The sequence below is a fragment of the Eumetopias jubatus genome, unplaced genomic scaffold, assembly GCF_037043125.1.
Source record: "Eumetopias jubatus isolate StellerSeaLion01/CBP00866 unplaced genomic scaffold, mEumJub1_p1.0 scaffold_11, whole genome shotgun sequence".
Taxonomy (NCBI): Eukaryota; Metazoa; Chordata; class Mammalia; order Carnivora; family Otariidae; genus Eumetopias; species Eumetopias jubatus.
Genome location: NW_028274817.1, coordinates 67,905,596 through 67,977,684, shown reverse-complemented (window position 1 = coordinate 67,977,684; position 72,089 = coordinate 67,905,596). Strand labels below are relative to the sequence as shown.

The 72,089-nt window shown below is 37.3% G+C and overlaps 1 protein-coding gene across 2 annotated transcripts; it reads right to left on the bottom strand.

Moving 5' to 3' along the window:
• Window positions 1-56,630: 56,630 nt before the first annotated feature.
• NAP1L2 (nucleosome assembly protein 1 like 2) lies at window positions 56,631-58,058 on the bottom strand. Of its 2 annotated transcripts, XM_088028987.1 has the most exons (2): window positions 57,917-58,058; window positions 56,631-57,874 (listed from the first exon to the last, which is right to left on the bottom strand). In XM_088028987.1, the coding sequence occupies exons 1-2, from the start codon at window positions 58,056-58,058 to the stop codon at window positions 56,670-56,672; spliced, it is 1,347 nt and encodes a 448-aa protein (XP_087885113.1). In that variant the 3' UTR covers window positions 56,631-56,669. The 2 variants fall into 2 exon arrangements, with proteins under 2 accessions (XP_087885113.1, XP_027957186.1); XM_028101385.1 differs by having other exon boundaries at window positions 56,631-58,058.
• Window positions 58,059-72,089: the final 14,031 nt, after the last annotated feature.

Sequence of the window (72,089 nt, the reverse complement as noted above, 5' to 3'; positions counted from 1 at the left end):
TATCAACAGTGAAGATCTGATGATGTTACTCCTTACGGATTGTTTATTTTTTAGTTCTGGATTTTCAAAATCTCTATGAAGAATGTGCATTGTCTTAAAATTCGATCAATTCTGACATTTCCTGGGGAAGAATGAGATGAGATGGAATGGGGTGGGAGTAAAGAAGGGCCTATGGTGATCAGGGTACAATTTTATGTATGACTACTTAATACTATACACCTGGATTATCAATATCCCAGAGTACTGCTGATGAATTGCAAATTATCCTTTCTCCATGTAGGCTCTTTTGGAAATAAAATGAGGATACTCAAATATGAAGTAATATTCCTGAAAGCAAAACATTTGCACTGATATTCTGAATAAATTGGAAATACTCAATGACTCAGCACTAGGGAAAAGGTTAAAAATGTGATAATGTCTTAACAAGATGGAATGCCATGCAGCATTAAAAAAATGCCTAGGGTGGGGAAAACAGCTAGTTTTTTTCTTGTCCACATTTCAGTAAAGTTCACATATAACTTAAAGACTTTATTTTTAAAGAGGGTTTGTTATATTCCAGACCTAACAGTTCACTGTTTAGTGTGATAATCACATAAATAATCAGACTGTTAGTGTATTTCTTTCCAGGTTTTTAGGTGTATGTGTGTATTTTAGTTTTAGAAAACCACAAACACGGTATTATTTCAATGCTTCTTCTTGCCTCCTTTTTAGATGATAGGTGTCTAGGGATGTTTGATTAGTTGTTTTATATTTGATGCAGTGGCTCTGCTACTTTCCACACCTCCAAATTTCCACATAATAAACCCTCTTGAAGATAATGAGTAAAAGGAAGAGGAAGAGGAGAGAAGAAATGAGAGTAGAAAAAGGAAGAGAAAGAGAACAGGGATGAAAATCTTCTCATTAGGCTAAAAGACACCTATTAAGGAGTCATAAAAATGAAAGGTTCTAGAGGCAGTCTTGTGTGGAGGATGGAGAAAGGAGCTTAAGTAGCATATAAAGAAAAGATGTTTTTCCCTCAGTGAATATCATGTAAATATTTAACCACTCCAATTATGTCTGTGTATGTGCATGTGCACACTGTGTTTGATTAAAACCTATCTCATTTAAAATAGACTGAAAAAAGAAAACTCAATGATATATGCAGTCTCAGGCTTACATGTCAGTCCTATAGTTCCATAGCTGAATGTACGGCTTTATCCTACACACTCTAAGAATTTCTAAACACTCACTGCCATCATCTAATTTCTAGAGGACAAGAAGAAAAAATTTTGGATGTCAGCTTTGAGAAACAAAACTGGTTTCTGTAGGATTAAGAAGGCTAAGACCGACACAAATTCTTTTTTTTTTTTTAAATAGTCACCATGCCCAGCACAGAGCCCAACAAGGGGCTTGAACTCACAACTCTGAGATCAAGACCTATGCTGAGATCAAGGGTCGGATGCTCAATTGACCAAGCCACCCAGGTACCCCAAGACTGACACAAATTCTGAGATCCAAATACAATGACAGAAACACAAATAACACTTGAACTACTTCTGTTTAAACTTACAATTCCAGTTGCAATTACTATATTGCCCTTAAAATGTGATTTATGCACATTCCAATTATATAAAATACTAGAAAAGTTCTTTTTATTTTGCATGTACTAACAATTCAGTAACTATTGCAAACTCTTTCTTCCAAATTTTTTACCCTAAATCTCCATAAGCACAAATATAAATTACCAATTTCCAAACAGTGCACTCTGCTTTAGTGTGTCTTTCACTTAACTATGGAAATTGTTGCCTCTATTATAATACCACAGAATTTTAATTAGCTAATAATAAAAATCCTACATAGCCCTATGATAATTCCAATTTTAAAACAATGGAATAAAATCAGAAAAGCAGGTTGGCCTTCTAAATCAGAACAGTGACACAAGTATTGGATGTACACTTTCTGGCAGGTTATTTTTATCTGCCTGTCTATGTATCCAGACACACCCTTCAGCTGTGTAGTACATGAAAGTAGTCCTTCCAAACATAGGGCAATTTAAATCACCTGGGTTTATTTCAAAATATTAAGTTTAGAGAAACTAATCCATGGGTTTCCAAAAAAACATAAAATCTCTAATGAATTGACTGAATTGTCTTCTGATAACAGTGTAGCTGATACAAAAATTCTCCTTTGGAACTTGTATAATAGCATGAAGAAAACAAGTCAGTGTGGCTGTAGGTTTGACTTCTTTATGGATAGCTGCCAAGTGCTTTCACTGGGCTTTAATTTTTTTATTTATTTTAGAGAGAGAGCACAAGTGGGAGGGGCAGAGGGAGAGGAAGCCCAGAGCAGGGCTAGATCTCAGGACCATGAGATCACAACCATGAGATCACAACCTGAGCTGAAACCAAGAGTCAGATGCTTAACCAACTACACCACCCAGGTGCCCTTTCCCTGGGCTTTTAAATCCCCAGTATAATAACTCCACTTCACTACCAAAAACAACTATCCCAGTGACTGACCTCCCAATAACATCCCTTAAAAATAAACAATGAGTTTTTATAAAGTCACACCATTCTTACATCTTACATAGACTATGCTTAATGGTTGTTCTTATTTGTTAACCACATAAGGATAAATAATAAAAATAAAAATCCTACCTACAACTTCAGCTATTTTTGTCATGTTATAACTTCCCTGACCTTTACAGCTTTGCTATTATTTGAACTAAAAATGAACTTTGGGAAAATAAAAGGCTATATAAGCTTAAGGTAGAAATCATTTATTTTTCTAAAAGCACTCCTAATCCTTTTCAAAGTGTGTTTTATGAATGCCTTTTTGTTTGGATCTTAAGAGTTCTATTATGAAATCTTCACAAAATATATCCCCCTCTAGCTTCTCCACCTGGAAAATAATGCTTTGGGTCATACAGCTAATTAGCAGTAATGTTGGAAATAAATTGCAGCTCTCCTAAGTCCCTTCCCGCATTCTATCCCACATTAAATTTATAAAAATCATCTAGGAAAAATTATCAATATTCTTCCAACAACAGGAAAAACTGCTACATATCATAATCTTGAGGAAAAGAAAACAATCTGCTGACATTGGGAGTTGGTCTGGCACACAAATAGCCCTTGGTACTCTCCTGTTGCAATATAAACAGTCTCACAACACCAACATAAGAGAAGGCCACTCTGTGACAGTGATGGACTAAGATAAAAAAAGACACTACTCTGTAATTATGTCTGAACACAGAAAAATACACGGACATTGTCCAAAGCACAAAAATGACCAAACATACTCCTACCCTGGCCAGTATGAGTAAATGATGTTACTTTACCAGTTTTAGCTTTATTTTGAGATAACACATTTTAAAAGATACCTAAGTCGATCATCTTTACCTTTGTCTTTTGTCCATCTGTATGTCTTCTTTGGAAAAATGTCTATTCAGGTCCTCTGCCCATTTTCAAATCAAATTGGTTTTTTGGTGTTGCGTTGTTTACATTCTTTATATATTTTGGATATTAATCCCTTATCTGATATATCATTTGTAAATATCTTCTCTCCTTCAGGGGGCTTTTTCTTTTGTTGATGGTTTCCTTTGTGTGCAAAAACTTTTTATTTAGATGTAGTCCCAGTAGTTTATTTTTGCTTTTGTTTCCCTTGCCTCAGGAGACATGTAGAAAAAAAGTTGCTACAGCTGGGGTGTCTGGGTGGCTCAGTCAGTTAGGTGTCCAACTCTTGATTTTGGCTTAGGCCATGATCTCAGGGTCGTGAGATCAAGCCCCACATAGGGCTCCACACTCAGTTGGAAGCCTGCTTGAGATTCTTTCCTCTGCGCCTCCCCCACCTCACTCACGTGCACACACTCTCAAATAAATAAATCTTTTTTTAAAAAGGTTGCTACAGCCAATGTAAAAAAAGTTACTGCTTATGTACTCTTCTAGGATTTTTATAGTTTCAGGTCTCATAGTTATATCTTTAATACATTTTGAGTTTATTTTTGTGTATGGTGTTAAAAAGCAGTCCAGTTTCATTCTTCTACATGTAGCTGTCCAGTTTTCCCAACACTATTTATTAGACTGTCTTTTTCTCATTGGATATTCTTGAGTCCTTTATCATAGATTAATTGACCATATAAAGTGTGGGTTTATTTCTGGGCTGTCTATTCTGTTCTATTGATCTATGTGTCTATCTTTGTGCCAGTATCATCCTGTATTGATTACTACAGCTTTATAGTATATCTTGAAATCTGAAATTGTGATACCTCCTGCTTTATTTGTTTGTTTCTCAAGATTGCTTTGGCTATTCAGGGTCTTTTGTGGTTCCATACAAATTTTAGTATTACTCGTTCTAGTTTTGTGAAAAATATTGTTGGTATTTTGATAGGGATTGCATTGAATCTGCAGATTGCTTAGGCTTAGGGTGACATGGACATTTTAACAATATCAATTCTTCCAACCCATGAGCTCAGAATATCTTTCCATTTTTTTGTGTCATCTTCAATTTCTTTCATCAGTGATTGATAGTTTTCAGATTACAGATCTTTTATTTCTTTGGTTAAGTTTATTCCTAGGTATTTTATTATTTTTGATGCAACTGCAATTGGTGTTTTCTTAATTTCTTTCTGATACTTAGTTATTAGGGTCCACTGAAAGAAGAACGGATAAGGAAGATGTGGTCTGTGTGTGTGTGTGTGTGTGTATATACACATATATACATGTGTATATATATGTATATTTACATTTACACTATATATGTATATATATGTGTGTGCGTGTATACATGTACACACATTTACACAATAGAACATTATGCACCAATAAAAAAGGATGAGATTGTGCCATTTGAGACAACATGGATGGACCTAGAGGGTATTATGCTAAGTTGAATAAGTCAGACTGAGAAAGAGAAATACCATATGATTTCACTCACATGTGGAATCTTAAAAAAATGAATAAACAAAAAGCAGAATCAAAGCTATAAATACAGAGAACAAGCTGATGGTTGCCGGAGGGGATGGGGTGGGGGATAGGCAAAATGGGTGAAGAGGAGTGGGAAATACAGGCTTCTAGTTATGGAATGAATAAGTCACGGGAATAAAAGGCACAGTATAAGGGATATAGTTAATGATAATATCAATGTATGGTGACAGATGATAGCTACACATGTGGTGAACATCACATAATGTATAAGCTTGTCAAATCACTGTTGTACACCTGAAACTAATGTAATATTGTGTGTTATGTATACTTAAATTTAAAAAGAAATTTTTAAAAAGATACAAAGTCAAATTGTCCCCACCTTCTGACGTCACCCAATCCAGAACAAAGCCTAGTTTGCTTAAATTCTTTACCCTAATCACCTAATACAAATAATATAATAATAATACAGTGTAACAATATAATACTTCCTTTTGAACATCCACTGTATGGGGGTGCCCAAGACCACCCCCAAATTCAGAGATGCACAACTGATCACAGGACTCAGTGTACAGTCATACTGATAGCCAAGATTTATTATGGTAAAAGGATACAAAGAAAAATAAGCAAAGTGAAAAGGCTCATGGGTCAAGGCCACAGGAAACTGGGTGCAAGCGTCCAAGAGTCTTCTCTGAGAGATATCACACTGCACACATTTCCTACAGCACTGAGTTGTGACAATACCTGTGAAGTGCTGTCTACCAGGAATTTCATTAGAGACCGAGTACCCAAGGTTCTTACTGGGGCTGGTTACATAGGCTCCCAAAGTGGCTTCCTACCAGGGGAACTTCTGCCCCAGTGTTTCCAGTCTGGTCCAATTAATTCAGTTTAGCCCTTGTTTTTTTATTTTTTATTTTTTTAAAGATTTTATTTATTTATTCATGAGAGACAGAGAGAGAGAGGCAGAGGCAGAGGGAGAAGCAGGTGCCCCGCCGAGCAAGGAGCCCAATGTGGGACTCGATCCCAGGACCCTGGGATCATGACCTGAGCTGAAGGCAGACGCTTAACCGACTGAGCCACTCAGGTGCCCTAGCCCTTGTTTTTTAGAGACTGCTAGAAGGTAAAAAGTTCCAAACAGTTTTGCTTGTCCATGTCACCAGATCATCTGCTTTGTGAGTGCAGATGACATCTGGAGGTTCTCTACATGGAAAGTACAACAAGACAACCCCCGCTGTTAGTCAGCATGGTCTGATGTGATCTTAGGGCCAGGAGTCAGTTTGAATTCAAAGCACTCTCAGAAGCTTGAAAGATAACACTGGTACTTTTACTGGGGAGAAGGGGGAAGCTTCCAGGAGTTGTTCTGAAAAACAAAGGTCTCTAATGCCTTACCACCCCCCTCCATACCTCCCCAAGTGCCCGTTTTTTTTTTTTTCTCTTAGTTGTTACAAAACCAGTGTGTCTTACTCAGTAATCATAATTTATGTCTTTCTGGGTTTTTTTTTTTTTTTGGTCTCATCCAGACCATTCATTTGAATGAGTTTTATGAAAGAGGGACCAAAGCATTTTCAAAGAAAAACAATTTTACATGACTTACAAAATCACGTTCTAACCAAATCAAAAAAATTCAAAATATGTTTATATAACCCTTACTCATTTTGTTCTAATCATTTCTCCAGTGAGAACTCACACACACACAAAAAACAAACCAATGCTATTCTGGAAATATCTGTATTTATTAAACAAAATATCTTACTAAGGTGTGGGTACCAGGAGAAAGGTGAGGGAAGTGCAGTCAGGCTATCAGTCTATTGTTGCAAAGTGCAACTAATCCAAAGAGCTAAACACAGCAAGTCAACAGCATCCAGCCATTTCCAAAAATGGGTCAAGTGTCCAATTTGTCATGACTAGGTAGAGGAGTCATAGTCCTATGCTGTGCCCTCCTCCAACTTGCAGCTTTAGCTAGAATCACAAGAATGCAATTATTCTCTCTCTCTCTGTGTGTGTGTGTGTGTGACAAGAACATATCCCAATAAAGTGGTTTCTTTAAAAAAAATAAAATTAGTCTCTGTGTGAAAAATAAAGAGCCATTCAACAGCTCAATTTTAGAAGGTCCCATTATAAAATAAGCCCTTTTCCGTGGGCATCTGTATGTGACCCAGATGGTCCAGCCAATATCCAGAATATGTTCATAGTTTATGATCCCACAGAGGGATGTCCTAAATCTGCAACCCTCTCAGAGTCTGTGTTCTGCTTGCTGAGTGAAGCAATTTCATTAGTTTCAGTATAGCATAGCTAATGCTGGGGCTAAAACAGTTCACAGCAAACAATATTAAGGTTTCAGATTAGAGTCAGGTACAGGTAATCACCACCTGTGAATTCAGAATTTGAACCAAGCAAGCAGCATTTCTTTTTTAAGATTTTATTTATTTGAGAGAGAGAGAGAGAGCATGAAGGGGGGAGGGTCAGAGGGAGAAGCACACTCCCCGCTGAGCAGGGAGCCCAATGCAGGACTCGATCCCAGGACTCCAGGATTACGACCCAAGCCGAAGGCAGTCGCCCAACCTACTGAGCCACCCAGGCGTCCCATAAGCAGCATTTCTGAGGCATTAGAAAAGATGATATATTGTAAGGCCACGGGATTGTGTTCCAAATTCGAGGACAAGTAAGGCTTTCCTACGCCCTTTTTATCTTGTCAGTTTTAGAGTCCAACTTCACCACACAAAAATATGCACATCAAGACAAAAATGCAATACTTCTAATGGTTAGGCATTTGGTTTCAACAAGGGCTCATTAGCAGATTAAAAACATATTTTTTCAAGTTTTTATTTATGGGGCATCTGGGTGCCTCAGTCGATTAAGTGTTCGACTCTTGATTTTGGCTTAGGTCTTGATCGCAGGGTCGTGAGATTGAGCCCCACATCGGGCTCCATCCTGGAGCCTGCTTAAAATTCTCTCTCTTCCTGTGCCCCACCCCCACTCCTGCTCTCTTTCTGTAAATAAATAAATAAATAAGTTCCAGCTAGTTAACATACAGTGTAATATTAGCTTCAGGTGTAGAATTTATTGATCACTTACATACAACACCCAGTGCTCATCATGAGTGCCCTCCTTAATCTCCATTGCCAATTTCACACAACCCCCACCCACCTCTCCTCCAGTAACCATCAGTTTGTTCTCTATAGTTATGAGTCTGTTTTTTGGCTTGCCTCTCTCCCCCTCACAACCATGTTCATTTGTTTTGTTTCCTAAATTCCAAATATGAGTGAAATCATATAGTATCTGTCTTTCTCTGACTGACTTATTTTGTGTAACATAATACTGTCTAGCTCCATCCATGTTGTTGCAAATGGCAAGATTTCATTCTTTTTGATGGTAATATTCCATTGTATATATAACCCACATCTTCTCTTTCCATTCATCAGTTGATGGGCATTTGGACTCTTTCCATAAATGGGCTATTGTTGATAATGTTGCTATAAACATCAGGATGCATGTATTCTTTTGAATTAATATTTTTGTATTCTTTGGGTAAATACTTAGTAGTGCAATTGCTGGATCATAGGGTAGTTGTGCTTTTAACTTTTTGAGGAACCTCCAAATTGTTTTCCAGAGTGGCTGCACAAGTTTGCCTTACCATCAACAGTGTAAGAGGCTTGCCCTTTCTCCACATCCTTGCCAATACCTGTTGTTTCTTGTGCTGTTACTTTTAGCCATTCTGGCAGGTGTGAGGTGACATCTCATTGTAGTTTTGATTTGTATTTCCCTGATGATGAATGATGCTGAGTTTCTTTGCATGTGTCTGTTGGCCATCTGTATGTCTTCTTTGGAAAAACGTCTATTCATATCTTCTCATTTTTTTAAAGATTTATTTGAGAGAGAGTGTGTGCAAGGAGAGAGGCAGAGCGAGAGGGAGAGTAATCCTCAAGCAAACTCAACAACTGAGCATGGAGCCTGAGTTGGGGTCTGATCCCAGGACCCTGAGATTATGACCTGAGCCAAAATCAAGAGTCAGATGCTTAACTGACTGAGCCACCCAGGCACCCCTCTTCTGCTCATTTTTAAGTGGATTATTTCTTTCTTGGATATTGAGCTTTTTAGTATTTTATTTATTTGACAGAGAGAGACAGAGAAACAGAGAGAGAGAACGAGCAGGGGGAGCAGTGGGGGGAGAGGGAGAAGCAGGCTCTCTGCTGTGTAGGGAGCCTGATGCGGGGCTTGATCCCAGAACCCTGGGATCATGACCTGAGCTGAAGGCAGATGCTTAACTGACTGAGCCACCCAGGTGTCCCTTGGATGTTGAGTTTTATAAGTTCTTTATGTATTTTGAATACTAATTCTTTATCAGATGTGTCATTTGCAAATACCTTTTCCCATTCTGAATGTTGCCCTTTTGTTTTGTTGACTGCTTCCTTCTCTGTGAGAAGCTTTTTACCTTGAAGAAGTCCCAATCATTCATTTTTGCTTTTGTTTCCCTTGTCTCAGGAGACATACCTAGTAAGAAGTTGCTACAGCTGATGTCAAAAAGATTACTGCCTATGTTCTCCTCCACAATTCTGGTGGTTCCTTGTCTTACATTTAGGTCATTCATCCATTCTGAATTTATTTTTGTGCATGGTGTAACAAAGTAGTCCAGTTTCATTCTTCTGCATGTTGCTGTCCAATTTTCCCAACACCATTTGTTGAAGAGACAGTATTTTTCCATTGTATATTCTTTCCTCCTTCGTTGAAGATTACTTGACCATATAGTTGTTGGTTCATTTATGGGATTTCTATTCTGTTTCATTCATCTATGTGTCTATTTTTGTTCCAGTACCATACTGTTTTGATCACTACAGCTTTGTAATATAACTTGAAGTCCACAATTGTGTTACCTCCAGCTTTACTTTTCTTTTTCAAGTTTGCTTTGGCTATTCTGAGTCTCTTGTGGTTCCATACAAATCTTAGGATTTGTACTAGTTCTGTGAAAAATGCTGTTGGTATTTTGAAAGAGATTGCATTGAATGTGTAAATTGCTTTGGGTAGTATAGACATTTTAACAACATTTGTCCTTCCAATCCATGAACATGGAATGCTTTTCCATTTCTTTGTGTCCTCTTCAATTTCTTTCATCACTGTTTGATAGTTTTCAGAGTACAAGTCTTTCACTTCTTTGGTTAGGTTTATTGCTAGGTATCTTACTGTTTTTGGTACAATTGTAAATTGGATTGATTCCATGATTTCTCTTTCTGTTGTGTTATTATTGATATATATAGAAATGCAACAGACTTCTGTACATTGATTTTGTATCCTGCCACTTTACTGAATTTGTGTATCCATTCTAGCAATTTTGGTGGACTTTTTGGGTTTTCTATATAATAGAGTATTATGTCATCTTCAAATAGTGAAAGTTTGACTTCTTCCTTGCTGATTTGGATGACTTTCATTTCTTTCTGTTGTCTGATTGCTGTGGGAGTACTTCCAGTACTGTTAAATAACAGTGGTGAGAATGGACATCCCTGTCTTGTTCCTGACCATAGAGGAAAAGCTCTCAGTTTTTACCCATTGAGGATGATATTAACTGTGGGGTTTTTGTATATGGCCTTTATTATGTTGGGGTATGTTCCCTCTAACCCTACTTTATTGAGGGTTTTATCATGAAAGGATGTTGTACTTTGTCAAATGCTTTTTCTTTATCTATTGAAATGGTCATATAGTTCTTATCCTTTTATTAATGTGATGTATCACATTAATTAATTTGTGAGCTGTGAACAACCCTTGCAGCCCAGGATTAAATCCCAACTGATCCTGGTAAAGGATTCTAGCAATGTACTGTTGGATTTGGTTTGCTGGTATTTTATTGAGAATTTTTGCATCTATGTTCATCAGGGATATTAGCCTGTAGTACTATTTTTTTAGTGGAGTCTGTCTGGTTTTGGTATCAAGGTAAGCTGACCTCTTAGAATGAATTTGGAAGTTTTCCTTCTACTTCTATTTTTTGGACTGGTTTGAAAAGAATATGTATTAACTCTTCTTTAAATGTTTGGCTGTGAAGCCATGTGGCCCTGGACTTTTGTTGATGGGATATTTTTGATTACTGATTCAATTTCTTTGCTGGTTATTGGTCTGTTCAAGTTTTCTATTTGTTCCAGTTTCAGTTTAGGTAGTTTACATATTTCTAAGAATTTATCCATTTCTTCAGGTTCTCCAATTTTTGGCACAAACTTTTTCATAATATTTTTATAACTTTGTATTTCTGTGATATTGGTTCTTATTTCTCCTCTCTCATTTGTGATTTTATGTATTTGGGTCTTTTCTCTTTTCTTTTTGATAATTCTGGCCAGAATTTTATCCATTTTATTAATTTTTCCAAGGAACCAGGTTCTGGTTTCATTGATCTGTTCTATTGTTTTTTTCAGTTTCTGTATCATTTATTTTTACTCTAACCATTACTATTCCCTCTTTTGGCTGGCTTTAGGCTTTGCTTATTGTTGCTTCTTAGTTCCTTTAGGTGTAAGGTTAGGTTGTTTATTTGAGAATTTTCTTGCTTCTTAAGGTAGGCCTGTATTGCTATATACTTTCTCTTAACACTGCTTTTGCTGCATCCCAAAGGTTTGGGACTGTTGTGTTTTCATTTTCACTTGTTTCCATGCATTTTTTTATAGAATAATTATTGTTTTATTATTTGTATTTTTTAAATTTTATTATGCTATGTTAGTTACCATACAACACATCATTAGTTTTTGATGTAGTGATCCACGATCCATTGTTTTCATATAACACCCAGTGCTCCATGCAATACATGCCCTCCTTAATACCCATCACCGGGCTAACCCATCCCCCCATCCCCCTCCCCTCTAAAACCCTGTTTGTTTCTCAGAGTCCATAGTCTTTCATGGTTCATCTCTCCCTCCGATTTCCCTCCCTTCATTTTTCCCTTCCTTCTCCTAATGTCCTCCATGCTATTCCTTATGTTCCACAAATAAGTGAAACCATATGATAATTGACTTTCTCTGCTTGACTTAGTTCACTTAGCACAATCTCCTCCAGTCCCATCCATGTTGATGTAAAAGTTGGGTATTCATCCTTTCTGATGGCTGAGTCATATTCCATTGTATATATGGACCACATCTTCTTTATCCATTCATCTGCTGAAGGGCATCTTGGCTCTTTCCACAGTTTGGCTATTGCAGACATTGCTACTATGAACATTGGGGTGCATATGGCCCTTCTTTTCACCACATCTGTGTCTTTGGGGTAAATACCCAGGAGTGCAATTGCTGGGTCATAGGGTAGCTCTATTTTTAACTTTTTGAGGCACCTCCACACTGTTTTCCAAAGTGGCTGTACCAACTTGCATTCCCACCAACAGTGTAAGAGGGTTCCCCTTTCTCCACAACCTCTCCATTTGTTATTTCTTGCCTTGTCAATTTTTGCCATTCTAACTGGTGTAAGGTGGTATCTCAATGTGGTTTTGATTTGAATTTCCCTGATGGTTAATGATGATGAACATTTTTTTCATGTGTCTGTTAGCCATTTGTATGTCTTCTTCAGAGAAGTGTCTTTTCATATCTTCTGCCCATTTTTTGACTTGATTATTTGTTTTTTGGGTGTTGAGTTTGAGAAGTTCTTTATAGATCTTGTTTCCATGTATTTTTTTAAAATTTCTTCTTTGATTTCCTGGTTGAACCATTCATTATTTAGTAGCATGTTGTTTAACCTCCATATTATCTGTGGTCTTTCCAAGTTTTTTCTTGTGGTTGACTTCAAGTTTCATAGCATTGTGGTCAGAAAATATACATGGTATGACCTCAATCCTTTTGTACTTGTTGAGAGCTGATCTGTGACCTAGTATGTGATCCATTCTGGAGAATGTCCCAGGGACATTTGAAAAGAATGTGTATTATGCTGCTTTGGGATGAAATGTTTGAAATATATCTGTTAAGTCCATCTGTTCAAGTGTATCATTCAAAGCCACTGTTTCCATGTTGATTTTAGATAATCTGTCTATTGATGTAATTGGGATGTTAAAGTTCCCTACTATTATTGTATTATTATGAATGAGTTTCTTTATGTTTGTTATTAATTGTTTTATATATTTGGGTGCTCCCGTGTTAACTATTTACCATTGTTAGATCTTCCTGTTGGATTGTCCTCTTTATTATGATATAGTGTCCTTCTTCATTTCTTATTACAGTCTTTGTTTTAAAGTCTGGTTTCTCTGATATAAGTATTGATACTTTGGCTTTCTTTTGATGTCCATTTGCATAATATATGTTTCTTCATCCACTCACTTTCAGTCTGCAGGTGTCTTTAGTTCTAAAATGAGCCTCTTTTAGGCAGTGTATAGATGGGTCTTCTTTTCTTATCCATTCTGACACCCTATGTCTTTTGATTGGCACATTTAGTCCAATCACATTCAGAGTAATTATTGATAGATATGTATTTAGTGCCATTTTATTACTTGTTTTGTCATTGTGTCTGGAGATTTTCTCTGTCCCTTTCTTGTCTTTACCACTTTTGGTCTTTCCTTTCCATTCAAAGAGTCCGCCTTAATGTTTCTTGTAGGACTGCTTTAGGGATCATGAACTCCTTTAGTTTTTGTTTGTCTGGAAACCCTTTCTCTCTCTTTCTATTCTGAATGATAGCCTTGCTGGATGGAGGATTCTTGGCTGCAGATTTTTCCCATTTAGCACATTGAATATATTATGCCACTTTCTTCTGGCTTGCCAAGTTTATGTTGAGATATCTGTGGCTAGCCTTATGGGTCTTCCCTTGTAAGTTAGGGATTTCTTTTGTCTTGCTGATTTTAAGATATTTTTCTTTATCACTATATTTTGCCCACTTAATTACAATATGTCTTGGTGTTGGCTTGCTTTTTGATGGGAGTTCTCTGTACCTCCAGGATCTGGGTGTCTGTTTCCTTCCCCACATTAGGGAAGTTTTCAGCTATTATTTTCTCAAATAGATTTCCCCCCACTTCTCTCTTCTTCTTTTGGGAATCTTATAATACAAATGTTATTACATTTCATGGAGTGACTGAGTTCCCTAAGTCTATTCTTGTCTTCCATAATTCTTATTACTCTCTTTTGTTCAGCATTATTATTTTCCATTATTTTATCTTTGTGTCACTTATTCATTCCTTCACTTCTTCCATCCTTGTTTTCATTGCATCCAGCCTGTTTTGAATATCAGTTATTGCATTTTTCGTTTCTGACTCATTGTTTTTTAACTCTTTTATCTCTGTGGTAAGGGCCTCCCTGAAGTCTTCCATTCTTTTCTCAAGCCTAGCGAGTATCCTTATGATACTTTGTTGCCTAAATTCTCCATCAGGCATATCACTTATATCTGTTTGGCTTAGATCTCTGGCCATGACCTTGTTCTTTCATTTGGAATGAATTCCTCCATCTTGGCATTTTGTCTAAGTCTCTGCCTTCTCTGTTTCAGAAAAGCCCATTATGTTTCCTGGTCTTGCAAGTAATGGCTTTATGAAGAAAAGGTCATATAGTGTCCAGGGTCTGGTGCTCCAAGGAGAGTCTCTGGTGTGTGCTGTGTACACCCTGCTGTTGTGTTTTAGGTGTTCTATCCTTTAGGCCAGTCATCTGCAGAAGTTCTCCTTGCCTGCACAGGGCAATGTTTGGTCCTTGGCCAGAATATGGCATGTTTTAACTACGTGTGCTCTGGTCTGCTTGTTAAATGAGACCTGATACTACTTCCACTAGAACTGAAGGTCTGCAGAATTCTCTAGTCAGGACATGTGGTATGGGCACAGGTTTCTTCTGGTCTTCTGGGGAAGGGGCCCATTTTATTGGGACTAATGCAAGCTTGACCAAGAAGGGCAGCATTGCCAGAGCACAGTGATGTGGTTCTTGGTGTAAGCAGGTTAGGCAGCCAGTGTCAGTGTTATACTCCTTACTACAGGAGGCTCTGCGTTTATGCTGAGGGGCAGGGGAGGGAAATGGTACTAGCCATCTCCTTTGTCCCTAGATAGGAGTCCCTGTTCATGCTGCCTCTCAGGCCTGCACTCTGAGAAGAGCAAATAATCACCTTGTGTGCCCCAGCTTTTCTTCAGATCACTGTTTCTAAGCTGTCTACCTCTGGATTGTTGCCTGCCTTCTCTCCAGGAGTAGGGCAACACCCTCAGGGCTCTATCCAAGCCAAGATCCCTTACCTTTAAAACTCCAGTCTTTATGCCCCGCTGGTTGCAAGAACTCATGGAATTCAGCCCCTCTCGTTTTCCCAGCCAATGGCTTTGGGGAAGTGTTCTCCTTGTGAGTTCCCCTGTGTGCTCCTCTCTCTCACCTTCCTCTGTGACAAAAGCTCCCTCCCCTTGGCAGTACCTGAGACCTGCTTCTCCCTGAAATCATGTTCTCCACACTTTCTACTTTCTTCAAAATGGCTTCTTCTCTCCCTTTACTTGTGGAGTTTGTTCTGTCAGTCTTCAGGTTTATTCCTGGGACATTTAGTATGATTTGATAGCTATATAGTTGTGTTTGAGGGATGGGACAAGCCTAGGGTCCTCCTACTATGCCACCATCTTAACTCCCTCTCTAGGTATTTTCTTTTGGTATAGAATACTAGATTGACATATTGATTTTCTTTTTCATCACTTTAAAGATACTGTTCCACTGTGTTCTTCCATTGTTTCATGAGAAATCAGTGATAATTCATCTTTGTTCCCTATGTAACATGACTTTTCCCTCTCTACTTGTTTTTAAAGCACTCTGTTTTTCACTGGTTTTCTGTAATTTAATTATGTCATGCTTTGGTGCTGTTTTATTTGTTTTGTTTTACCCTGTTTGAGGTACAATGTAGCCTCAGGTAGTTGAGATTGTAAACAATAGCTGCTGAATCTTTTTGACAATCTCATTGTGGCAATACTAAAGATTTCCTTGTAAGAGAGGTAGAGAGTGCTGGTAGAGAGGCAAGAGGGAATCTTCCATTTTCCCTCCTCCTGATTCCCTCAACCAGGATGATATTGGCAGTACCAAAGGAGGAGCTGATCTTCCGACACAGCCTAGCAGAAGCAAGTAATACACTGATTCTCCTGCTGGGATAGTGGCAATAGGGCCCTGGAAGGAGCCTATCCTCCTCTCCAAACAGGTATCAATAAAGCACTATCAGTCAGGGCCACTTTGCATTCCACTCTTTTCTGTCTGGTGTCAGGGGCTGAGTGATCACATACCTGAACTCCCCCCCACACATTTGGCAGTGATGTGGGAGTACAAGTCAGCTCTGCACTTACCTACACCCCAGTGTTAGTGAGGCCCATTGGGTCACTGAGATTACATCCCCTTTGGCAGCAATGAGGTGGTGCAAGTTGGTGCTCCACTTTTACCAAGAAGGTCTCAGTAGGGAACTTGAACTTCTACCTAAGTCATCTGCAATGAGGCATCGAGTCAGCTCTTCACTTCTGTTGGGTTGATGTCAATGGACTCATCAAGGAGCTGAACATCTATCACCACATAAAAATGCATGCTATACCTAAATATAGTGGCTTCTTGATAAAAAATAAAATTAAAGAGAATCTAGACTGTAACACCCAATACCCAGAATGTCCAGGATACATTTGAAAATAACTCATCTCATAAAAACAACTAGGACAATCAAAACTTCACTAAGAAAGGAAAATCAGCACACATCAACTCTGAGACAATCCAGATGCTGAAATTATCTAACAAGTATTTTAAAGCAGCAGTAATAAAAATGCTTCAACAAGCATTTACAAACCCTCTTGAAACAAATGACAAAAAAGAAATCTCACTAAAACAATACAAGATATAAAAAAGAACCAAATGGAAATTATACAGAAAAATAAAAAAAAACTAAACAAACAAAAACAAACAAAGAATCTACAGAATACCCCAAATAATTCACCTGACTAGCTCAATAGTAGGTTGAACACTACAGAGGAAAGAATCAGTAAACTAGAAGAAAAATCAATAAAAATTACCCCATCTAAACAGAGCCCTAGAGACATATCAGACAATTTTGAAAGAAGTAATATTCATCTTATCAGAGTCTCAGGAGAGAAGATAGTGTGAGACCGAAAAATATTCTAGGAAATAATGACTGTAATTTTACCATATTTGGTAAAACACAAACCTAGGGATTAAAGAAGCTTGGTGAACCCCAAACACTTGTAACATGTTACCTTCTGTTACTTTAAAAATCCACAGGAAGACACTCTATAAACTTCTGGAAACAAAGGACAAAGAAAAATTTTGAAAAGGGCTAGAGAAAAACTGCACATTACCTACAGGAGTACAACAGTGTAATTGACAGTGGATTTCTCATGTATAATCAGAATCCAGAAGGAACCATCACAATATTTTTCAAGGGTTGAAAGAAAAGAACTGTCAACCTTGAATTCTATAACCACCAAAAACATCTTTCAGGGATGAAGCAGATAAACATTATCAGAAGAAAGAAAACTAAAAGAATGTGTCAACACCACATCTATAATTAAATAATGGCTACACAAAGTTCCTAAACAGAAAGGGAAGAATAACTAAACTGATCTGGGAATTTATGAAGAAAAAAAGAAAAACAATGAATTGGGTAAATATAGGGGTAAATGTAATAGACCATCTTTCTCCTCATGAGTTTTAAAAATCATTGTAGATAGCTGAGGAAAAAAATATGACACCATTTAAAGTGATGTTGACTGAATGTAAAAGAAGTGGCAGAAATATGTCAATACCAGTAGACTATGATATGCTATGCATGCATACTTTATCTATAGCAACCACAAAATAACCTATGTAAATAAATACGTTTAAAACCTAAAAATAAATCAGTAAAAATGAAATTAAAAAATGCTGAATGTCATATGCAAGATAGGAAAGGGAAAAGAATGAAAAACAGAATGAAAAGACAGAAAATAAATAATAACTTGGCAGACTAAAGCCCTGTTGAGGAGGTGTCCAAGCCCACCTACACATTCAGAAACTTGATAAAAGGATTCATGAGACTTAGCATACACTCATGTTCAATGGCTAAGAGTTACTATGGTGACACAGTAGGGATACACAACTAGATTAGTAATGACAATAGACACAGGTGGTGTCTAGAGGAATCTATGTGCAGACTTCCTATGCTTTTTACTTCTCTTGAGAGTTAACAGAAAGTAACATTCTCCTTCTAGTATAGAAAATGCAGCTTCATATGTGTAATGTTTATGTCCATATGTTAATCAGTTTGAGACTTAAAGACTAGAGCTTTTATAGGGGGCAGTCACTTAGGCATTCTCTACCTAGCAATTCCCCAAATTATAATTTGGTAGAGGAAAGCATGTGTTAATAATAAATCACATTGTTTGAGCAACTACGTACAGCAAAACAATCTTATCTGTTAGAAAATGTTTTAGGGAGACCTGCGTGGCTCAGTCAGTTAAGCATCTGCCTTCAGCTCAGGTCATGATCTCAGGGTCCTGGGATTGAACACTGTGTTGGGCTCCCTGCTCAGCAGAGAGTATGCTTCTTCCTCTCTCTCTGTCCCTCCCCCTCCACTCACACTCACGCTCTCTCTCTCTCAAATAAATACATAAAATCTTTAAAAAATGTTTTAAAGTTTCCAGATGTCAGCTAAGGACCAACCTTACAAGCAAGCCCTTCTAAAGATAGTAGCCTCAGACCTGTTATGTTGACTCTAATCTGTATTGTTCAGCCCACTGGCCCTTGGCCAAGGCAGCTTTACAACAAAATTGTTTTCAGTAGCACCCCATGTGGCAAAGTGAGACCAATCTGTAGTATTACTTTTAGGCATGCCTTTTAGGGGTCCTGGATATAGCCAGGTAAAACAAATCTCATTAATCTGAAAGGTCTATCTTTGAAACCCAGTTGGTTTTCTCCTTCTGTTTTCCTATTAATATATTTTTTAAACTTGGCAACAAAGCACAACAAAACTCTGACCTGAATGTCTTCCAGGGATAATGCAGTGTCATGATAGTCAAGGCACACATATAAGAAGTACAATGCCAAAGGACAAACATGATATCTCTGGAAAAAAAAAGAGTATACAATTCCTATGGCCCCCAATGGTACATATATTATTTAGGCAGTAAAGGTTAAAAAGGCCTCCCACTTTAATATAAATAATTTCATTCAATCCTTGGTTTTAGAAGGACTACATGAGGCAGTTGCTTTCAAATAATCCTGTTTTGTCCATGGCATGAGCTTATTTGTACCATGGGTGTGAACACCACCTTTGGCATTCTGCCTGGAAAATACAAGGGTTGTGGCCACCCTTTGCTTGTTTTGTTGGTTGGAGCTATCATGGGAGAGAAGCTCAGCTATCAGTTTGTATTCAAAGAGTCCCTTAGCAGGTTGATAAAGCAATAAGGGACACTTTTATTTGAGAGGAAGAGAAGGCCTCTGGTAGTTTGAAAAACAAAGATCATAAATGTTCCTCCATCTTGGGGTCTAAAGCGTTTTTCTCCTTGTTGTTTGTTTTGTTTTGTGTCCGGTGTATTAACCATGTTTCCAGCTTTTGGAAACTTGATGCTTTAACATCTACCCTACATGCGTATGTCAGACACATCTTGTTCTGAACAGCCTGATAATATGCTTAAGTCACTTTGCCTTGCTTCTCGCCTCCTTCATTGCCTCGCCTCTCCCCGCCTCTGGAGGAGATCTCCTTCCAGAGGCGTGCTTTTCAGATACAAACTAACCAGTCCATATCCCTAACTATCTCCTTTATCAGGCTCTCACACTGCAGGACACTGTATCTTCCCTAATCACTCCAAGGCCAGACACCAGACAACTAGGGACAGTTCCTATGCCCCAGAATCTGCTAATATTATTCAAACTAGCCAATACTAAGCATGCTTACTCTGACTCACCCCTTCCTTCCCACAGAAACCACAATAAAGGCTCTTGTCTACAGTTCCTCCCTCTCCCTCTGCCTTATCACCTACCTCTGTGCTTCCCAGTATGGCCTATGGCATGCCCCTCCTCTTGGGAACTGTAAATATCAGTGACAATTATCTCCTGGTCCATTGGTCTTACTATACCTCGAATTTTCTTTTAATATACTATTTTTTAAAACAATTGGTGCAGGGAGCAATGCAGTTTGGCCTCAGACTGCCCCTTAGAGCTTAGACAGGCTCTTAGACTCCTCTTGGCTTATTAATTGGTTTCGCCAGATGGGCAGCAATAGCAAGGTACTGCTTGCTACAGTGCTTGTGCTCTGGCCACTACTGTTTGTTGCATTTGCCAGGTGTTGGTATGGATTATCACCTTGAGTTGTGGAACTCAAAAGCTTAGTCTTCTCCAAGTTCTAGTCTGAGTTAGTTGCCTAGATTCTGAGACAAGACTCTTGGGGTCACTCCTTGATACTGACTAGCTAAGTTTACAAAAATTCCTCTTAAGTGAGCATGGTGCAACTTCCCTCCAAGTGCAGTGAGATAAGCCTGATAGACAACTGGGCAACACTAACAAGAGGTGGGGCAAGCTGAGTTGCTATTTCATTTGCCCTGTTGAGTAGAGGAAGATTGCTCTTGAAGGTGCTCCTGTGTTGTGAGCCGGCCACACAGTGTAAGGGCATTCACCTACCTTCCCAGGCTGTTGCTGCCATCTGGTGAAACCAACTAATAAAGCAAAAGCAATCTAGTGGCATACCATTCCAGTCTGAGGCCAAACTACCCTGCCACGGCATCCCACATAATATAAACTGGATATAAACTCTTGTGTTGTTGCTTGCCTTGCTGCTGTTGAAATTTGTCTTCTGTCCCATGGGATATAAAGGATCTTATCCTTAGGGATCTGTGATGCCACGTCTAACAAAAAAGGAAGAAGGCAAAGAACATTGCATTCCAGCTCATCCTGGAACACAAGATGGAGTCATACAATTAATTTAGGAGTGCAAAACACTTGCACAGTGTAAATGGGCCCTACTGAGTTCTCTTACATATTAACATGTCAAGGGCCTTACACTCAAGACCTGAAGCCCAAACACTCTGACAAGGCCTCAATAGCTCTCCTAGATGCTGAACCTGATTCCAGTGAGGTTAATAGGGACATCCTAGAGAGGGAGACCACTGCCTATGGATAGAGCCATTTGGGGTCATCAGGAGTTTATTTTGTAAACACCTAAAGGGTAAAAACATTTGGGGACAAACAGGAAACTAAAAATAAATTTACCTGCTTAGAGATACATGCCATTCTAAAGGATGAGACTGATAATTCCAACAAGGGAGCTAACTTCACTGTCTCAAAGACAGGCTGCTATAGCTCTCTAAATACAAACCCCAATCTCTGGGAGGTGGATTAGGAAGCCTTGGAACAAGAAACAACTGCCTATGAGGCAGGCCATGAAGGCCCTTCCTATAAACTCTTAGAAGGTCCACAAGGTTATCAACCAGAAGGTTTTCAACCAGAAACAGGAATTAAAAACCATAGCTTTAGGAGGCTAGAAACCCAAGTGGAAAAAAAAAACAACTCTTAGATACAGGACAGAAAATAAAAGGTAAATACACACACACACACACACACACACACACACACAAAAATAAAAGGTAAATATATATATTTACATATGTATATACACACACACATATATACATATATACTATGTTTATATATTTAAATAGTTTAATAATATAAATGTTACATTATAAATATTATGATACATAAATAATAAATATATATTATAAAATGTATATGTAAATATGTAAATATTTAAAGGTCCATTATTTGACCCAACTGGAAATCCAAAATTTACTAAAAGGATTTATATAACAAAAATATAAAAATTAAAAAGTCACTGATTGGTTTTTGTGCCTCTACAACCAGGTTCTAAATTAATTTTAGCATTTGCTAAAATGCAACAATTGACAAAACTTTATGGACTTAATATTAAGGTTCAAATTACAGCTATAGCTTGGAATCTCACTAAATTTAAATACTGTACCTTTTATATTAGGAAAACAACTAAATTCAAAATAAAAAGGAAATAGGTATACCTCACTTTAACTGGAGACTTGCCAACATTTCCCATAGTTTTAGTACCCACTGCCCTAAAATATTCCAGAGTAGGCACAGAAGCTTTAACACAATAGATTAAGTATATTATTAAATAGTAATATATTAAAATTTAAATTAAATCTTTGGCAGTTACAAATTGGCTTGCTAAGACACAGATTCCTAGTTAAAATAGTTAATATGGCCTAATGTAAGTTAAAACAGGGTCTTCAGGGATCAAAAGTTAGTATACAAAACCTAGAGGGATAATTATTCCCACTCCTCTATTTAACAGTCCAGTCTTGCCTGTTTTTACACGTGGAAAAAATAAATGGCCCATGATAGATTACTACAATCCATGGTCATTGTAGTCCCACCCATTAAGTCTGCCATACCCAAATATTAAAATTAGCTAACTCTACCAAAGCAATAATTGGTAAATATTTTGCTATTATATATTTGACTAATACATTCTATTCAAGGCCTCTCAGCTTCAGTTTGACTTTATCTCCAATGATACACAATATACCTTTTCTAGGCTACCCATGGGGTACCCCAACAGCTTTGCCATAAACCAAAATATTTTTGGACAAGATCTTGACTGCATCCACCTTTCTCCAGGAGTACAGGTACGAATGACATTACATTGATGACATCCTTCTCCAAGGAGAATCATTTGGCACAATCATTAATGACATACAAGCCCAACATCTTTTACTTTTGGGTTCTGGTGGCAACATATTCTTCATTTGCAAATTTGACTTTATCTCACTTATGCTGTTGCTTTCAAATTAGTCCAGCTTAAATGGATCCCCCTCCAACAAAAGTCTCTAAGATCTGTCCAAATTAAAATTAACAAGCCCTCCCATTTAGTGCCCTTCAGGAGATTCCCTCACTGTAGAGGTTTAGTGCCCTTCAGGAGATTCCTTCACTGTAGAGGTTCTGGCAACCTCTCCTCATGCCTCCTGGTGTCTCTGGACCACCTCTGATGGCTGTAAATTGTCCAAGGGCTTCTGATGTAAAACTTACCTCTTTCTGCCCCATGCTATATACCATTAAAACAAAAATTTCCAGATACATAGTAGGATATTCTGGAAATAAAAGCTTTCACATACACTGAGCCTGTGACTCTCCATACCCAGTGGTTTATTGTGCTTTGGGTCATGGAAACAACATGCATAAGCTCAGCACAACTACTGAGATCTCCTTAATACAGGATGAGGACTTAATACAGGATTGGGCCCTCTGGAATATTCCACATTGTAGGAGAGGGTGGCTTCCCCAGTCCTCAGTTTGTTGCCGATGCCATGGTGTTAGAGGAGGTCACCCTTCCCCCAGTCACTCAGCTACCTGGAAAGTCTCTTACGATAAACTGAGTGAATAGCAATGGGAGTTTGTAGACTGTATGAATGGCATTGTCACCATCAAAAATAATGAAGCTCAATGGAATGTTTCTGTTTTCCTTCCTTAGCCAGGATGTCCCTGATAAAAGACAGAACCCAAGGGTCAACACAAATGCCCATACTTCAGGTAGTCATCTTAGCACCATATGCCCTGGTCAACAAATGGCCTCATTTCACATTTATTACAAATGATTGGGCCATTGCCTAAGAGTTGCTCCCTTCAGGGTAAATAACTCTGGAAATCCTTTGCCTCAGAGATACCCAAAATATAAATAAAAATTACACATCTCTACTTACACTAAGTCTTCCAAAACAAGGTCTTGCCAGGACTCCTTATCACCTTTGTAATCAAATGATGCTGAAAGTAACCAAGGCACACATCTCAAAATACACAATACTGGCCCCTCAAAAAAGGCATTCAATAAAACTTTCATGTCCCTGAGGTACCAGACAGTGGTTTGAGAGATATAATGGGCTTTGAAAACAACTCCTTTACAAATTTGAGTCCAATACATGGACCCCTAAATGATATGTGATCCTACTCTAGGCCTTAATTTCTCTTAACTCAAGGCCACTTGGCTGACTCATATCTCATATTTTTTTTAAAACTGTTCCATCCATGGAGGTTCCTCAAAAAATTAAAAATAGGAGGTGGAAAAAATGGCAGAGGAGTAGGGGACCCTATTCCAACTGGTCCCAGAAATGAGCTGGATATCTACCAGACCACTCTGAACACCCATGAAATCAGTGTGAGATGTAGGAAGATAGATCTAGATCTCTACAAACAGAATATCGCAGGCATTTGGTTGCAAGGTACGAAGCAGGCAGCTGTGATTCTGCGGGCAGATATTGGAGGATAAATGGAAGTGGGAGGGAGCCTGGCCATAGGGATCCTACACCACTGGTGAGCGAGAGCCTCCTGTGCTGGGGAGAGGGTACAGACTTGCAGACCAGTAGCAGCAGGGAAAGGACTTTAGGGCAGTCCCCCGGACAGAAACCGCATGTGTGAAGTGGGGGCAGCTGGAAGTTTCAGAAGCACAAAGAGCAGAGACGAGTTCCGACCTGGAGGTGAGGACTGGGAGCACTGCGGAGGGGCGCACAACCCAGGACGCTGCAGTTTCTAGCATCACGCAGAGAAACGGAGATAGTGTGGCCTGGAGAGCTCACTGAAGAACAGATTGCAATCTCTATGCTCTGAGGCAGAGCATTGGAAATGGTCTCTTCTACTCTGACTCTCGGAAGAGATGCAAAAAACCACTGGGGAAAGCCACCAGAGAACAAAACCCCTAAAAAACTGGTTTTCACTGAGCCCATCCCCGGCCACAGGGGTCAGAGCAACTCTGCCTAAACAGGGTTGCCTGAGTAAAAGTGCAGCAGGCCCCTGCCCCAGAAGACAGACTGGGAAAACAAGAGTCCAGCAACCATAAGTTCCCAAGAGAACAGGTGTATCTTTCTTGGGTTGTGGTCAACAATTTGGACTCTATACATTCCCTCAACCACCCCTCAACAGAATGACTAGGAGGAGGAACCCCCAAAATAGGAAAGACCCAGAGACTATGATTTATGCCACAGATTTACAAATGGATTCAGATACAACCAAGATGTCAGAGATGGAATTCAGGCTAGCAACTGTGAAGACAATAGTTAGAAAGAAGAAATCAATTAATGGCAACATAGAGTCTCTAAGGACAGAAATGAAAGCCGAATTGGCAGAACTTAAAAATGCTATCAATGAGATCCAATCTAATCTAGATAATCTAACAGCTAGAGTAAGCGAGGCAGAATGAATTAGTGATCTAGAAGACCATTTATTAGACAAAAAGGGAAAAGAGGAGGCCAGGGAAAAACAATGCAGAATCCATGAAAATAGAATCAGAGAAATAAGTGACACCATGAAGTGTTCCAATGTCAGAATTATTAGAATCCCAGAGAGAGTGGAGAGAGAGAGAGGACTAGAAGATATATTTGAGCAAATCATAGCCAAGAACTTCCCTAATATGGGGAATGAAACAAACATTCATGTCCTAGAGGCAGAGAGGACCCCTCCCAAGATTAAGGAAAACAAGCCAGCTTCCCAACATGTAATAGTAAAACTTGCAAATCTTAGAACCAAGGAAACCATCTTAAGGGCAGTTAGGGGGAAGAGATTCCTTATGTACAAAGGGAGAATATCAGAATAATGTCAGATCTATCCACAGAGACCTGGCAAGCCAGAAAGGCCTGGCAAGACATATTCAGGATACTAAACGAAAAGAACATGCAGCCAAGAATACTTTATCTGGCAAGGCTGTCATTTAGAATGGATGGAGAGATGCAGAGCTTCCAAGACTGGCAGAAACTGAAAGAATATGTGACCACTAAGCTGGCCCTGCAAGAAATATTAAGGAGGGTTTTATAAAGGAGAAAGACCCCAAGAGTGATATACAACAGAAATTTACAGGGACGGTCTATAAAAACAACGTCTTGAGAGGCAACATGATGACAATTAAATCATATCTTTCAAAAATCACTCTCAATGTGAATGGTCTAAATGCTCCCATAAAACGGCACAGGGTTGCAGATTGGATAAAAAGACAGGACCCATCCATATGCTGTCTACAAGAGACTCATTTTGAACCTAAAGATACATCCAGACTGAAAGTGAAGGGATGGAGATCCATCTTCCATGCCAGCGGACCTCAAAAGAAATCTGGGGTAGCAATTCTTATATCAGACAAATTAGATTTTAAACTAAAGTCTGTAGTTAGAGACACAGAAGGACACTATATCATTCTTAAAGGGTCTATCCAACAAGAAGATCTAACAATTGTAAATAGCTATGACCCCAACATAGGAGCAGCAATCTACATAAGCCAGCTGTTAACCAAAATAAAGAGTCATATTCATAACAATACATTAATTGTAGGAGACCTCAGTACTCCACTCTCAGCAATAGACAGATCATCTAAGCAGAAAATCAACAAAGAAACAAGAGCTTTGAATGATACCCTGGACCAGATGAACCTCATAGATATATACAGAACATTCCACCCTAAAACAAAAGAATACTCATTCTTCTCGAGTGCACATGGAACTTTCTCCAGAAGAGACCACATACTGGGTCACAAATCAGGTCTCAACCGATACCAAAAGACTGAGATTATTCCCTGCATATTCTCAGACCACAATGCTTTAAAAACTGGAACTCAATCACAAGAAAAAATTTGGCAGAAATTCAAACACTTAAAGCTAAAGACCACTCTGCTCAAGAATGTTTGGGTCAACCAGGAAATCAAAGAAAAACTTAAACAATTCATAGAAACCATGAGTTTGGTTTCTAACCATGGTCTCTAAACCATGAGTTTGGTTTCAAATGCCTAAGCCGTGCATTAGAAGAGAAATAATTAAGATTAGAGGAGAGATCAATGAATTAGAATCCAGAAACACAGTAGATCAGATCAATGAAACTAGAACTTGGTTCTTTGAAAGAATTAATAAAATCGATGAACCACTGGCCAGACTTATCCAAAAGAAAAGAGAAAGGACCCACATTAATAAAATTATGAATGAAAGGGAAGAGATCACGACTAACACCAAGGAAATAGAAACAATTACTGGAAACTATTATTGACAACTATATGCAAATAAACTGAGCAATCTGGATGAAATGGAGGCCTTCCTGGAAACCTATAGACTGCCAAGACTGAAACAGGAAGAAATTGACAACCTGAATAGGCCAATAACCAGTAACGAGATTGAAGCAGTGATCAAAAACCTCCCAAAAAACAAGAGTCCAGGGCCTGATGGATTCCCTGGGGAATTCTACCAAATATTCAAAGAAGAAATAATACCTATTCTACTGAAGCTGTTTCAAAAAATAGAAACAGAAGGAAAGCTTCCAGACTCATTCTATGAGGCCAGCATTACCTTAATCCCCAAACCAGGCAAAGACCCCATCAAAAAGGAGAATTTCAGACCAATATCCCTGATGATTATAGATTCCAAAATCCTCAACAAAATCCTAGCTAATAGGATGCAACAATACATTAAAAGGATCATCCACCACGACCAAGTGGGATTTATCCCCGGGATGCAAGGGTGGTTCCACATTTGCAAATCAATCAATGTGATAGAAAACATTAATAAGAGGAGAGAGAAGAACCACATGGTCCTCTCAATTGATGCAGAAAAAGCATTTGACAAAATAAAGCATACTTTCCTGATTAAAACTTCAGAGTATAGGGATAGAGGGAACGTTCCTCAAGTTCATAAAATCCATCTATGAAAAACCCACAGCGAATATCATCCTCAATGGGGAAGAGCTGAGACCCCTTCCCTTAAGATCAAGAACACATCAAGGATGCCCTCTCTCGCCACTATTGTTCAACATAGTACTAGAAGTCCTAGCAACAACAATCAGACAACAAAAAGAAATACAGAGTATTCAAATTGGCAAAGAAGAAGTCAAACTCTCTCTTTTCGCAGATGACATGATACTTTATGAGGAAAACCCAAAAGAGTCCACCCCCAAATTACTAGAACTCATACAGCAATTCAGTAATGTGGCAGGATACAAAATCAATGCACAGAAATCAGTTGCTTTCTTATACGCTAACAATGCAACTGTAGAAAGAGAAATTAGAGAAACGATTCCATTTACAATAGCACCAAAAACCGTAAGATACCTCAGAAAAAACCTAACCAAAGAGGTAAAGGATCTATATACTCTAGGAACTACAGAACACTCCTGAAGGAAATTGAAGAAGACACAAAAGGATGGAAAAGCATTCCATGCTCATGGATCAGAAGAATAAACATTGTTAAAATGTCTATGCTACCCAGAGCAATATATATCTTCAATGCTATCCCAATCAAAATTCCAATGACATTTTTTCAAAGTGCTGGAACAAACAATCCTAAAATTTGTATGGAATCAGAAAAGACCCCGAATTGCCAAGGAAATGTTGAAAAAGCAAAACAAAGCTGGGGGCATCACGTTGCCCAATTTCAAGCTATATTACAAAGCTGTGATCACCAAGACAGTATGATACTGGCACAAAAACAGACATATAGACAATGGAACAGAATAGAGAGCCCAGATATGGACCCTCAACTCTATGGTCAAATAATCTTTGACAAAGCAGGAAAAAAACATGCAATGGAAAAAAGACAGTCTCTTCAATAAATGGTGCTGGGAAAATTGGACAGCCACATGCAGAAGAATGAAACTCAACCATTCTCTAACACCATACACAAAGATAAACTCAAAATGGATGAAAGACCTCAATGTGAGACAGGAAGCCATCAAAATCCTAGAGGAGAACATAGGCAGTAACCTCTTCGTCATCGGCCACAGCAACTTCTTTCAAGATACACCTCCAAAAGCTAGTGAAACAAAAGCAAAAATGAACTTTTGGGACTTCATCAAGATAAAAAGCTTCTACACAGCAAACAGTCAACAAAACAAAGAGGGAACCCACAGAATGGGAGAAGATATTTGCAAATAACACTACAGATAAAGGGCTGGTATCCAAGATCTATAAAGAACTTCTCAAACTCAACACCCCAAAAAACAAATAATCAAGTCAAAAAATGGGCAGAAGACATGAACAGACACTTGTCTGAAGAAGACATACAAATGGCTATCAGACATATGAAAAAATGTTCATCATCATTAGCTATCAGGGAAATTCAAATCAAAACCACATTGAAAGGGCGCCTGGGTGGCTCAGTCGTTAAGCGTCTGCCTTCGGCTCAGGTCATGATCCCAGGGTCCTGGGATCGAGTCCCACATCTGGTTCCCTGCTCTGTGGGAAGCCTGCTTCTCCCTCTCCCACTGCCCCTGCTTGTGTATCCTCTCTCACTGTGTCTCTCTCTGTCAAATAAATAAAATCTTTAAAAAAAAAACCACATTGAGATACCATGTTACACCAGTAAGAATGGCAAAAATGGACAGGGCAAGAAACAACAAATGTTGGAGAAGTTGTGGAGAAAGGGGAACCCTCTTACACTATTTGTGGGAATGCAAGTTGGTACAGCCTTTTGGAAAACAGTGTGGAGGTGCCTCAAAAAATTAAATATAGAGCTACCCTATGACCCAGCAATTGCACTCCTGGGTATTTACCCCAAAGACAAAGATGTAGTGAAAAGAAGGGCCATATGTATCCCAATATTCATAGCAGCAATGTCCGCAATAGCCAAACTGTGGAAAGAGCTGAGATGCCCTTCAACAGTTGAATGGATAAAGAAGATGTGGTCCATATATACAATGGAATATAACTCAGCCATCAGAAAGGATGAATACCCAACTTTTACATCAACGTGGATGGGACTGGAGGAGATTAGGCTAAGTGAAATAAGTCAAGCAGAGAAAGTCAATTATCATATGGTTTCACTTATTTGTGGAACATAAGGAATAGCATAGAGGACATTAGGTGAGGGAAGGGAAAAATGAAGGGGGGGAAGTCGGAGGGAGAGATGAACCATGAGATACTATGGACTCTGAGAAACAAACAGGGTTTGGGGGTGGGGGGTGGGGGATGGATTAGCCCGGTGATGGGTATTAAGGAGGGTATGTACTGCATGGAGCACTGGGTGTTATATGAAAAAAATGGATCGTGGATCACCACATCAAAAACTAATGATGTATGGTGACTAACATAACAGAATAAAATAAAATTTTTATCTTTAAAAAATTTATTTTAAAATTTTATTTTATTTAAAATAAAATAAAACTGTTCATTCACCCTTTTCTATATTTTTAAAGGTTAAATGTCTCACATATATATATGAGGCCTTTAATAACATCTATCTTTATAAATGTTTAATTTTGCCTCCATCTCATAAGGGCTAGAGGTCACATCCAGGGCACATAACTCACCTGGAATCCATTAACCACAGATTGTCCCACAGGCCAAGCAGCTGCCCATCTGATATCAAACTCATTTGAACCTAAACTTCAACCACCTACAATGCCTTCCTGAATATTTGGGTTATAAGGAGTGGATAATTAATCTGGGCTCTCCCTCTGATCCTCTCTAGGAAATTAAAGTTAGTACTCCACAGCCATTCCCACAGACAGTGTGGACCACCAAAAAGACAATGAGAAAACTCTGCTTAGTAATAAAAGTCACATTCAGAAATAATAAAATCAATACCATATGTCATAATGATGAAAGCAGATAACCCTTTCGTGGTAATAATATATGTCAGAGGAGAATCAACATCAGACAACAAAAGCCTGTCAGGTGCAACTATGCATCATTCTATTCACTGTTGGCCTCATTACTATTGGTCTGGGTACTTTCACTGGTCTGCAATTCAGATGCTAAAAATCCCCTGTGTAAGCCACTGTTTTAACCAAACATGGAAAAATCTGAGGCCCACATGCCATTGAATTTGGCTAATACAAACTCAACAACCCAAAAACCTCACTGGCTTGCTTGTCATCAACCAAACCAAGAACTGAGGCAAAGGGCCCAAAGTAATTGGCCACATTAGAGGGTCTGCCTACAGGTTAATGCTGGAGCTCTAACCACAGCCACGATATTTTAAATGGCAATCAACCTGACACTCTATTAACCCCAAACACCCAAAATAGGCCATAAAATTTAAAACATATTTGTAAAAGAACCCCTCTCATCACCCTTCTGGACAAAACCTTGGACTGCTGAAAACTTTTAGATTTGGCTACACTTAACAGGAACTTTAATTGTGCAAGTCAGGTCCTGGTGTGTTGGTCTGTTACAATAGCATTGCAGAATGCCAACATTACTATTGTTAGCTGTGTACACACAAATCCCTTGACTTAAGAGATATTTACAAGTCAAATTCCCAAGCCCAACACTGCTTTCAAGTTACACAAGTGGTTCAGCCTTGTTATAATACCATAGAGCCACAAAAACAAGACTGACATTAACCTGAATGGGTATTCACTTGGAAAAGATACCTCAGTCTGACATCTAGGCAACATCTCTCAGGCCCAGGGGCTCACCTCCAGAGATGATTATCACCTCAGACAACATCGTTCCAGTCTACAGTCTCACTGTTGGAGATAACTTTGCCTCTTGTGATGGAGACAAATGCATTCCAGATGCTAAAACCTCTGCCTCAGTAGTGCTCATGGACTCTCATTCCTAAAGCATTGACCAAACTGGATATAGGACATACACTGCCTTTTTCCTTTGGTATATATAAATTTTCCTTTCCATATATAAATAAATAAATAGGGATTTTATTATGTTTCCTGAGCTCACTGTCTGCTTAACCCATATCCTGGCATATTCATTACTCTCTGCCAAAATGTATACCCTTATACTCCCATACCTAAAGGAAAATCTGGTAGGAGTTACTACTATCTGTGCTATTATAAAGATTAATGGGGATTACTGCTTTCCCCAGGAAGCAACTGTTTCATATTAGTCAACCCATCAACCCCCTGGTGACAGATTCAATATTCCATAGTGCCTTTTCCTACTCTCCCCTTCCAACTTTCCACTATGACCACCACAACCACTCCTCCTCCTTAATTATAAACAAATATCACTAATCTTAACTTAAACCATCAGTTCATATCCTTCAAAAACACAGATGCCAGACCTGCCACCTTTACCCAAAAAATACATCAAAATGTTACTGTCAAATACATACATATATATATACATATATGTATGTATATATACATATATATACAATTCATAGTTTTTAACACACTTTATATCTCCACAAAGATATTTTGGAGACTCCAGAAAATTCAGATTTATTTTCTTTACTAATGCCATATAAATGGGTAACTCAGTTACAGGCTAGCCTAGAAAGACTCCTTATACTACTTGTGTTCCTCTTTTTTATTCTCATAACTGTTTTCTGTGCTGTTTAGTATACCCTCTCTAAAAGGCTGCTCTCTCTTCAACCCAAAGATTCCTTAATTTGATGTTAAGGCATCACAGGATCAATTGCATTAACCATATTTCTAGCTTCTTTAAATATGATGCTTTGACATCTACCCTACATATATATATGCTGAACACACCTTGTTCTGGCTAACCTGATAATATGCTTAAGTCACCTTGCCTTGAACTTCTACCTCCCTCACCAACCCTCAGAGTCTTTCTTCTGGGGGCACATGTTTCAAATACAAAACCAAACAATCCAGAGTCCACATCCCCAAACATCTCCTTTATCAAGCTCTCACACTCTGGATCACTATACGCCTGCCCTAATTATTCCAGAGGCAGGTACCAAACAACAAGGGACAACCCCTAGGCCTCAAAGCCTGTTGAAATTTTCAAACTAGCCAATCCTAAGCATGTTTACCCTGCATTGCTTGTTCCTTGGCCCCCCATAGCACAGCATGCCCCCTTCTCTTGGGATCTGTGAATAATAAACCATCTTTTCAATGGCAATCATCTGCTAATCTGTTGGATTTATTATACCTCAAATTTTCTCTTAAGGCACTATATTTTAAAACACCTGGGTTTTTCTTTTATTCCCATTGATCTAAATAAACACTTTTAAGCCCAGTGTTTAGTAACCTAAACACTGATTACAAAATCAGTGCTCCCCATTAGGTAATCATAACTTTGCATTTTTCCAATCATCACTTACTCTCATCCAGACCTTTTATCTGAAAGGGCTGTGTCTTCACAGGACAAAAACATTTTTACAAGAAAATATTTTAATAAAACAATAAAAAATTAAGGATCTCTTAGGCACTCTTTTGGATATGTATGTCAGCCTAGGGTTTCTGCTGGAGGAACTAAAGACACATAATGTCCAGAGAAATGGTCAGGACAAAATAATGAATCTTCAAAATTGAAAAAAAAAACAGTGTTCCATTACTGTGCAACCCTTTAGTCCTGATTATTTACTTAGTAAGTTGCCTTATATTACATACTATCCCTTGTGACAACAGCTGCATTTAAAAATTAAACTATCTTATTAAAGTGTGTACCATCAGGAGAATGGTAAGGAAAGTAGTCAAGTTATCAGTTCATTGCTGTAAATAGCAAACCATCCAGGAAGCCAAACACAAGTCAACTGAGGTGAAACATTTCCAAGATGAGGTCTAGAGTCCAATTTGTCAGGAGTAGGTATAGGGGCCAGACTATATTTCATGTGCCCTTCTACACCTTGCAGCAATTCATAGAAAGTCAGGAATTTTATCTCTGTATCAGAAATATATAGCTGATTATCAGCTGGATTTCAGATAGTCCCGTCAGAGAGCAAGCCCTATACATGGGCATCTGCATGTGAAGTAGATGGTTCGGTCAGTATCCAGGATGTTTTCATAGTTTACAGGCTCACAGAGGGTTGTCCTAATCCCAGAGTCTGAGTTAGGTTCACTGAGTCTGTACCTGCTTTCAGTTTGGCAGAATGGGTTTCAGTTTGGCAGAGCTCATGTTGAGGCTGGAACAATCTATAGCAGACAATATCATGTTTAAACTTAGCATCATGTTCAGATAATTAGGATCTGTAAATTCAGGATTCAAAAAAAAAAAAAAAGCCAGTGTTACAGGCAATAGGAAAGACAAGATGCTGCAAGACCAGACAGTTGTGTGTACCAGCCCAGCTGATAAGATAGGGCTTTTAAAGCCCTTTCTTCTACTCAGTCTTAGAGTCCAAATTGAGCCAATCAAAAACTTGCCCATATTAGGATGAAAAATCAATAGCCTCTAAAGGTTAGATATTTGATTTTTACAAGAATTGAACAGGGAGCTATAGAAACTGCTTTTTTAATAAAGTATTATATTAGTAACTTTGTCAAAATTCCAAAAGTTTGTCTTCATCTGGAGATAGATTCCTTTTTTTTTCCAGAGGCTTCAGTTCATAGAAGTCATTAGTCATGAAAACTTGTTTTGTTTCCAGTACTTGAAGTGTTTAAATTTCAGCCCATCCACCAGCAGCAAAAAAGGAATAGACTCATATCGCACTTATACTTTTATTTTGGCAACTTTCTCTGATCTAGATGATTCCTCTAGCTTCTGTGAAATGAAAAGCATATTAACATTTTACATTAATTTTTCATACATCCAGATACAGTACCCACAAAACAACACAAAGCAGATTCTTATCTCCTTTTACTTCTGATTTGAAATTTACCTAAACCTCTGGCAGTAAAGTTCAGCATTATAACATTAACAGCACAATGGCTGCATACCTGCTGGGGGTGCTAATGGAACTGCAGATAGACTATACAAATGGCTGACAGGAATTGTTCTAGCCCTGGAAAGAGATTTAACCCTTTCAAATGGAGGAGAGAGCAACTAACAAAATAAATTTTTACTATCTTCAGCTCACCTAAAGCTCAAATTCTTGGGCCCTTTTCCCTACAACCTGGAAGACACAGCCAAAACAAAAGGCACAACCAGGGCTACATTTTCTTCCACTTAAGCAAGCACAGTCTATAGCAGCCAGAGAATCCAATGTGTCAACTTTCCTGAAGTTGACTTATCACTTTAAAATCCCATTGATAGGGGTACCTGGGTGGCTCAGTCATTAAGCGTCTGCCTTCAGCCTAGGTCATGATCCCAGGGCCCTGGGATTGAGCCCCACATTGTGCTCCCTGCTCAGCGGGGAGCCTGCTTCTCCCTCTCCCACTCCCCATGTTTGTGTTCACTCTCTCACTGTGTCTCTCTCTGTCAAATAAATAAACAAAATCTTTAAAAAATAAATAAATAAAATCCCATTGATAATTTTTACCTCTAATAATACATTGTGGGTCAGCTACCATTTCATAACACAGGTTATGAAATATACTCCATAACCACCCATGCATCAGATTTTGTCATCCTTGACCCATTCCTCCTTATTTTTGTCAATTAACAACATGGCCATATTTTATTGAGTTTGAGTCATTACACTGATTTGGGGCTCACCAAGCCTACCCACACACTTGGTGATTCACTGAAAGGACTCATGTGACTCACATATAATCACACTCATGGCTAAGATTTATCACAGTGACAGAGAAAAGAAACACAGCCAAACCAGTGAGAGAAAAAGACACAAGTGGAATTGTCTTAGTCTGTTTGGGCTACTATAACAAAATACCATAGACAGGGTGGCTTATAAACAACATAAATTTATTTCTCATAGTTCTGGAGGATGGACATCTGAGATTAGAATACCAACATGGTTGGGTGAAAGCCCTCTTTCAGCTTGCAAAATTCTCATTGTATCCTTACATAGTGGAAGGAGCTAGGGAACTCTGTGGGATATTTTTCATAAAAGCACTACTCCCATTCATTAGTTCTTCACCTTCATGACCTGCTCACCTCTCAAAGGCCCCACCTTCTAACACCATCACATTGGGTGTTATGATTCCAAATTTAAATTTTGAGGGGACATAAACATTTAGACCATAACAATGGTGGGCACAGAGGCATTCTCCATGTTACTAATAAAACTCTAGACTTCCAGAAGGAAGATGCTTACCATAAATCACATGATTTGTATAAACAGCCTAGGAACAACAATGAGACAACTTTTTCAGTTTGAGAACATATTAGAGGTCAAGATCCTAGACACCAGGCAAGGGTCAAACCTGAAAGCTCTGAAGCATTTTCACATACGCTTTCCCCATTGCAGTGGTGGTCTCAAAGGGATGGTATCCCAAATTTTCATAATAGAACCATGGGCCCTGGCTCCAGAGAGAGTAGAGACAACCTTATTAACAAATTATTGTTTGTGTCTGTTCAAAACCATCTTAGAGCTACCTGAAGGACTAACATGAGATGCTCATCTCTGTTCTGTATAGCTGGAAACTCAAGTCAGAAAAGCATCAGGCACTGCTCAAAAACCCTGCAAGCTAAACTAACTACTTTCAGATACCTGAGATAAAAGATTATACTTGAAACACAATTGACCAGCTAAGGCCTAGGAACAAAAGCTGGGAAGAGTTCTTTGGGAAAAAGGAATATTCAAAAGCACCCATCTATACAGGGGAATTTAAAAGGCTACACAGATGCCTAAGGGAAGGAAGATTCACGGCCAGGGCAAGACATATGCTCAGAAAAGACCTGAGAATACCCTAAGCTTTCACTGTAGGCTAATCCCTAGGGTCACTACAAACCTAGCTAAGTGTTGAAGGAGTGCCTCACAAAAATGCAATCTGTAAAGACTTGGAAAGGTTTTGTTTACATACATATTTTTTTCCTTTCCAGCTTCTGGCATTCAAGAAATTCTCTGTCAAAACATACGCTGAACACAATCTAGGGACTAGAGAGTTCAGTGACCACAAATAACAATGAGTACAGTCTTCAAAACTAGGGAAGGTTATGAAGCAAACCCTTGGGAACGGGGAGAAACTGATTTCAGAGTTACCACTTCATAATACTCAAATATCCACTTTCATGAACAAAAGATCACAAAGCATACAAAGATGCAGAAGAGTATGGCCTATTCACAACAACAACAAAAAAGATAGAAACTTTCCCTAAAGATATCCAGACATTGGATTCACTAGATGAAGGCTTTAAAAAAACTTCCTTTAATATGTTCAAAGGAACATAAAACATAAACCAAGAACTACAGAAAATCAGGGAAATTATGTATGAACAAAATGAGATTATTTATAAAAAGATACATATTAGAAAAAGTCACTAGACACAAATTTTGGAGCTGAAAAGTAAAATAACTGAAAATAGAAGTTCACTAGAAGAGTTCAACAACAGATTTGAGTGAGCAGAAGAAAGGCTCAGTGAATATGAATGTAGAACCACTGAAAATATCAAGTCTAAAATCAGAAAGTAAAAAGATAGAAGAAAAGTGACCATAGCCTAACGGATGTATGGGAGAGCATAAAAGCAGGCCAATAGTATACATTATGGAAGTCTCAGAAGGGGAAGAGAGTGAAAGTAACAGAAAGAATATTTGAGGAAATAATGGCAGAAACTTTCCAAATATGATGAAAGTTATTAATCCACAAGTCTAAGAAGTTCAATGACCTTCAAATATACAAAAATTTAAATAGATCCCCAATAAGACATATTATAATCAAACTATTCAAAGCCAAAGCCAAACAGAGAAACTTGAAAGCAGCAACAGAGAAACAATTTATCATGCACAAGAGATCTTCAGTGCAATTAATGCCAATTTCCCATCAGGAACCATGGAGGCTAGAAGACAGTGGGATGGAATATTCAAAGTGTTGAAAGAAAAAATGTCAACCAAGAATTCTATATATCCCAAAACTATCTTTCAAAATTAGGGTGATATTAAGACAGCATCAGAAAAACAAAAGCGAAAGGAGTTTGATACCACTAGACCTTCTGACAAAACATGCTAAAGAGTCCTTCAAATTGAAATGAAAAGACATTAGATAGTAGCTCAATTCCATAGGAAGAAATGAAGATCTTGGTTAAAGGTAAATACACTGGCATAAGTAAAAGCCAATATTATTGTATTTTGGGTTTGGAATACCACATTTATTTCCTACAGGATTTAAAAGACAAATGAGTAAAAAATAATAATTTATGTTATTGGGCACAAAATGTTTAAAGATATAATTGTGATGAGAACAAAATAAAGGGAATGGGGACAGGGCTATATAGAAACAAAGTCTGTGTACACTATTAAGACTCTATCAATTTGAATTAGACTGTTATACATTTAGGATATTAAATCACAATGGAAACCACAGATTAAACATATAAAATATATAACATACCTGTAAATAAGATAATTAAAGTGGTTTACTACAAAAAAATTAAACACAATAGAAGGCAGAAATGAAGAAAATGAGAGAGAAAAAGCTATAAGTTAGGATAGAAAACAAAGAGAAAATGGCAGAAGTCCATCATTGTCTGTAATTACTGGAAATGTAAATGGATTTTACTGTCCAATCAAAAACAGAGAACTGCCAAATGGATAAATAAATATGATCCTACTATATGGTGTCTACACAGATTCATTTTTAGACCCAAAGACATAAATAGGTTGAAAGTGAATTGATGGAAAAAAGACATTCCGTTTAAATGGTAACCAGAAGAGAGCTGGGATGGCTATATGAATATCAGACAAAATAAACTTTAAGTCCAAAACTATTACAAGAGACATAGAAGGACATTGTATATTGATATGAAGTCAATATATCAAGAAGATAAAATAATTATAAATATATAAGTACCAAGCATCAGAATTACAAAATATATGAAGCAATAATTGAAGAGTTCAATACTCCACTTTCAATTATGACTAGAACAACCAAACAGAAGATCAATATGGAAATAGAAACCCTGAACAACTCTATAAAACAATGAGTTCTAAAAGACATATAAAGAAAACTATACTCAACAACAGCAGAAAACACATATTTCTCAAGTGCAGATAGAACATTCTTCAGGAAAAACCATATGTTAAACCACAGAACAAGTCTTAATAAATTTATAAGGACTAAAACCATAGAGTATCATTTCCAATCACAATGGAGATTGGAAAATTTGAAATCAATGAAAAAAGAAAAACTGGAAAATTTATGTAAATGTGAAAATTAAATAACACACTTTAAAAAAATCAATTGGTCAAAGAAGAAATCACAAGAAAATTAGAAAATACTTAAATAGATGAATGAAAATGAAACCTCAAAATACAAACTTATAGGATGCAGCAAAAGCAGTACTCTGTAGTAAATTTAGAGCTGTAACAGTTTATATTAAAAAAGAAGTGGGGTGCCTGGGTGGCTCAGTCAGTTAGGCATCTGCCTTCAGCTCAGGTCATGATCCCAGGGTCCTGGGATCGAGCCCCACATCAGAGTTCCCTGCTCAGTGGGGAGCCTGCTTCTTCCTCTCCCTCTGTACTTCCCTCTGTTCATGCTCACTCGCTCTCTCTCATGCTCTCTCTCTAATAAATAAATAAAATCTTTTTTAAAAAAAGAAAGGTCTCAAATCATTAACTTCATTTTACAACTTGAGGAACTCTCAAAAGAAGAGTCAAGTAAACCCAAAACTAGCAGAAGCAAGGAAATAATAAAGATTAGAGATAACGTATAGAAAATCAATAGAATCAACAAAACCAAAAGTTGGAGGAGAAAGATCCAGATCATAGCATAGGAAAATATTAAGCTCACCTCCTCCCAGAGATACAACAAATCTACAACTATATATGGAATAATTCCTTCTGAAGGGGACCTAAAAACTGGACAAACAAAGCCTCCACAAGGGACAGCACCAAGATGGTTAGAAGAGGCAAAGATACGGTCTTGAAAAGGAAAAAGTCACACATTTTAGACACAGCATTCCATGGTAAGGAAGTATCTCAAAGGTATGAGAGATTCGAGTTCCACATCAGGCAAACCCATAGATCTTGGACAGAAGAGACAACGCCCCAAATATCTGGTTTTGAAAACCCATAGGAAACACATCCAGGAAAACTATACAACTGTGGGGAAAAGAAAATCTGCTCTTAGGGGGCGCCTGGGTGGCTTAGTTGGTTAAGCGACTGCCTTCGGCTCAGGTCATGATCCTGGAGTCCCGGGATTCAGTCCCGCATCGGGCTCCCTGCTCAGCGGGGAGTCTACTTCTCCCTCTGACCCTCCCCCTCTCATGTGCTCTCTCTCATTCTCGCTCTCTCAAATAAATAAATAAATAAATAATCTTAAAAAAAAATCTGCTCTTAAAAGGTTGTGTGCGGACTCACTTGATGCAGAAACCAGTGCTAAAATACCACATGGAAAAGGACATAGAACATAGGTGAAGGAGACCAACTACTTAATCTGGGAGTGCCTGCTGGAGAGGCAGGAGACAGCAGAGACCCTCCCCAGGGACTTGAGACAGTGGTGGTAGCCACTTTTGCAATCACATTCTGTTCTGTTGATCTCAGCACTGGTGGGCACCATTTTGGAATCATTCCTCTAGACTGTTAATGCCAACGGTCATGCTCCATTTGGAGCCCTGCATAACACTGCACCTCAGCTGGACCTCACAACCAACAAGAAAATGAATCCACTCACCAGCATGCCCACAGTATTGGTCAGGCCTTGTGGACAGCTGGCTGGGCTTATACCCACTCAACAGCACAGCAGCTGAAGTCATGAACAGGCCTTGAAGCCAGCCAGGCTGGGGTTGCTGAGCCTGCCCACCAGAGTGCCTACCGCAGTCACGACCCCACCACAACAGAAGGGTGCATACACCCTCCATAGGGGACACCTCTGGAGCACCTGGATTGGGTGGTAACGGGGACTGTACTCCTGGGCTCCAAAGAATATCTCATACATAAGGCCACTTCTTCAAGACTGGGACATGTAATAGAACTACCTAATACATAGAAATGAACACAGTTAGCAAAATAAGGAGACAGAAAAATACGTTCCAAATGAAAGAACAAGGGAAAAAAACTCAGAAAAAAAGTAAAATAGAGATAAGCAATCTATGCAATGGTGAAAAGATGCTTACCAAACTTGGGAGAAAAAAATGGATAAGCACAGTAAGAACTTCAACAAGAGAAAGTATAAGAAGTTCCCATAAGAGCTGAAAAACACAATAATAACAGAAATGAAAAATACACTAGGGGAAGTGAAAAGCAGATTAGATGACACAGAAGAATGGATCAACAATCTGAAAGACACCATAGTGGAAATCAACCAAACTGAACAGCAAAAAGAAAAAAAAAGAATTTTTAAAAATCAGGATAGTTTAAGGGACATGTGAAACAAAACAAGCCTACCAGCATTCATATGGTCCCAAAAAAAAAAGAAGAAAGAGAAAGGGTCAGATAACTTACTTAAAAAATAGCTAAAAAATATTCATAACCTGGTAAATGAAGCAGACAGAAATCAGAGTCCCAAACAAGATGAACCCAAAGAAATCCACACCAAGACACATTATAATTAGAATGTCAAATAGTAAAAATAAAGAGAGACTATAAAAGCAGGAAGATAAAAACAATTTGCTATATACAAAGGTATCTCCATAAGACTCTCAGCTGTTTTTTCAGCAGAAACTCTGCAAGTCAGAAAAGAGGGGCATGAGATATTCCAAGTGCTGAAACACAAAAATGTATACAGCCAAGAATTCTCTACCCTGCAATGTTATTATTCAGAATTGTAGGGAAGATAGAGTTTTCCAGACAAGCAAAACCTTAAAGGAGTTCAACACCACTAAACTGACTTTATAAGAAATATTGAGGAAACTTACTTAAGTGGAAAAGAATAGGTTATAAGTAGAAATAATAAAATATATGAAAGAAAAATATCTCTGGTAAAGGCAAATATAGTAAAGATAGTGGATCAACCACTTATAAAACTAGTATGAAGATTAAAATGCAAAATTAGTAAAATCAAGTATATCTACAATAATTAGTTAAGGGGTATACAAAAAGGTGTAAAACATGACATCAAAAATATAAAGCATAGTGAGAAGGAATAAAGATGTAGTGCCTTTGGAATGCATTCAAACTTAAGTAACTGCCAACTAAAAATAGACTGCTATATACATAGTTTGTTGCATATGAACCTCATGGTAAACACAAACCAAAAATATATAATAGATACACAAACACAAAGAGAAAGGAATCCAAACATAACAATAAAGAAAGTCATCATTAACAAGAGAAGTGAGAAAGAGAAGAAGAAAGGAATGGAGAACTATAAAAATAACAGAAAACAATTAACAAAATGGCAATAAATATATGCCTAACAATAATTACTTTAAATGTAAGTGGACTAAATGTTCCAATCAAATGACATAGGGTAGTTAAATGGATGAAAAAATAAAATCTAAATGCTGCCTACAAGAGACTCACTTCCAATCTAAAGACACACAACAACTGAGAATGAAGGAATGGAAAAAGATATTTCATGCAAATGGAAACAAAAAGAAAGCTGGAGGAGGAATACTTATATCAGAAAAAATATATAGAAAACTAAGGCTGCAATAAGAGGCAGATAAGGGCATTACATAATGATAAAGGGATTAATCCAACAAGAAGATTGCAGAAGTACAATAATAATAGGGGACTTTAACACCCCACTTACATCAATGGATAGACCATCAATACAGAAAATTAATAAGGAAATACTGGCCTTAAATGACACATAAAACCAGATGGACTTAATATATATGGAACAATCTGTCCAAAAACAGCAGAATACACATTCTTCTCAAGGGCACATGGAAAATTCTCCAAGACAGATCATATGTCAGGCCACAAAACAAGTCTCAATGAATTTAAGAAGACTGAAATCTTATCAAGCATCTTTCTGACCACAGCTGTATGAAATTTGACTTCAATTACAAGAAGAAAACTGGAAAAAAAAATACGAGACAGGTGAAAATGAAAACACAACATTCCAAAATCTATGGGACACAGCAAAAGCGGTCTTAAGAGGGAAGTTTGTACCAATATAGGCCTACCTCAAGAAATAAAAAAAGTCCCAAATAAACAATCTAAACTTACACTAAAGGAACTAGAAAAAGAAGAACAAAAGCCTAAGTTTAGTAGAAGGAAGGAAATAATAAAGATCAGAACAGGAATTAAAAAAATAGAGACAAGGGGCACCTGGGTGGCTCAGTCGGTTAGGCATCTGCCTTCAGCTCAGGTCATGATCCCAGGGTCTTGGGATTGAGCCCCCACATCAGGCTCTCTGCTGAGCAGGAGCCTGCTTCTCCCTCTCCCTGCTGCTCCCCCTGCTTGTACTCTCTCTCTGTCAAATAATTAAATAAAATCTTTTTAAAAATAAAACAAAATAGAGACAAAAAAATAGAAAAGTTCAAAGAAACTAAAACCTGGTCCTTTGAAAAAAAAGGATAAAATTTTAGCCAGACTAATCAAGGAAAAATAAAGAGCCTAAATAAATAAAATGAAAAATGAAAAAGTAGTTACAACTGATACCCCAGAATACAAAAAAATTATAAGACAATAATACAAATGATTATATGCCAACTAATTGGACAACTTAGAAGAAACAGATTAATTGCATAGAAACATATAATCTTCTAAGACTAAATCATGAAGAAATAGAATATCTGAACAGACTAATTACTAGTAATGAAATTGAACCAGTAATCAAAAACCTCCCAACAAACCAAAGGCAAGGACCAGATGGCATCACAGGCAAATTCTACCAAACATTTAAAGAAGACTGAATACCTATCATTCTCAAACTATTCCAAAATATTGGAGAGAAAGGGACATTTCCAAACTTATTCTTCAAGGCTGCAATACCCTGTCCAAATCCAGACAAAGACACTACAAAAGAAGACAATTACAGGCCAACATCCCTCTTGAACATAAATGTGAAAATCCTCAACAAAATATTAGCAAACCAAATTCAACAATACATTAAAAAGATCACATAATATGATCAAGTGCAATTTATTCCAGGGATGCAAGGATAGTTCGACATCCACAAATCAATTGATGTGATACACCACATTAACAAAACAAAGGATAAAAATCATATGGTCATCTCAGCAGATGCATAAAAAGTATTTGACAAAATTCAACATCCACTTCTGATAAAAACTCCTAACAAAGTGGATATAGAAGGAATGATATAGAGGGACTGTACCTCAATATAATAAAGGTCATGTATGATAAAACAATAGCTAACATAAAGCTAAAGCTTTTCCTCTAAGATCAGGAATAAGACAAGTATGCCCACTCTTGCCACTTTTTTTTAACATAGTATTGGAAGTCCTGGCAATAGCAGTTAGGCCAGAAAGAGAAATAAAAGTCATTCATATTGGAAAGGAATTAGTAAAACTAGAAGAAAAAAAGAAGTAAAACTGGCCCTATTTCCAGATGACATGACACTATATGTAAAAAACACTAAGGCATCTACTAAAAAACTATTAGAATAAGTGAATCCTGTAAAGTCGCAAAATACAAATTAAGTAATTAAATATGCAAAAATCTGTTGCTTTTCTATGCAATAATAATGATCTATCAAAAACAATCCAATTTATGATTACATCAGAAATAAAATACCTAGGAATCAATTTAACCAAGGTAAAAGACTTGTACTCTGGAAACTAAGGTAGAAGACTTGTACTCTGGAAACTAAGACACTGATGAAAGAAATTGAGGATGACACAACAAGTAAATGGAAAGATAAACCATGCTCATAGATTGGAAAAATTAGTATTATTAAAATGTCCATACTACCCAAAGCAATCTACAGATTCAATGCAAGACCTACCAAAATACCAATGGCAGTTTTCACAGAACTAGAACAAGTAATCCTAAAATTTGTATGCAACCACACAAGACCCAAAGAGACAAAGCAACCTTCAGAAAAATGCTGTATTATGTTCCCAGATTATTTTCTTACATCATGTGCTAAAATAAACATAATTTTAAAGACTTAAATGCCAAACCTGAAACCATAAACGTCATAGAAGAAAACATAGAAAATTACCTCTTTGACATCAGTCTTAGTGATACTTTTTAATGTCTCCTCAGGAAAGTACAACAAAAGCAACAATAAACAAACGGGACTACATCACACTAGAAAGCTTTTGCAGAGAAAAGAAACTTAAAGAAAAATAAAAAGACAACCTAATGAATGAGAGAAGATGTTCACAGATGATATATCTGGTAAGGGGTTAATATCAAAAATATATGAAGAATTCATATAACGCAGTATCAAAAAATCATCCAATCCAATTTTTTTTAAAAAAATGGGCACTAGATCTGAAGAGACATTTTCCCAAATAATCATAGATATGGCCAACAGGTACATGTAAAAATGCTCAACATCACTAATCATCAGGGAAATACAAATCAAAACTAAAATGAGAAATAACCTCATACCTGCCAGATTGGTTATTAAGAAAAAGATAAGCAATAACAAGTATTGGTGAGGATATAGAGAAAAGGGAACCTGTGCATTGTTTTTGGGAATGTAAACTGGTGTAGCAACTATGGAAAATAGAATGAATGTTCCTCAAAAAATTAAAAATTAAAAAACTACCATACAATCCAGCAAGTCCACTTCTAGATATTGTAGAAAACAAAAACACTAATTCAAAAAGACATATGCACCCCTTTGTTCATCACAGCATTATTTATAATAGTTATGATATGGAAGCAACCTAAATGTCCATTGGCAGATGAATGGATAAAGAAGATGTGGTATAGATATATGACAGAATATTACTCAGCCATAAAATGGAATGAAACCTTGTTGTTTGTGACAACATGGATGGACCTAGAGGGTATTATGTTAAGTGACATAAGTCAGACAAAGACAAATACCACATGATTTCACTTATACATGGAATTTAAAAGACAGAACAAACAAAATGAAACAGAAACAGACTCATAGATATAGAGAACAAACTAACATTTGCCAGAAGAGGAGAGAGAGGAGATGGATGATATAGGTGAAAGGAGTAAAAGGTACAATCTTCCAGTTAGAAAGTCAATATGACATGGGATATGATCCATAGCAAAGAAAATATCGTCAATAATATCCTAACAATTTTGTATTTTGATGGATGATAACTACACTTATTATGGTGACCATTTCATAATGTATATAAACACTGAATCACTATTGTTGGACACCTGAAACTAATGCAATACTGTATGTCAATTATTCTTTAATGAGAGCCAACTTGTTTCTTGGAAAAGATAAACAAAATTGACAAACCTTTAGGTAGACTGACCACATTTAAAAAAAAGAATTAAATGAGAAATAAAGTGGGGACTTCACTACTAATTATACAGAAATATACTAATTATAAGAAAGTATGATTAGCAATTATACACCAACAAATTAAATAAACTAGATGAAATGGACAAATTCCTAGGAACAAATAAATTACCTAACCTGACTCAAAAAGAAATACAAAACTCAATAGAGTTCAGTAATTATACCTCACCAAACAAAGAAAACTCCATGGCCAGATGGCTTCACTGGTGATTTCTACCACTATATTCTAAGAAAAACTAAAACCAACTCTCAAACAACTCTTAGGAAAAAAAAAAGTAGAGGAGGAAAGACCACTTGCTAACTCCAAGAGGTCAGCATTACCTGTTAACAAAGTCAAATAAAGACATGAAAAGATATTATAGGCAAATATCCTTCAACAAGATACTAACAAACAAATTAAACAACATATGGAAAGTTTATATACCATGACCAAGTAGGATTTAACTGATGAATGCCATGGTGGTTCACCATCAGAAAATCAATCAAAGCATTGTGGTCTGAAAACATACAAGGAATAATCTCAATCTTTTTGTACCAGTTGAGACCTGATTTGTGACCCAGTATGTGATCAATTTTGGAGTATGTTCCAAGTGCATTTGAGAAGAATGTGTATTCTGCTGCTTTAGGATGAAATACTCTGAATATATCTGTTAAGTCCATCTGGCCCAGTGTGTCATTAAAAGCCCTTGTTTCCTTGTTAATCTACTTACATGATCTGTCCATTCCTTAAATTTGTATGGAACCAGAAAAGACCCCGAATAACCAAAGGAATGTTGAAAAAGAAAACCAAACCTGGAGGCATCACAATTCCAGACTTCAAGCTGTATTACAAAGCTGTAATCATCAAGACAGTACGGTACTGGCACAAAAACAGACACATAAATCAGTGGAACAGAATAGAGAACCCAGAAATGGACCCTCAACTTCATGGTCAACTAATCTTTGACAAAGCAGGAAAGGATATCCAATGGAAAAAAGACAGTCTCTTCAACAAATGGTTTTGGGAAAATTGGACAGCCACATAACAGAAGAATGAAACTGGACCACTTTCTTACACCCATACACAAAAACAAACTCAAAATGGATGAAAGACCTAAATATGAGACAGGAATCCATCAAAATCGTAGAGAATAACACAGGCAGAAACCTCTTTGACCTCAGCCACATCCTAGAGAAGAATACAGGCAGCAACCTCTTTGACCTCATCTACAGCAATTTCTTGCTAGACATGTCTCCAAAGGCAAGAGAAACAAAAGCAAAAATAAACTATTAGGACTTCATCAAGATAAAAAGTTTTTGCACAGCAAAAGAAACAGTCAAAAAGATTAAAAGGCAACCTACAGAATGGGAGAAGATATTTGCAAATATCATATCAGATAAAGGGCTAGTATCCAAAATCTATAAAGAACTTATCAAACTCAACCACCAAAAAGCAAATAATCCAGTCAAGAAATGGGCAGAAGACATGAACAGACATTTCTCCAAAGAAGGCAAGCAAATGGCCAAAAGACACATGAAAAAATGCTCAACATCATTCGGCATCAGGGAAATACAAATCAAAACCACAATGAGATACTACCTCACACCAGACAGAATGGCTAAAAAGTCAGGAAACAACAGATGTTGGCAAGGATGAGGAGAAAGGGGAACCCTCTTAACTGTTGGCGGGAATGCAGATTGGTGCAGCCACTCTGGAAAACAGTATGGAGGTTCCCAAAAAAGTTAAAAATAGAGCAACCCTACAACCCAGCAATTGCACTGCTAGATATTTAGCCAAAGGATACAAACATAGTGATTTGAAGGGGCACATGCACTCCAGTGTTTATAGCAGCAATGTTGACAATAGCCAAACTATGAAAAGAGCCCAGATATCCATCAACTGATGAATGGATAAAGATGTGGTGTGTATACACACACAATGGAATATTACTCAGCCATCAAAAAGAATGAAATCTTGTCATTTGTAATGACATGGATGGAACTAGAAGGTATTATGCTAAGTGAAATCAGTCACAGAAAGATAAATACCATATGATTTCACTCATATGTGGAATTTAAGAAACAAAACAGATGAACATAGCAGAAGGAAAGGAAAAATAAAATAAGACGAAAATTGAGAGGGAGGCAAACCATGAGATGCTAAACTCTAGGGTTTCTGGAGGGGAGGTCGGTGGGGGGAAGGGATAATTGGGTGATGGCCATAAGAAGGGCACTTGATGTAATGAGCACTGGGTGTTATATGCAAGTGATGAATTACTAAATTCTACCTCTGAAAATAATAAAAAATAAACAAAATAAACTTAACCAAGGAGTTGAGAGATTTGTACACTGTAAACTATAAAACATTTCTAAAAGAATTAAAGACAGAAATAAATGGAAGGACATCCCATGTTCACAGATTGGAAGAATCAATATTGTTAAGATATAAATACTACCCAAAGCAATCTACAGATTTAATGTAATCCCTGTCAAAATCCCAACTACAATTTTGTAGAAATAGAAAAATTCATCCTAAAATTCATATGTAATCTCAAGGGATCTTAAGTAGGCCAACAATCTTGAAAATGAAGAACACTTTTGGAGGACTCATACTTCCTGATACCAAAATTTATTATGAAGCTAGAGTAATCAAAACAGTGTGAAAATGGCATAAAGACAGACATATAGACCAATAAAATAAAATAAAGAGCTCAAAAATACACCTTTGTAAAAATGGTCAAATTTTTCAAATGCTGAAATCATTCAATTGAGAAAGGACAGTCTTCAACAAATGGTATTGGAAAAATTGGATATCCACATGAGAAAGAATAAAGTTGGACCCATATCTTACATCATATACAAAAATTAACACAAAATGGATCAAATACCTAAGTGTAAAAGCTAAAATCCTAAAGTTTGTAGAAGAAAATATAAGGGAAAAGCCACATGACATTGGCTTTGGCAAGGATTTCTTGGCTATGACACCAAATGCACAAGGAAAAAAAGAATATGTAAATAAATTGGATTTCATCAAAATTTAAAATTTTTGTGCATTAAGAATGCCATCAATAGAGTTAAAAGGCAATCCATGGAATGGGAGAAAATATTTGCAAATTATAGATCTGGAGTAAGGGATTAATATACAGAATATACAAAGAACTCCTACAACAACTACCCAATGCAAAAATGGGCAAAGGATTTAAATAAACATTTCTCCAAAGAAGATATACAAATGGTAATGAAGTATATGAAAAGATTCTCAACATCACTAATCATTAGGTAAATTCATATCAAAACCACAGTGAAATACCACTTCACACATTATAATGGCTATTATTTTTAAAAAGCACAGAAAATAATAGGTATTGGTGAGGATGTAGAGAAACTGAAACCCTCATTAAATGGTACAACCACAGTGGAATTGAGGGGTATTCTAAAAAGTACCTGACTGATTCTCCTCCTCAAAACTGTCAAGGTCATCAAAAAACAAAAACACCTGCACATTGAACCTAACCAGGTTGACTGTCTGCTAAAATATAAGATTTAAATAGGAACCAGTGTCTCATAACATAATACTAGAAATGTCCAGGGTATAATAAAAAACCATTCATCATATCAAGAACCAGAAAAATCACAACTTGAATGAGTAAAAACAATCAACATATGCCAACATCAACATGACTCAGATATTGTAATTATCTGGTAAGTATTTGAAAGCAATTATGATTAAATGCTTCAACAAGGAATTATGAAGACTCTTGAAACAAATGAATATGGGAAAATCTCAGCAAAGAAATAGAAGTTATAAAAATGAACCAAATAGAAATAAAGTTGAAAAAATAAAATAAATAAAACAAATACACTGGATGGGTTCAACAGCAAAATGCATATGACAGGAAAGAATCAGTGAACTTGAACACATAAATAGAATTGACCTTATTTGAACAACAAAGAGAAAATAGACTGAAGAAAAATGAACAGAACCATGACATCTATAACAATAATAAAAGATCTAACATCATATCATTCAGGCCCCAGAAAAAGAGGAGAAAGGGTGTGGAACTGAAAAAAAATATTCAAGGAAATAAAAGCTGAAAATTTCCAAAATCTGTCAAAAAGCATAAACCTACAGGGCTCATGTAACTCTGTTCTATTTTTGTACCTGCCTGTGAGTCTCTCATTATTTCAAATAAAAAATTTTAAAAAAGAGAAAATGACAAAAGAAAATGACCTCAAATCCTCTTGTTTGTGATCACCTCAGGGATATAAAGCTATAAAAGAGTAGCTATAATTTATTAAACCCTTACTATGTACCAAACCAATCTTATGATTTTATTTCTCCATGACAATCCTAAGAAGTGAAAATGATTATTATAATAATAACCACCTAATGTTTTAGAGCTTGCTATGTGCCAGACATTGTGCTAAGTGCTGGATAGTCATTATCACAATGAATCATCAAAAGAATCTTATGACCTAGGCACTACTAATTATCTCCATCGTATAGATATGGAAACTGGTGACTCAGATCACAAGTTCCACAATAGGAACAAGAACCAAGATTTAAAACTTGAGGTTTAAAACAGCAATAAATTTAAATTAAACCCATGCAAGAATAGGTCAGATTAGCAAAGTCTAAACTATAGAATATTTAAAGGAAAATGAGATTTCATTCCTGTAATACTTTTACATTGTTAAACTACAGTAGGGAGTTTTCTAAAAAACCTTCAGCCTAGCTGTTACCATATATTCTAAATCAATGAGGTAACACATCTGACAAAGGAATATGTTAATATCTATTCCTATGCTAGTACCAAGCAGCTTTAATATGGGTAGAGGCATTTTGATATTAAGCAAACTAGCAATACATTCATCATCAGTTTCACTGAAGGCAGCATAGCGTGATGAAGAGCATGAGCAATGAGATCAGATATGAACTCTTGCACCACTAACTGAATGGTAGTGGCAAATCACGTCTATATCTCAGATTTCTCATCTGAAAAATGGAGATAACCACCCTGATCCAAACTCTAGTGAGAACGTAATTCTGAAATGTTCTAAAATACCACATTAACATACAGAAAGAGTATGTAAATTTAATACTTGACCATGAAATGCAAATATCTTAAATTGGCTAATATGTATCTTAGTAAGTATAAGCACCTTTTCAATTCCTCTAAGCTGTAAAATAGAAAGTACCTCATCACAGTGAGAAAGGGAACTCATCACAAACCACTCACTCTTCCCTTATCCACAGGACTCCTGGCAAACTCTAGGTGATATTTTGGACAACAAAGATTATGGTGTAAATATCATTTCTACTTGTTACTGAAATATTCTGCATTAAAACATGCACATACATGCACAGATGCAAGCATGCACATACATAGACACAATGTCAATATTTATTACCTCCTTTCACCTTGATAGCTGATGTAGAAATATCAAATGATAAAACACTCCATACTGGTTCCACCTGTTGTGAATCCTTCTGACCATGAGCTTCCTCTCACTCTGGATCATCCAGCTGTGTGTGTGTGTGTGTCTGTGTGTGTGTATGAAAGAGTCTGAGAGCATGTTAATGTGAAATAGAAAATGTAAAAATACAGCCATCTTTCACCATTTTCATGAAATTGCCTTGTGAAATTTTTATTTCAACACCAATCTTACCAAATAAGACTGGTTGGAAAGGTTTTTTCTCACGTCAAGTGATACAATCGATTGGAATGCTGAACCTTTTGTATGTTTAAATTAATACACAGATTCTGCACTTTACAGAAGCAGTGAATCGCAAACAGATGATTAACATATTACAGACTGATTTCTTCTACCAAATACGCCTACACTAGTATTGACATTGAAGTATTCAGTAGGTGTCAGAACCAGTAATACTCCTTTATACACACTACTTCTTGTATAGATGTACATACCTGTATTTATATACGCTTGACCCAAATCTGTCCTGGGCCCAAGGTGCCATTGTACTTCATCAACCAAAAGGATATCTATTCTGAAGGTATTTGAAATCAAAACCTCCCATACTGTCCAATTCTGGGACTCTCCTCTTGTCATCCACTTAAGTTTCCCTTTCCCCCAGGTGTGGGTCAGATCAAATGTTAACCACGCCAGGACCCTCCCTCCACGCTGCCACCTATCATTGCCTTCCCTCTGGGTACCTTCGCTTTAGCAGACAGACAAGTCGACCTTGACTTCAACGTGGAAGAACGCGCCTCCATTCCCGACCTCCTTCAAAGCCACAGACAGCACCCCAACCCGGGTATGCCTCGGCCAGAACTGCCTTTCTTCTTACCGGCACAGGCACTATTACACACACAATATGGTTTCGTAAACCAACGGAGCCGGGAAGACGACTCACCCATTCCTTTTGACCAGCATGCGCGCACACGCGCGCGCGCACATACGCACGCACGCACGACCGCGCGCACAAAGGCCGAAGAGGAGACATACAGTAGCGGCCTCCATGATGATTAAGCCCTGTCTCCCCCGCCCCCATGTGCTCTCGCACACGCCCTGATAGAGAAGTTTCACCGGGGCTAGGGTCCTTTATGACAAATGACCATTCCCCCCTAACTTCCTTCCCACTTTACCCCATCCCATGCGGGACCGCACGTGAACACACACATGCGCGCGCGCACACACAAACCTCTGCAGAGCCAGAAGTGAGGAGGTGTGTGCACATGCAGAATGTAGGGCAGTGATTACCCGTTGGCTGCATGACCTGCAGAGTTTTTATTGTCTTAAAACACCCTGAGAACAGGTCAACAGATGGATCATTAGAGTAGTTTTAAAAAAACAGGCTGAGATTGTTTACTTTGGGACATTCTTTTCTCTTTTACTTGAAAACCTGCATTATTTGGCAAAAAAAAATTTCAGAGAAAATATATTTCAGAAATGTGTTCCATGTAAACTTATTCTTTATAATTATTTTTTTAAAGATTATATGCTTTAAAATAATAAGCTACACATTGCACATATCTGTGTAACTAAAAAATAAAATCTGTTATGTACCTATGGATGATATATAATTTCATGATTCTTATTTTCTGTATTCTATTTTTCTCTGGTTTCCAAATATTTTAATTTAATAATGCACCATTGGCCAGTGAACAAATGGCCTGTGGTGAGTGTTGAGTTTGGTGTACACAGCTACGAAGATAATGAATGCATTCAGTGGTGAGGAAGTAACACCATAGTCACTATATTTTCCTCATCATTAACCAGGCTTGTCAGTATCTTAAGTACTGCTGCTAAATTTGCCACTTAGCTTCCTTAATACTTGCAGAAATCCTGGAGATTTTGTTATTAAAATGCAGAGTATATTCTTTCACTTTTTGTAAATTAGAAAACAAATTACAAGGACAATTATTAAGAATTTAATAAAAATTTACTGCACCTTTACTGTATACCAGTTTTGAATATTTCACAGATATAAACTTAGTAATAAAATAACATAGATACACCTATACAGCACTCCCTATGTGCCATGCATATTTCAAGCACTTGATATAAATCAATTAAATCTTCATAATAATCTATGAGGTAGATATGCAATTATTATATTTTTACAGATATGAAAACTAAGACATATAAAGTAACTTGTACAAGGTCACCCGACTAATAAGTTACAAAATTTGGATTTGAACTTAAGCAGCCTGGCTTCAAAGACTAACCACTCTACTATATGATATATAATACTAAATACTACAATTTACACTATAAATTATGTACCCAAAAAATGAATTTTATTGTATTTAGGTATTTCAGTATATTCCCGGGAAATACCAAACTTCTAACAAGGCCCGATAGCCACCTCAACAACCCTTTCAGGACTGTATAAATGATACATTTTTTTAAGAACAATTATAAAAATATTAAGGTAAAAATCCTATTCTTAGTCACACTTGGGCACTAAATCCTAGTATGTGGGCTGAAACTTATGGCCTACCCTCGAAGCCTAAGGTTCCTTTACACTAGTCTAAACCCAAATCAAATGAACATCCATCCCAACACAAGCTAAGGGAGTGATGACAGCCTCAAATTTCATTCCTGAGAAGGGGTGAAAGAGAAGGAAATATAAAAAGCAGTCCCTGACACTAGGAAACTGGCCTGGTCCACACAGCTAGGCCATGCTATTCTTCTATTGGATATAAACCATCTCATAGAATACCAACCTCAAACAAGGTTATCCTGGGACTGTAATAAAATGAGACAAAGTAAGGCCACCTAATTTAGTCTAAGCACAAAAACAAGGTCACTGTGTCACTCACAAAATACCAAACACCACTGCCATTCTAGCTAAAATGAATGGCTATGACCTCCTTACCAATTACAGCTGTATCCTTGTTCTAGTCTCTCCTTCCTATGGATGAGATTTATTGAACTACCAACCATTAAATTGTCCTATAATATAGAGTAAACCCCCACTTCCACAGAACCTCCACCAAATACACAACCAAAGCCCAAATTCTGCAATGTTTTCTAACACTTACTTACTGATAACATACAGTGTCTCCCTAGGATGTGTGCTCTCTCATGGCAATGATGGAGACTATGGGTATGTTCAACTTATTCAACTATGTTCAACTTGGGCATATCCTTGTTCAACTATGGGTATGTCCTTGATGGTCTTTAGCTAGACACCACTGACATGAGGGATAAAGCAAAGGTCAGAAGCAGTTTTACTGCTCTATCTCATGGAGGCTAGAGAAAGGGACAGAAGGGACTTCAAGATGCCTAGCCCCCTCTGTAAAATAGAGGGAGAGATACACCCATGTTTCTGATTTTTAATACACAGTAACAGTAACTACAATTAAAAGAGGCCCAATCTTTGTTTTCTTGGGTGTTGGAGGGTCAGGAATTCAAGAGGTCAAGATTGAGGGTGGTGAAGAGTATGAAAATGTTATATTTATCAAGCATATATTGGAAGTATTTCCCAATTTAGTTCCCCTATAATACTAAGTTGTTTCTATTTCCCTATACCCTGTCAACTATTGCAACCCCAGAGAAAAGCAAGTGAGCATTTACCATTGTCCCTGGGAGAAAGACATATTAGAGGAGGGTCCTATCCAGATAGGAAACAGAAAGAAAACGCCCCTATCATCCTCCTCAGTTGATTGTAAAGATGAGACAGGGATAAGAAAATCGGGCAGTGTTATAAACTTACCTCTGTGAGCCAAAATCCGAAGGAGGCATGTTCAATAATGGAGGAATAAGTCACAAGCAGAAGAGCTTTTGTTCCACTTTCATCTTATAATTCTGTGGGATCACATCACAATCACCTGGGATGGAAGAGTGGATAGGCAGCAATAACGAGACACAGTTAGCACTTCCTAGCCGCTCTCAGATCTCACATGGCTTGGAAGGGATTTAAAAATTCCATTTTTCCCAGAGGGATAGATGTGACCTTCAGAGTCTGCCAAAATGGGAAGCCAAACCTCTGGGTTTCCACATGTGAAGAAGGCAGTGTCAGCTCTGAGACAAATCAGCTCTCTAACCAACCACATCCTATTTCCCCAGTCAGTGCACTCCCCCACCAACGTCATAAAACAATATAAGCCCCTCTACATCTAGATGACATTGTGGAAGGGTAGGTAAATCTGAAATATAGACTAACATACAGGAGCCTGTTATTTATAACAGTGTTTAAATTATGAAATAGCAGCAAGTTTACTGGATTAAAACTGAGATTTTTGTTTCCCTGAAAACTTGGGGTGTGAAAGTGGACTCAGGATTAAAATTAGATTAGTTAAAAAAAATCTGATAGTTTCTTTGCACATCTAAGTATAGTGCTAGTAAATCTGCATGCATATTTAAACACAGAAAAATAATAGAAAATAAGTCAAGATATTAACAGTGCTTATCTTTGGGGAGTGGATATGTGGATTTTGGTTTAATTAATGTGTTTTTTAGTATTTTCCAGATGTTTTCCAATGAACATAATACTTTCATGAGAAAAAAAGATCAGTTTTAAAACAGGAAACACTCTGAAATTTTTATTTATTTTATTTTGCAGTGAAAGAACATGAAAAAAAACTTCAAAATGGTAACATGATTACTTCCAATGAATGATTAAATGTACTATAGGAAGAGAAATTATACACTGTGATTACAGTTTACAAAATTACACAGAACAATATGTGGTGATCCCTTGAGAGTACTGTGATTAACACTTCACTGATAAACACCAACCTCAATATAACTAAGTTTTATTATTTATCATGGTCACATAAAATACAAAGAACCTATGGACAAGCTGTTATTAACAATAAATGTGGTTTTGCCTGAAACTCTTAACCATATGCAGTCTTCTTAAGCATTCAAATTTTAAATTCTACTGTATTTTTATTGCAAAATGAAGCAGGTACAACAGAATTAAACCCGCTAGATAAAGGACTAAGAAAACACAAATATAAAAAACAAACAACAACAACAGCAGAAAACCTTGAGTTGGTTCTCCAAGATTTTCTTTCCAAATAAATGTTGATCTCATTTAGCAGTTCCAATAATATTCACAGCCACAGACTAATAGCTACATGATAAAAGGACTTTAGAAGGATTCAACTACACAACACTATATTAATATTTTAAATCATCTACCACAGTTTACATTTCTTGAAAGCATTCTACTACTAAAATGCAAGATCAAATGAATTAGTATTTAAATTTCCCTTATACTTCTGAGACCTATGTTTTAAGTGACACTACAAGAAAAAATTCAGAACACAAGACTGTAATTAACTTCTTATATCTTGAGTAACGATCTAGGGCAGTTAATGTCAGGGCCAAGTACACTTTGCTTTTAGCGATCAATGTCTTCCACTATTGCCTCCAGATTTTTGCAACAGGCTTTGACCTCCTCAATTGCAGCCATCCAATTATCATAAATAATTTTGTCATAAATTGCATCATTAACTTCCCTAACTACTCCCTCCTGTTGAGATTCAAGTGCATCACCTGAGAAAAACAAGACTGATCTTGGGATTATGTAAGTACGTAAATTGTGACCAAGTAAAAAATCATCATTTCCATCTTTTCCATTTGAGCTGATTCCATGAGGAGTAAAGAAATTGAAGAATGAAGCCTTGGGAAAATTTTCAGTTACAGTTCGGATTGTTCCCCAGATCCGGTGTTTCTGCTTCTTCCTGATGGTTTTCAAAGTGACATTCTTTCCTTCATTCCAATCTATCTCACAGCCTGTGCAATACTCAATCGCGGTTCCCCTATAGGGATGGGGATCATAATATGCCAGCCTTGACTTCAGCACATAAGTCTTTGTTAACAGCTCATTTTTGAAATATTCATTGGGCTTGAAGTGAAATTCTAGTGTGAAACTGAGAGGCTCACCAGGATCTGAAAATTTCACTTTAATATCTGTTAGGAGTTTCAGAATAGGCTCGTCATATTTCTTAATCAAAGGAGTGAGTGTGTCAACGTTTTTTAAGACAGTCAGCCAAAAATCAGGAATTCCTTTAGGATCCTGCTCTTCTTTATTCTCTTCTCCAGTAGCCTCAATGTCATCATCATCATCATCGTCATCGTCATCGTCATCATCCTCCTCAACAGCATAATCATAATAATCTCCCTCATAACCATCATCCTCATCCATATACTCATGCATCAGGCCCTCCTCATTACCATACATCTCTTCCTCATCATACATCGCATCATCATAGTTCTCAGAGTCTGATTTATATTCACATTCCTCTTTTGTAGGTTCATAGATTGCATTTATGATCTGACGTCTTTTTTCCAATAAGGGTTGATACATTTCAGCAAACTTTCTTTCAATGCCATGAAATTCCCTCAGAAATTTGGATTCTAGATTGGCCACTCTAGTTTGAAGCTTTTTGAGGGCTAACACACGGTACTTAACTTTCAAAGGTAGACTTTCAACGAAGTCTGTATCTAAAAGATAACCAATAAGTCCTTTTGGACGGTCTGAATCCTCATCAGTATCTTCATCTTTTAACCCGCCTTCCCCGGACCCAGCAGCAGCATCTTCACCTTTTCCCCCTTCTTCCCCATGCCCAGCGGCGGCTTCTTCACCGCGCTCCTTATCATCTCCAGGCCCAGCTGCGACATCTTCACTGCGCTCCGGCTGTTCCCCGGGTCCCTCCATCATTACCTTATTACCAGCCTCTTCTTGACTAGATTCTAACAGTTCCTTGTGGTCGGCTGACTCGGCCATTTTTCAAAGGACCGTAACGCGTAAGGTGGCTACCGCCAAGATAAGGAGACCTGGCCTTCGCAGGGAAAGACTCACCGGAATAGCAGAAGCGGCGGTGGCTGGGGCAGAGGTGGAACGGGCAGTAGTGTCTGGGCTGCGGGAGTAACGGTGGAGGCTGCTGCCGGGATGAAGGCTGTGCTGATGCTGTGAGAAGCGGACAGAGGCAACCGTAGCCAGGGCTTGAGTGCAAAGAGTGGCGATGGTCAGTCTTGGAAGAGCGAGCTAGAGACTGCAGAGAGCTGCAGTGGGCGGACCCTTCCCAAGCAGCAGCTGCTGCAAGAAAAAAACGGTGCCGCAATATGATTACGCAGCTGTCTCTTGACTAGATTTTCTCCCGGCAAAGAGTTGGCTGCGTCACTCCCTCCCTCCCCTACGACTCTGCTCTAATCTCATTTGCTGGGCTGGGTGATTGACAAGTCCTGAGCCAATAAATTATTAGATCTAGCAAGTTTTCCAACTCTGCTCACCTTCCCAGGTTCTCTAATATAGCTGATTCATCCACCTCTCACTTATCCTCCAACCCCCTCCCGAGTTTTCAGAAACCTAGGTTTTATTTGTTTAGTCTCTCAATTTGTAACTGGTATTATAATAGCAAAAAAAAAAAAAAGCTAAAAAAACTAACTAAAATGTCGGACAAGGCCAGAGGACAAGACATCCACCCATCCTAAATCTGTCCCTTTGATTTTAGCCCCAGGCTCTGGAAAGAGGAGAGGTGGGGGCGGGGGTATTTATAAAGATAGACTAGAAGGGAAAACACTTTAAAAAATTAGCAATCTTGGTCTTAGTAATTGTCAGTGATTTAAATAGTCTATATTTTGTTTTTTACTGTATTTTCCACAAGCTATATGGTAAGTGAGCAGTAATTTTAAATTGGAAATGCCTCCTAACATTTCCTGGGGTGGGAGGGGGGACAAAAGAGGTGGTTAGATGAGGGTTCAGGTGAAATAGGGCCCGTGATGAAGATCCAAAGTGCTGTATCCAACTGACAAGTGAACACACAAGACAATAAACCAGTCTTATCAGTCACTCCTAATACTAACTTGTCTCTTCCTCTTTTTGGATACTGGCTCTCAAGCCATTGGGAATTTTAAAAAGAAATGTTCAAATGTAAAGTAATATTTATTTAAAAAATCATAGCATTTGCTTGACACTTTTGAGTTACTGAAAATAATCTAAATTTCAGCATTAAAGACATGGTTAAGTACATGATACAGGATGGAATGCTATGCAGTCATTTGAAAATATCTTCTGAATAGGAATCATTGATGATATTTATTGTCCATATTTCCAATGCTGATAGTTTATGAATTGAACAACTTTTAAATTTTTAACTATTTCCCAGATTTAAACAATTTGCATTGTGTTATTATCACAGAGATAAACACTGTTTACATATTGTACTTCTTTACAGATTCTTTCAGTATACAGGTAGTTTTCTTTTTACTTATTTTATCTCTGTGTACTGTATACCATCACAGTATTTACAAAATTCAGTTTTCAGTCTTAGGTATCAGTCTGGTAGTTCCCTTGTTATGAGTCCATCTTATTCCAAGTTTCTTTTCTGGTTCTGAAGTTGCAACATTCCTTGTAATTTTCTGACAATAAATTCAACACATGCTCATTTTTAAAAATTTGGAAAATAAGGAAAATTTTAAAGTATAACAGAAATCACTAGTAATCTCACAACCTTGACAGAACCAATGTGAACATTTTGGTCCTTTTCTTTCTAACATGTCTATATATGTGTTGCATTTAGGCTAGAGTTTTCTAAAAACAAAGCTGAGATAAACTCATAAACTTTCCCCTGTCACTACCATATTCCAATGTCCTTTAGTAGTTTCCAAAAATTAATTTTAGAAGAAAATCCTTTATTTAAATATATTATGTAGTTAAACCAAATTATTAAAAGAGAAAATATGTCATCTAATTTTAAGATCGAAGAGTACATCCTAGTCATACATGCAGTCACAGAAACCACAAAGGGAATGATGTATTTCATTGCCTAAAACAAAAGTATATGATGCCAAAAGTATAGGCAACAAAAGAAAAAATAGATAAATTGGGCTTCTTTAAATTAGAAACTTTTGTTCATCAAAAAATACTATCAACAGAGTTAAAAGGCAGCCCATGAAATGGGAGAAAATATATACAAATCATATATCTGATAGAGGATTAATATCCAGAATACATAAGAACTCCTACAACTCAAGAACAACAGAAACAAGCAAATCAGTTTAAAAATGGGCAAAGGACTTGAATAGATATTTCTACAGAGAAGAGATACAAATGGCACCTGAAAAGATGTTCAACATCACTAATTAGGGAAATGCAAATCAAAACCACTATGAGATACCACTTCACACCCATTAAAATAGCTGTTATCAGAAGAATAAAAACAGAAAATAACAAGTGTAGACAAGGATATGGAGTAATTGGAAACTTTGCGCATTGCTAAAGAATGTGAAATGGTGCAACTGCTGTAAAAAGCAATATGGTGGATCCTCAGAAAAATAAACATAGAATTACCACACGACCCAGCAATTCCACATCTGGATATGTACCCAAAAGAAATGAAAGCAGGGTCTCAGATATTTTTACACTCATATGTTCATAGAAGCATTTTTCACAATAGCCAAAATGTGGAAACAATCCAAATGTCCATTGATGGAAGAATGGATAAACAAAACATAGTACATACATACAAAGGAAATATTATTCATCCATAAAAAGGAATGAAATTCTGACACATGATACAACATGGATTAACCTTGAAGACATTATGCTAAGTGAAATAATCCAGGCACAAAAAGACAAATATTTTATGGTTCCACTTACATGAGGTAACTAAAGCAGTCAAATTCATAGGGTAGAATGGTGGTTGCCAGAGTCTGGAGGCAGGAAGGAATGGGAATTTTTATTGAATGCATACAGAGTTTCAGTTCACAAAAATGAAGATGTTCTGGATGTTGATGATATTTGGACAATAATGTGAATGTACTTAATGCCACTGAACTGTACACCTAAAAATAGTTAAAATGATAAATTTTATGTTATGTACATTTAACCACAATAAAAAAATGTTAAAAAAACAACAAACAAAAACATAAACAATATTGTCAGTAAGATGAGCACTAAGCAAAAATAGGTGAAATATGTATAACATACACATATATATGCAACACAAATAAGTGATTACTACATAAGGAGAACTGACAATGGCTAAAATTAAAAAGACTAAGAATTCGAAACTTTGGCAAGGATGTAAAGAAATTGGAACTCTTAGATACTACTACTAGGAGTGTAAATTGGTAACAACTTTGGAAAACTAGTTGGCACTATCTGCTAAGTTTATTTATTTTTTTAAAGATTTTATTTATTTATTCATGAGAGACAGAGGCAGAGGGAGAAGCAGGCTCTCCACGGAGCAGAGAGCCCAATGCGGGACTCGATCCCAAGACCCTGGGATCATGACCTGAGCCGAAGGCAGACACTTAACCAACTGAGCTACCCGGGTGTCTCATCTGCTAAGTTTAAACACATGCCTCTCCTAGGACCCAACAATTCCACATTTAGGTATATACACAAAAAGCCATGTACAATAATATTTATGTCAACATTGTTTATTTTTAAAGTAACTCCATGGGGTTATATTTTGTATATCATGTAACTCACCCTTTTCAAGTGCACAATTCAATGATTTCTTAAATTTACCAGCCTCTGCCATGGAAAAGTTTTAGAACATGTCCATCATCCCAATGTGATATTTCATAAACATTTACTGTTAATCCCCACTATACTTCCTAACGTCCCACTCCCATCATAGGCAACTGTTAATTTACATTCTGTCTTTATAACTTTACCTTTTCTAAATATTTCATATAAATTGAATCATATAATATGTAGTCATGTGTGTCTGGCTTATTTCACTGAGAATAAAGATTTTGAGATTCATCTATGCCATAGCATGTATCCATAGTTGGTTCCTTTTTATTGCTGAATAGTATTTAAGTGTATGGATATAACACACCATGTTTATTTTTTCACTAGTCGATAGACATATAGGCTGTTTTCAACTTTGGCTACTACGAATTATGCTACCATGAACATTTGTGTGCAAGTCATTTTTATTTTGGCTGTTCTGGTGCAATATAGAATGGTATCCTGTTGTGGTTTAATTCACATTTCTCTACTGACCTTTTATTGCTTATTGGCTATATATATATATATATATATATATTTGGCATAATGCCTTCAAATTCTTTGCCCATATTTTATCAGTTTGACTATCTTTTTATTATTGAGGTATAAGACTTCTATGCATATTCTGGATACAAATCATTTATCAGATATGTGTTTTGCAATATTTTCCACCAGTATGTTGCATGTCTTTTTATGCCAACTAAGATTGTGTGTTTGAAGTACAAAGGTTTTGAATTTTGGTGAGATCAAATTTATCACTTTTTACTGGACTGTGTTTTGATGTCATAACTAAAAAATCCCTGACTAACACAAGGTCTTAAAGATTTTTTTCTAAAGGTTTTATAATTTTAGCTCTTATATTTAGGCCTGTGACCCATTTTGAGTTAATTTTTGCATATAGTGTAACTTAAAGGTCTGTGTTTAGCTTCCTATTTAGGAAGGATATTTATTTATATCAACACCATCTGTTTAAAAAACTGTCTTTTCCTTATTTAATTGCCTTGGTACTTTTATCACAAACCTGCTGACCTTTGTTATATAAATGAGCCAAAGATGGCCCCTGTATATCAGTCCCTATGATGTTTATTCTTCATAACAGGCTACGGCCCTTAACTCAGCACCAAACTCAAATTCTTACACATCTGTTTTAAATATAGCCCCAGTAAGTATGATTTTGGCCATTTAGAGCTTGCCTGTTACCCTACAAAACTACTCCCAACATCTGCTAGCCGCAGATGAGACAAACCCTGTAACTATAAAAGATCCCAAAATGCTGCTGCTCTTTGGAGCTCTCTGACCTAAGGAATGCCCACCTTGCTAGTGGAGGACATTACCTAGATACTTAAGCCCCCTCTCTGATTTACCTCTCCTAAAAATTCCCTTGCCCACTTCACCTTCTGCATTATGGCCCAGTGACAAGTCTGTGTAAGGTCTCCTGCTGTGAGGAATATACCCTCTCATATAACCCTGCTTCAAGAACTGCCCAATAAAGCTTGTTGTGCAATACTGCCATCTTGTCTCCTTGTCTTTTCTTTGATCAGCCCCCAAATCCTTAAACTTGCCACAACCATAAATATGTGTTTATTTCTAGATTTTCAGTTCAATTTCATTAATCTATATGTCTAGCTTTATGCCCATACCACACTGTCTTGATTACTACAGCATTATAGTAAGTTTTGTTGTTGCTGTTGGGGAGTGAAAGTCCTCCATCATTTTCCTTTTTTTCCTAAAAAGTTTTGACTATTCTGAGTCTTTTGAATTTCTATCTGTATTTTAGTATCAGCTTGTAAGTTTCTGCAAAAAAAAAAAGGAAAAACTAAAGCAAAACACCTGGAATTCTGACAGGGATTGCCTTGAATCTATAGATTGATTTGAGAATTGGTATTTTAACAATATTGTATCTTTCAATCCATGTACAAGGAAATTCTCTTCATTTATTTATGTTTTCTCTAATTACTCTCAGCAATGTTTTGTAATTTTCAGTGAACAAACTTGTACTTCTTTTATTAAATTTATTCCTATATATTTTATTATAATTGATATTATAAAATGTACTGTCATTGTAGTTTTATTGTGGTAAAATGTATATCACATAAATTTTATCATTCAACCATTTATAAGTGTACTATTTAGTTGCATTAAGCACATTCACAATGTTGTGTAACCATCCCCAATATTCATTTCCAAAACTTCATCATCCCAAACTCAAACTCTGTACCCATTAAACAATAGCTCTCCATTCCTCACTCCCTCCTACCCAAGCCCTGGTAATCTCTATTATACTTTGTGTCTCCATGAATTTGTCTAATTTAAGTGTCTCGTATAAGTGGAATTATACACTATTTGTCCTTTTGTATGTGGCTTATTTCACTTAGTATAATGTTTTCAAGGTTCATCCATGTTCTGGCATGTATCAAAACTTCATTCCAGGGTGCCTGGGTGGCTCAGATGGTTAAGCGTCTGCCTTCGGCTCAGGTCATGATCCCAGGGTCCTGGGATCGAGTCCTGCATTGGGCTCCCTGCTGGTTCTCCCTCTGCCTCTCTCTCTGTCTCTCATGAATAAATAAATAAAAATCTTTAAAAAAAAAACTTCGTTCCTTTTTATGGCTAAATTTGATAGAAAGAAAGATGGATAGATGATAGATAGATGATAGATAGATAGATAGATGATAGATAATAAGATAATAATAAAATTATTTAACTACCTATCTGAATATACTTGGATTGTTTCCAACTTTGACTACTGCAAATAATGCTGCTAAGAAGTCTGGTGTGCAAGTATTTGTTTAAGTCTCTGCTTTCAATTCTTTGGATATATACCTAATAGTGGAATTACTAGATCACATGGCAATTATATGTGTAGCTTTTTGAGGAAAGTCTAAACTCTTTTCCATGGTGGCTACACAATTTTAGATTCCCAATAGCAATGAACAAAAGTTGTAATTTCTCCAAATTCTCACTAAAATTTTGTATGCATGTGTGTTTTAATAGACATCCTAATGAGTATGAAGTCATATCTCATTCTAGTTTTAATTTTCTTTTTAAAAATTTTTTAAAGATTTTATTTATTTATTTATTTATTTGAGAGAGCAAGAGCGATAGAGAGAGCACAAGGTGGGGGGAGAGGCAGCGGGAGAGGGAGAAGCAGGCTCCCTGCTAAGCAGGGAATCCAACGCAGAGCTTGATCCCAGGACCCTGGGATCATGACCTGAGCCAAAGGCAGATGCTTAACCACCTGAGCCTCCCAGGTGCCCCTGGTTTTAATTTTCATTTCCCTCAACAAATATTTATGTTGAGGATTTTTTCAAGTGTTTATTGCCCATTTGTATATATTATTTAGAGAAATTCTTATTTAAACCTTTTGCCTACTTTTCAATTGGTTTGTTTAATTTTTTGGTAGTGAGGTGAAGGAGTTCTTTATGTATTCTGGATAATTCTTTATCAGATATATGATTTTCAAATTATTTTCTCCTATTATGCAAGTTACCTTTTCACTGTCTTGATAGTGGCTTTTCTTTGATGTACAAATGTTATTAATTTTGATGAAGTCAACATTTTTTATATTACTACTGTTGCCTACATTTTTGGCATCATAGCCAAGAAATCATTGCCAAACCAATGTCTTGAAGTTTTCCCCCTAAGTTTTCTTCTAGTGTAGTTCTTTGATCCATTTTGAGTTAATATTTGTATATGGTGTAAGGTAAGGTCCAACTTTATTCTTTTGCATGTGAATATCTTGTTTTCCCAGCAACACTTGTTGAAAAGAAAAATTTCCCCCATTTAATGGTCTTATCATCCTTGTTGAAAATTAATTGACAATATATGTGAAGGTATATTTCTGGGCTGTCTATTCTATTACATTGGTCTATATGTCTGTTTTTATGCCAGTTTTGATTACTGTAGCTTTGTAGTAAGTTTTGAAATCAGAAAATGTAAGTCTCCCAACATTATTCTTCACTTTTCAGTATTGTTTTATGTATTCTGAATAACTTGAGATTCCATAAAAAATTCAGGATGGGTTTTTCGGTTTCTCAAAAAATACCTTTGAGATTTTGGTAGCAATTGCATTAAGTCCATAAATCTCTTTGAGTAATATGGTTATTTAAAAAATAGTAATTCTTCAGTTGAGGAGTTAAGATGGTGGAGTAGTAGGGGGACCCTATGCTTGCCTTGTCCCTTGAACACAGCTAGATAAATATCAAATCATTCTGAACACCTAAGAAATCGATCTGAGGACTTAAAAAACAAACTGCACATTTGGAGGGAGAAAAATGGCGACATCATGGAAGGTAGGAGCTGCAGAGAGTTACTTTGGGGGAAAAAAGAATTGCAGGAGCTGTGGAGGGGAGGGACCCCTGGTCACAGGGAGAGGAGTGAGAGAGAAAGAGAGAGAGAAAGCAGCATGCAGGGGATTGCACAAGAAAAACTCTTCCCTCCAAACTATTGACTAGGAAAAGGAGAAGGAGAGGGGCCAACTATGGTAAGCTTTTACAAGCACCAGAGCTCAAAGTCTAAAGTTTTAGAAGTCCACACCATCACCAAGGTTGTGCCTGGCAAGCTTAGTAGTGTTCCTGTGGAGAAGGAGGGCAGAGGCCTGGGATTACCCAGCATGCCTGGATCCTCGGATCCAGGATCTCCTTAATCACACCAGGAGAAACAATTCCTCTTCTTGGAGTGCATTTGGGAGAGGTGGCACTGACTCTCAGGAAAAAAGAGATGGTGAGTGCCACTGAGTGATCCCATTAATTACATAGCAGCAGAGGCACCTGCTTAAGGCAGCTAACCTGGAAGCCAGCTTTTGGCTGTGCTTCACCATAAACTCTGAGCCCCTGCATGGTCATGTGACTGCTTTTCTGGGACAAACCAGCACCAGCCACAGCACAGAAAGATCCTCCCCCAGAGAAACAGTGTGGGTCCACACCACTCAGGGTCCCTAAAATTTGAAGCTTTTGAAACCCAGCTACATGCCTGAGATAAGACACAGGAGTACTGCACTGCCAGGCAGGCTGACAGCTCAGACACAGACAGAGTGAAAGCAGGGTTCTGATGGAAGCTTGGGACACAAGAGGGGAGATTGTTCACTCTTCTATGAGGGCTTTCTGAACAGTGGCCGACAAAAAATCCCCTCTCAAGAGATGAGATACCATTCCCCCTCCCACCCCCCTACCTATCAGCACAGACGGACTTCAGTGAGCAACACAGCGCCCCTACTGGAGGCTGGAGCCACTTACACCAAGCCCCACTCCACTACATCTTGCAGGTGCATCTTTACTAGGGCAAGTTGGCCAGTGAACCAGTGCAGCAAGTCCCTCCCCCAGAAGACCAGCACAAACCCCCCACACATGAAAAGTTTACTGATCATAGAGTGCTACAAAGCCTCAGCTCTAGTGGAAATAGCATCAGGCTTATTTTAACAAGCAGACCAAAGCACACCTAGTTAAAATGCCAAACACTGGACAATGTCCAAACACTCCCATTGCAGGCAAAGAGAAACTCTACAGAGGACTGACCTGAGGGAAAGAACAGCCAAGACACAACAGAAGAGTGCGCACTCTGAAACACTTCCTGAAGTGCCAGGCCCTGAACAGTACAGGATCTCTACTTAATATAGCCATTACTCTCAGGAGCAGGAAATATAACAGGCTTTCATAACACACGCACAAAAAAACAAGGACCTAGGCAAAATGCCAAAACAGAGGAATTAACCCCAAAAGAAAGAACATAGGGGCACCTGGGTGGCTCAGTTGGTTAGGCATCAGACTTGATTTTGGCTCAGGTCATGTTCCCAGGGTCATGAGATCGAGCCCTGCATCAGGCTCCACACTCAGTGGGGGTCTGCTTCTTTCTATCTTTCTCTCTCCCTCTCCCTCTGCCCCTCCACCCACTCACACTCTCTCTCTAAAATAAATAAATCTTAAAAAAAAGAACATGAAGAGGTCATGGACAGAAATCCAATCAAAACAGATGTAAGTAATATGCTTGAACCAGAATTTAAAACAACAATCATAAAGGTACAGGCTGGGCTTGAGAAAAGCTTAGAAGACACAAGAGAATCCTTTCCTACAGAGATAAAAGAACTAAAAACTAGTCAGGTTGAAATAAAAAAATGCTATAACTGAGATGAAAAACCAACTGGAGGTAATAACAACAAGGATGGAAGAATTAGAATAACAAATCAGTGACATAGAAGATAAAATTTATGGAAAATAATGAAGCTGAAAAGGAGAGGGAAAGAAAAGTATTGAACCACAAATGAAGACTTAGGGAACTCAGTGACTCCAAAAAGCATAATAACATTCATATCAGAGGAGAATCAGAAGAAGATGAGAGGAAAAAGGGGGCAGAAGGTTTATTTGAGCAAATTATAGCTGAAAACTTCCCTAATCTAGGAAGGACACAGACATCAAAATCCAAGAAACACAGAACACACCCATCAAATTCAACAAAAGCTGGCCAACACCAAGACATATCATACTACATTTTTTAAAATATAGAGATAAAGAAAGAATCCCAAAACCAGCAAGGGAAAAGACATCCTTAACCTGCAAGGGAAGACAAATCAGGTCTGCAGCAGATCTCTCCACAGGAACATGGCAGGCCATTTGATATATTCAACGTGTGGAATGGGGAAAATATGCAGCCAGGAATCCTTTATCCAGCAAGGCTGTCATTCAGAATAGGAGAGATAAAGAGTTTCCCAAACAAAAACTAAAGGAGTTCATGACCACTAACCAGCCCTGCAAGAAATATTAAAGGGAGCCCTTTGAGTAGGAAAGAAAGACCAAAAGCAAAAAAGACTAGAAAGGAACAGAGAAAATTTCCAGAATTAGTGACTTTACAAGTAATACAATGGCACTAAATTCTTATCTATCAATAATTATTCCAAATGCAAATGGACTAAAAACTCCAATCAAAAAGCATCAGGTATCAGAAAATATATATATAAAAAAACCTAGACCCATCATTTTGTGGCTTACAATAGAATCATTTTAGACTTAAAGACACCTGCAGATTGAAAGTGGGGGGATAGAGAACCATCTACCATGCTAATGGACATAAAAAAAGCAGGAGTAGCCATACTTATATCAGACAAACTAGATTTTAAACCAAAGAGTGTAACAAGAGATGAAGAAGGGCATTATATCATAATTAAGGGGTCTATCCATCAAGAAGATTTAACAACTGTAAATGTTTATGGCCCCAACTTGGGAGCACCCAAATATATAAAACAATTAATAACAAACATAAGGAAACTCACTGATAATAATACAATAATAGTAGGGGACTTTAACACCCATTTACAGCAATGGACAGATCATGTAAGCAGAAAATCAACATGGAAACAATGGCTTTGAATGACACACTGGGCAAAATGGACTTAACAGATATATTCAGAACATTCCATCCTAAAGCAGCAGAACACACATTCTTTTTGAGCGCACATGGAACACTCTCCAGAATAGATCACATGCTGGGTCACAAATCAGCCCTCAACAAAGTACAAAAAGATTGAAATCATACCATACATATTTTCATACAACAATGCAATGAAACTTGAAGTCAACCACATGAAAAAATTTGGAAAGACTACAAATACATGGAGGATAAAGAACATCTTACTGAAGAATGAATGGGTCAACCAGGAAATTAAAGAAGAAATTTTAAAAGTACACGGAAGCAAATGAAAATGAAAACAAAACAGTCTGAAACATTTGGGATGCAGCAAAGGCAGTCATAAAAGGGAAATATATAGCAATACAGGCTTACATCAAAAAGCAAGTCTTGAAAGCACAACCTAATCTTACACATAAAGTAGATAGAAAAGGAACAAGAAATAAAGCCTAAAGGCAGCAGAAGGGAAATAATAAAGATTAGAGCAGAAATAAATGATATAGAAACAACAACAACAAGACAGAACAGATCAATGAAAGTAAGAGCCGGTTCTTTGAAAGAATTAATAAAATGGATAAATCCCTAGTCAGACTTATCAAAAAGAAAAGAGAAAGGACCCAAATAAATAAAATTATCAACGAAAGAGGAGAAATCACAACCAACACCACAGAAATACAACTATATGACATTACTGTGGAAAATTACAGGCCAAAAAATTGGGCAATCTGGAAGAAATGGATAAATTCCCAGAAACATACAAACTACAAAAACTGAACCAGGAAGAAATAGAAAATTTGAACAGATCCATAACCGGCAAAGAAATTGAATTGGTAATAAAAAAAAAATCTCCCAATAAACAAAACGCCAGGGCTAGGTGGTTTCCTAGGGTAATTCTCCCAGAAATTTAAAGAATCAGTACCTATTCTTCTCAAACTGTTCCAAAAAATAGAAATGGAAGGAAAACTTCAAAACTTCTTCTACAAGGCTAGCCTTACCTCAATTCCAAAACCAGACAAAGACCCCACTAAAAAGGAGAATTACAGGCCAATATCCCTGTTGAACATGGATGCAAAAATTCTCAACAAATACTAGCAAACTGAAACCAACATACATTAAAAGAATTATTCACCACAGTCAAGTGGAATTTATTTCTGGGGTGGTTCAACATTCACAAATCAATCAATGTGATATACCACATTAACAAAAGGATAAATTTAAACTTAAAAGTTGTATATTTCAATACCTTTCAGCATTTTGAAAGAGGATAGCTTCAAGGGTCATAATAGTGTTCACAGTAAATTTTAATGATTTTTATTGTGTGTAGGAAGGGTGTCTAGTAATGTCCTCTTTTACATGCCTGACATGAGTTTTTCTTTCCCTTTTAATTTTTGTTTAATCTTGATATGTTGTTTATCAGTCATATTAATCTTTTAATAAAAACCAGTGAGTACTGGGTATTTACCCCAAAGATACAAATGTAGGGATCCGAAGGGGTACGTGCACCCCAATGTTTATAGCAGCAATGTCCACAATAGCCAAACTGTGGAAAGAGCCAAGCTGTCCATCGACAGATGAATGGATAAAGAAGATGTGGTATATATACACAATGGAATATTATGCAGCCATCAAAAGGAATGAGATCTTGCCATTTGCAACGACGTGGATGGAACTGGAGGGTATTATGCTGAGTGAAATAAGTCAATCAGAGAAAGACATGTATCATATGACCTCACTGATATGAGGAATTCTTAATCTCAGGAACAAACTGAGGGTTGCTGGAGTGGTCGGGGGTGGGAGGGATGGGGTGGCTGGGTGATGGACACTGGGGAAGATATGTGCTACGGTGAGTGCTGTGAATTGTGTAAGACTGTTGAATCACAGATCTGTACTTCTGAAACAAATAACGCAACATATTTTAAGAAAAAAGAAAAAGAAGAAGATAGCAGAAGAGGAAGAATGAAGGGGAGTAAGTCAGAGGGGGAGACGAACCAGGAGAGATGATGGACTCTGAAAAACAAACTGAGGTTTCTGGAGGGGAGGATGGTGGGGGGATGGGTTAGCCTGGTGATGGGTATTGAGGAGGGCACATTCTGCACGGAGCACTGGGTGTTATGAACAAACAATGAATCATGGAACAGTACACCAAAACAAATTATGTAATATATGGTGATTAACATAACAATAAAAAATTTAAAAAATAAAAACCAGTGAGTAATATTGCAGATTGTTTCAATTATAAATACACTTTCTAGTTTATTGATTTGGGTTTTATCTCCCTTATTTGCTTCCTTTTATTACTTTGCCTTTTGACGATGGTTTGGTTTTTTATACTAGTATCTTAGAAGTTTCACCATGGAGCTCCTGGGGGTGGCTCAGTTGGTTAAGTGTCTGCCTTTGGCTCAGGTCATGGTCCCAGGATCCTAGGATGGAGTCCCGCATCGGGCTCCCCACTCAGCAGGGAGTCTGCTTCTCCTTCTCTCTCTGCTCCTCCCCTCTCCTTGTGCTCTCTCTCCCTTTTCTCTCAAATAAATAAATAAGATCTTTAAAAAAAAAAAAGGAAGTTTCACCATGGGTTTTAAACTCTATACATTTTAACATATGCGAATGTAAGATAAAATTATACTAGGAGAACTACTTTAGCTGCATCACAACTTTTTGGACAACTTTATTAAAGTATAGGTTACATCCAGAAAACAAATTCAAGTATAGAGTACATAAATTATTGTATAAATATATAGTCATGTAATCACCAACCTGATCTAGATATCAAATTATGCAGAACCCAAATAAGATTTGTTCAGTCAACCAATGTCTTCCAATGAGTTACTAATTCTTCTGTCTTCTATCTCCACACTTTAATTTTTTAATTTATTTTTTTATTATGTTCAGTTAGCCACTGTA

Excerpts from the sequence above, each read along its gene's own strand:
- NAP1L2 (XM_028101385.1), bottom strand. The coding sequence starts at position 58,058 with ATGGCCGAGTCAGCCGACCACAAGGAACTGTTAGAATCTAGTCAAGAA.